Source organism: Caloenas nicobarica, chromosome 5 (assembly GCF_036013445.1).
Source record: "Caloenas nicobarica isolate bCalNic1 chromosome 5, bCalNic1.hap1, whole genome shotgun sequence".
NCBI classification, from domain to species: domain Eukaryota; kingdom Metazoa; phylum Chordata; class Aves; order Columbiformes; family Columbidae; genus Caloenas; species Caloenas nicobarica.
The window spans coordinates 5563342-5635430 of NC_088249.1; the positions used below are offsets into that span (position 1 = coordinate 5563342).

Consider the following 72089-nt stretch of genomic DNA (forward strand, 5'->3'; position numbering starts at 1 on the left):
TAACAAGTACCAAGAATTTTATCAAGTCTGAATATAGGTACATGACAAATAATCCTATGGAATTAACCTCCTAAAAGCAGACACATGCGTTGGCTGCTCCTAATTTCATTTTGTAATTTACAAAGACAATATATAAGCACTGACCATCAACTGTCAGTCCCGATATGATGATAATAACAGATCACTTAACTATTTCTGAAGCTCTGGAAGAAATCACTAACCCAGCAGCACTCCCTTGTCAAAAACATCACCATAACTGACAAAGTAAGCTACGAAAGACAGAAAACAGAAATTCAAATCATTATTTTATTTTATGCCAATACTTAGAAATTATAAAAGCGCTCTGCCCGGCCTTTGACAATCTACTTTATTCCAGTAGTGTCAGCTCAGATAAAACTCAACAAAGGGAGCTGAAATACAGACAGTATCCACTGGAGCATCTTTCTTTCCTTTTTTTTTTGTTTTCTTTTTGCAATATAAAACGTTCTGTGTTAAAATATTGACGCTGCAATATGTGAGCGAGCTGCGATAAACATGCGAAGCGGCATGTGCTGCTGCCAGCCTCATGCTGCTGTGAACGTGTAATTTCCATATTGGAAAAGACTTTTGCCTCAGCCCTTTGCTTTTGCTGCGTGTCACAGAGACGCCCAAGGTAACACTAAAGCAATTTTGGCAACATAGGAATTCTTCTGTTTTAGATCATCTGTGCTTTCCTTCTTCCACAAGATCAGCACACGGACGCAAGCAGATGGTATGTGTGGATCTCCTGTACCCCAGCAAACCCTGGTTATCACAATCACACACACACAGCACAGAGAATTTAGGCCAAACTCACAGATGCCTTATGTGCAAAGGGAGTTCATCTCATCATTCTGATGCAATGTTTCTGATTCTTCAGGAAAAAGAAAACCCTCTTATGGTCCCTTGATCCTAGGCAAATATCTCATGCCTACCATTAATATTTTAAATGCTTTAATGTATGTAGCTGTTGGGAATATTACTACTGACAGCCATGGACATAAACAGCTTTTACATACCCAAAGAAGTGCCAGCAGTTCAGGCAGTTGCAACAGATTCTGAAGACCTGAACTAATATTGCTGCTTGTGATCCTGCTTTTAGACCTGTGGGAAGTCAGTATCCTACTGATAAGCAACAAAAATATCTCAGGACTATTTAAAAGAACAGTCTGAACAATTATAATAATTGCTTATGTCCACCAAATTATTGGATTTTTTTAACAACTCTTTTAAAAATTGTCACTACAGTCGGTCATTTTGATGCAACTGTCTACAAGTGATAATAACACTACATTCTTACTGCATGTGGCAACAGGCAGATTATAATTTTTACTCACTACTATGCTATATTAATTTGTAATCGGTGAACGAGAATTACAAGCTTATGCAGCAACAGCATCACCCCCACCCCAAAGCCCAGTCTCATGGCTCTCGGGTCTCTGAAGTTACCCTAGAGCAGAGAAATCTACCCAACTGTTATCGCACTGTTTTTGTGACCAGAGTGATTCTCCTGTGCTAGCAAAAATACACTGCCTATTTTTTTGAAACCTGTTAAGAGCACAATTCAAGGTAAAGTGGAAGTTTACATGACTTACTTCACAGAACCAGCTTCGAGTGCTCTGGAGAGATGGCCAACGTGGATTTAAAAGCACCTCAGAAGTTCAGTGCTGGTTTTCCACATTGTCTGTGATTTACATCTTTTTTTTTTGGTCAGAACTCTACTGCTCTTTAGCCTTCAATGATGAGTCACAAGTACTATAATATTAGGTCAAGATGGAAAGAAAGAAAGAAAAAAACCCAACTAAGCAGCCATGTTCTGCGTCGCTCTTCTTACAACACCACACCAGCGGTGGCGAGCAATGGGTCTGCAATGAGCACAAGTGCTCAGGGCCTTAGTTTAACATCTGACCTCCAAGATCACGTGGGTAATAAGTGGCATATTTCTGAGGGCCTCTTCTGACTGCAAGGGAGAAAAAGAAATAGGCAGCCGCATTCGATAACTTCTTCAATATATGTAGCAGTGAGAAACACGACTGGTCAAGTGTTTGGGGCAAGATTCCCAAGGCAAAAAAAAATCACCTTGAAGTATGTATTGTATCTGGTGACATTTGTCAACCCGTGTGGCACGATTTGAAATTGTGGTGCACATCAGCCCTGCTTGGGTAACAGCCAGAGTGCTTCAAAGTCTTGGCACCTCCCTGAAATGTGATGGAAACGTTGCTTACAAAGGGGTTTGTGGATGATTTTTAAGCAACGTTTTTAATCACTTGTGATCCGCATAGCTTCTAGACATGAGCCCTTTGCAGCTGTGAGCAACATCACTGATCACAGCACCACGCGTTTTGTGGAAATAGTAAAACTAGCCAAACACAGGCCTCAAGAAAAAGAGAAAAGCAGCAAGAGATGATGCTTAGCTCCAGGCAGTCGTGCTCCAGAAGGGAGCAGACAGGAACTCCAAGCTCCAAACCCAGTTTCAGCATGGACTGTCAACTACCAGGCTTCCCACCAGTCATAACAGCAGGTTCCCCACTAGCAAGAACTTTTTTTACTTAACCCTGTACTTCTTTCCCTGATTTTACCCCCAACCCAAGTCTCAGAGGACTATGGAGTGAGTCCTGTGCTGTCTGAAATAATTTTAAGTGCTTTGTGGATTGCAGTACAATACAGAAAACTAAGTTCATGTTATTAAAACATTTGACATTATTTCTCCTAAAGAATCATGACAGTCAAAGCACTTGCCTTTTGTATATGTTTAAACATTCTATTACTGTGGAAATGTCCATCTTTTATACTCTTCGGGCAACATCTATCAATCTGAATGAAACCAAATACAAACTTCATATTATTGCTGAATTCAAATGAAAATCTGGGCTGTAGCAAGGTGGGGGGAAAAATTTACCTTTCCAAAGGTAACGTGTTGCAAGTGCTAAAAAGAGCATCATCTTCACATCAAATCAAGCAAGGTACAGGACTCAAGCAACAACATGCCAAGAGGCAATTTCTCAGCACGACATAGGCATCAGAACACAAAGTGATGTGTCTGGAAGCAGAACTGCTGAGCTGCAAACAACCTGGGTGTGAGTCAGAGAATATTAGGACAGTGCCTGTCCACCAGGAATATGGACTTGATTGCATGTGACTTGTGTCAACTCTGGAGACATCAAGAGCAGAACATAAAAGCAAAGGCAACAGAGAGATTTCTAAATGAGCCGTTCAGCCTCTAAGGCAACGAATCTGGCAACGACTCAAGTTCCGAGAGAAAAAGTCAACATTCCAGGTTTGTGTTCCACAGTTACATCCCTCATTCATTTTCTTCAGGAAAAAAGGTCACGGAAACATCATGTTTTAAATCATTAAAAGACACAATCATCTCCTTTTAAACTAGCCCATAACTTTGAAACCAGAATCCAATTGCCTGTTAAGGCTCATTAGTGTCTTTGGATCCTAATGACCCACTCAGTTGCAGTAAATGAAAAACTAATCCTTGTTTTATGCCACTGGCCGAAAAGGATTAGCCAACTCTTGCTCCCATGCAATCAGCCTTGCACTGCGGAGATTACTCCCATCTGATACTGGGAGTCTACACATTCCAATCTGTTACAATAAGTAGCACTTAAAGCTTATTTCCTTGAAATGCTTAAGCGTATTAATGCTATAGTGTAAGACTGTTTTCTTACGATGCAATGATTCTTCTATCCCTGCCCCCAAACTTTGTGTTTACCCACATATATGCAGTGATGCCCCTTCCAACATGAAGTTTTAATTACATTCGTAGGCTTGAAATGAAAAATGAAATAGATTTCTTTTTTTTTTTGTACAGGGCCCAAACTGGGCAGACAACCATGTACAGAATTTCAGTGGGGTTCAGTGCAGTAATTTTCTTGAATTGTGTTGAAAATCTGCAACTCAGACTGGAAACAGTTGCAGCTGAAACCAGGGGGTTAGTTAATTTTCTGATATTTAAAGATCCAAGTGATATTTTTTACACTCTACTATTAATCTTAATGGGTAGATAGAAATAGAATCACTACTTACATTTAATGTTCTCTAATCAACGCTGTGGGTTGTAACTCAGTTTTGTACCACTTGTATCAGTGCAATTTTTCCAGCCCAGAATTCTGGTTACTCTTGATATATTACACATAAAATGAGTGAGCAGTTAGATGGGTCTACAGTGTGATGCTATATACATATTTTATTTTCCTCGAAGTATTCACACGATGTTATTCTTGAAAATTTAATATGGTAAAGAACCAATTTTAACACTATCACATGCCCCATTCATACTTGAACAGTGAAGAGTTTTTCTGAGATAAAATTAAGGAACTCTTGTGTTTTTATCACCTTAAGCATTATATATAATAGTACAATTAAATTTGTCCTAAAGAATGGTATGCTGTGCATATATGCTTTATCTTGATACACTTAGACTGAAGTTACAGAAAGTGAATAAGTTGCTGAAATTGGAAACCTTCTTTTTGAGTGGGAACAGTTTGATGAGTGTCTAATTTTCTATCAACGGTGGTGCATGAAGCCATAAAACAGCATTACATTAAAATGAATGCTATATCCCACAACTGCTGGAAGTCATCCCATTAGTCTTTACCTCATAGTTTCTAAATTATTTTTTAACATCAAACCTGTCCAGCTGTTGCTTCTTTGTTAGCCAAGTGTCCTGGACAGTTTATAAGGATGCTTTACATTTATGCATCCGTAAAATTAACAGTGAAATAGTAGATTAGGCTACAGTCGAAGTGTTATATCACCTTACAAATTATAATTATTTTTTTTAATGGAAGACCACTTCACACACGAGGCAAATATGGAGAAATGCTTTTTGTGTTATTCCTGGTCAGAAAAATGACATCTCCATATAGGTATTACTTCTCTGGAAGAAAAAAACTGAGACATCGGTGCCTTCCTCCTGGCAGCAGCAGGTAGGAGTGTAAATTTTATTCTTCACTGTTCAAAAATTATACTCAACAAATGCAAAAACTGATTTATTCAAATGTCATTATATTTCCTACTTTTTTGGTGACATAATATATTTAACCAACAATGACCTAATGCTGGGTGGTACACTAGCTTCTACAAGGAATTTTCAAGTTAAGTAGTTTTCTGTCAAAAACATCATTAAAAGTTTAAATGGAAGAGTAAAGATATCAGGGCCCTAAATAAAAATTTGCCTTCTGGTTAGGATACTCACATAAGATTAAAAGTCAAATCCTTGCTCTGCTTATTTAAGAAAGGTTTTTTACTGTTATTACCTTAGGGCTCAGCTGTGAACCAAATTCTTTAACTAGGTGCAACACAAGGACAGAACAAAAAGGCAGACCCCACCTGCAAGGATTGACAGCAGAAGTATTAATACACGTTATAACCACATAACCATGCTGCAGACAGCTGCACTGCTTCTAAGAGATTACAGCTCCCAGCTGCCATCACTGTCCCGCTGCTGGAGGTTACTGGTCTCCAGTTCAGTTGTAGTCATGTATGTAATACCTGCTCCTCATCAGCTAAGACTCAGTTAAGTTAGCTTTCCACACTTTTGACAGTGATAGAAATTAAACTTACTGACTCTGTGTTGAGGAATGGGGAACTAGCGCACAGTCCATTTGCTGTATCTGCACCACAGGGGCAATAATTGCGATTAAAGAGTGGTAACGAGCAAAAAGCGCTTTGCTCTCAAACAGCCCCTGCTACGCTGACAAGAGGATCTCTGCCTGCGCTTCAGGACAGAGGTGAACATCGCCGGGTAGGTATGTAAAGGACAAAACAAAATTACATTGGTGAATGAGATACATGCTGGTCTCAGCAATCCAGGAACGTGACTGCTCTTGACCTTATAGGCATAAAAACGAGGGGTCGTTTTTAGGCAGAATTCAGCAGATACTAATGAAAAATCTCGGTGCATGTCTGTAAGCCATTCATGCTCTTAAATCTCAGAAAAGTATCCCAAATACTGAGTGGCTGCCTTTTCTGAAGCAGCTTTCTCTTTTATGTTATTAATCAGCCTATCCGATTTGTGTAAGTAAACATCCAGCAGGACCTAGAACTATGGTTTCTCACTTCAGTCAGCAGCCTTGACTGCCAGACTGTGATATCAGAAACAGAATTCATCAGCAGGCAGGAAAACAAGCTTCAGTTATGGAATAACTGAGCAAACAAAATCGTACCTTCCAGCTTTCTAAATTATCTCAGAGTATCTGCCAGCAGCACACACTAAAACTACCTCAAACAACGTAGACGAGCTCCCAAAGTTGCCTCTAGTTTATGTTTTTCAGATTGCGAGGTATGCAGTAGATTAGAAAAACTGTTTAAAATACATTAACATTTGGAAAGCATCAAGTCCACCAAATCTGTGTGTCTCACTTCCTATTAGCTGGATCTCAGCAGCACTTCAGTAAACTTCCTGAATCCCTCTCCAGTAAAAAATTCCCAACTTTCACCAGTGTCTAGGCACAAGTACTTAAGGAGAAGCTGAGCTGCACAAAAATAGTCCTAAGACATTTAGGAGTTTGGCAGAAAAGAAGTAGTGGCATTTTAAAAAAGAGCTTTTGGTCATTTAGGGCTTTGTAGGTCAGCACAGGGAAGGGGACTCTACTCCCCTTTGGACTTTTTTGACATTTTACTAGCAGACTGTGCAGACTATACTGATAGGATGCTTTTTTTCAGCTTGTTCCACACAGTTCATGTGCCCTTCTGACTAGTTTGTGCATTTGCTATGTCTTCTGTGAATTCGGCTGAATGATGCGGTCTCCCCTTATTTGCTTTGCTTCCATTTCAGCATTTTGCTCACCTGCTGTCAGGCAGGCTGTTTACTTAATAGTAAGTGACTGAGAAATCCGATTTCCCTTATAAATTCATAAGGAGTTATAAAAATTAGTAACCTATGCTTCACAGGTAACAGAAAAAAAACACCTCAAAAGTGATCTGGTATTTCCTTCTAAGGCCATAAATGTGAAGCTGCTGGTTCTAGAGAAAAATGGTTGTGAGGGGTTCACTGTGCTGCGGTGGCTCAGAACAGTCAGCGTTCCTTGCCGATTAACCCCGATATCATCTTCACAGCCAGCAATTCCATAAAAAAAGCCACCTGTGGAGAACTGGTGGATGTACTGGTGCTGACCACAGACTTTGGGAACTGTTTGCTTTTGTAACTTTTTTTGAAAGATGCTAGATAAAGAGGAAGGAGCTTGCTTTCAGTGCTTCAAGTTAGAGGGACAGAGGTTGAAATGTTAAGTATTATAACTGAAACATTATTTTACTTCAGATATTAAGAAATACCCACAAAACTTCAAAGAAAATTAACAACAATTTTTTATTTCAAAAATTTTATAAATATTCTGTGCATAACAGCTAAGTTAAGAACATTGCCTTTAACTCAAATTCAGCTTTTACTGCTACAAGAAACAGTAACTCTTACCAACACTTTCTCTACAAGTTACTTAGTTTCTATCAGAGGCTGATAGTATTCATCTAGAAATTTAGATGGTCTCTTACAGATATTGAATTAACTCAACACACTACGGTAAAATGACATTTCTACTGCTTGTAAGTGCCAGTCTAGTGAGAACGACATTTTATGAAAACAACATATTCAGAAAATACATGAGAAAAACAAAAGCTGCATCTTAAAGCATGTATGCTGGATGAACATACACATGCTCTCGCAGCAACTGCAGTAATGTATTCTTATATGAAATGAAAGGAGAAGATGAAATGCTTTGTACTTTAACTTAAGAAACTGAAAACCTTTGTCAAGGCTAAGTAGCACAGGAATTTAAAAGGAAGTCAAAGGTATTCAAAAGAATGTAAATGGCTTTGTATTTTGTAAGGAAGAATGAAAACCTTTCATAGAAGGAGATTGTGATGATCTCTGATCCTGTCCAAATGCAAATGGAAAACTAAAGTCATCTTTTCCATCTCCAAATGCAGGAGAAGTCGATTCCGAGGGGAAGGGAAAGGCAAATGCATCCTCACTTTCTGATTTCCCAAACAAGCTTCCTATATGGAATACATATTATGTTCATTATTAGATTAAATCTTACTGAAAGAGTACCGCATTCAGCATAATATGTTTCTTTTGTAATATTGTACTACCAACATCCCATTGAGTATCAGCCGACAGTTATGTGTTTATTTCTGCACCAGAAATGGTACTTCAAGGAGGGCACTATTAGAATCTACGCAGAATGAAGTATGAAGTACTTGAACAATTTAGAACAACAAAACACTTCTGCATGATATACTGGATAAAAGATTATGAATACTAAGGAACAGAGGTCTTTGTAAACCGATATATTTTACTGAAATACTTGGAGAAACACAGCTACAGACAGAAAAACACTTAAGGTTTCTATTTAGTAACATGAAATTCACACACTTTTATCTACAATGGTTAGATATGCATACAACATTATACTCACTCACTTCAAAAAAGTAGCTTTGCACTTGCAACACCTCAGAAAAAAAGATACTACAATTCCCTTCAGAAAGCTGTTTGATCAAGAGCAAGTTTTGACACACAGATGTCACGAAAAAATGGCTTTTCGTTTTAGTAAAGCCAGGATTTCACACAGAACATGTAAATGTGGGTGGCTCACAGTGTGAGTGGAAGATGCTGCTTAATCCAATGGTTTAAACTGATGGAAGTTTACTAACGAGAATTCTGTAACCAAATGGAAACTTTATTTGAGGGATGAAAGAGCCCAACAGATGTAGCCTTTACAACACTAAGCTGGTAGTCTTAAAAGTAGTATTTGCCAAATAGTACAGCTTTTTACCTTAAAAGAACCGAGCTTTTTATCAGTGAAAAAGCTTTGACACTTAAATTTTTCTTCTCCCTTGCAGCTCCCCTCAGTTTTCTTCAAACCCACCTAACACTATCCCTATTTCTTTCTTTCTCACACCTCTTCTTTCATGACATCTCATAGATTCGAAGTGAAACATGCAGGGAAATGTTCAAGCGAGTTGAAACACAAATCAACACAATAAACTTCTGAACTACAGTATCACAAGTGGGCATCCTTTTAGAGAACCACAGGTGCCTTGTTAAGCAGGATCACGAGCTCATCAGTCACACAAGCACAAGCTGGTCTACACAAGTACATCTGAGCATCAGACTTACCAATATCTTTCTGGGGGGACAGAGGGTTCAGGTTTCCCACAGAATAACCTTCCTCTATCTGAAATGTAAACAGCCATTTTATTTAATGAATGAGAAAGACAAAATATAAGCTCTAATGCTGATATGTAATAAGTTCATTCACTCTTGGTGAGAAAGACACTGTCCCAGTGAATATTAGCAGCCTTCACAAAATTTGCATTTAAATGTATATATCAGTTCCTAAAGTTGCAAAGTAAACTCTTTGATAAGTTTCATATTTGCTTACATCTGCAAACACACTTCATTCTTCTGGAAAAAACATCAGATTGAGAATAGACTCTGATCTGATCTGGCTTCCTGGTGTTTTTTAAACTGGAAGTATTCAAAATTATTTCATTCTGTGACATTTTAGAAAACCTCTAAGCAACAACGTAGGTACTACCTGCTGAGTAGGACCTCATATTGCCAGAAAGAGTAGCAGAATAACCACTTATCACTCTTGAGAAGAGTTCTTCAGCTACATTTATAATAGATCCTTGAGTCTTTCAAAGCTCCCATGTAACTTCAGAGAATCCCACATGACAGGTACACAGGCTGCTAACTTCTTGGTTTATGCCACTGAGCAGGCACAAGATAATGCAGGTTCTTACCTACTTCATTCCTAAACAATTCGCAAACTACTCACCAGTGTATCCTCTCCTACACGCAGCTGATATTAAAAGATATCAACAACATGTATCTTGCCAAACACAAAATAAAGCATTGTTTTCCCTCTTCTGTCGTTCAGCTTTTCTCTAGTAACCTCAAGGCTGAGCAGACCCACTGAAATAGGAGATACCTGGGTTCAAATCCCTTATTTGCATAATGGGGTTGGATCTATAATACATTGCCTGTGGTACCAAACCATTGCCCTGTGCTCTGACACACATCTATCCTGAATACCCAATTATCCACCTATTAGCCCAGAAGAGTAAAAATTACTGCAGAGCACTGTAATTAGGGAACCTGCAAAGGAAAAAAAAGGCTCGGATTCCGCTCTCTATTCAAATTAGTTGCCGAGGTATATCCTCTATTTAAGTATAGCTAATCCATATCTGCTTTTCAATATTCCTAATAGATATTCCTTTCTTCCTTTTCTTGGTGTTCTGCATTTCGTGAAAAATGAAGGAGGAAAAAAATAAATATTTAAGTGCCTGCTTCCCAACTTCAGCAAGATGAAACCACACAGGATAGGCACATGAGTTGTGAATTCTGCTAGAGTACCTAAAGTTTTGCATTACAACCCTGAACCAGAAGCCTTTTGGGGATTCTTGTCACCTGTATATTTGCACAAGATCAGATCTCGCTCACATGGGAAAGATTCATACCTGATCAGAAATCATCACAGGAGGATTGCCAGGAAAGGAGATAAGCATTTTCAAATGATATCAAGTGAAAAATTAAGCAAGCTAGTAAAAAAAAATATTGCTACAGAGATAACCAGTCCGAAAAACCTCATTCACGGTCAATGCTATTTTCTTACCATATTTTGCTTTGCGTAAATTTAGTATTCTCAGGTACTCATTTTTACCTCGTCAGATGAATTTTCTGCCCCAAACACAGAAGAATCAAACAAATTAAAGCCAGGTGACTTCTGGGAGAAGTTCATGACAGAAAAGAAAGCAGGAGATTTTGATGTTCCTTCTTCACAACCTAAATTTCCAATGCTGTCAAGATAGAAAGGAAGAAACCACATTAATAGTTTTTAAAAGTAGTGTAGATGGCTTTTTTGTTCTATCTTTTCTTTGCTGTTTTGTCATACTTTTAGATTCCCATAGCTTCCATCAGTAATTCCTTCTTGCAACACAGAATAGGTAGCACAACTCTTTAAAGCAAAGTGAGGTGGTGGTCTTACCAATTCCCCAACTTTTACCAAAACCCCCCTTGCTTTACCAAGATAGAAATTGGTGTAACAAATATTACTTCAGGAAAATACAAAAATTTTAGCAAGGGAGCTGCAAAGAACCTGTGTCTCATGTATTTCTAAGCAGAGTCCCCTTCTTTCAAAACAGCATAAAGTGGAAATGATATTGTAAGAAGAAAATCTAATAAATTACCTAGCATAACTCAGCAAAAAAAATATTCTCATGAGACCTTTCTGTAGGATCTTTCAAAAACAGCAGAAATGCTTATGCAATAAACACCAACACAACTTTGCTCACAAAATCAAAATAAGAGATGGAATCATACAAGTCAAAAGGAGCTGTTTTCGAGAACTGGGTTTTCTTCGCCTTTGAATCCAGCATTCCTACAAACTCAGGTGTTTTAGGTGCTCTTAAAAAGTGTTCTGTGCTTTCTTCTGCTGTGTCAGCATTATCTTCATTTGAGTCAAAACATATGTGCATGTCCTGTTAAAAAGAAATATACAATAATGTTTCTGGCATATAAAATTTCCCAAAATATCATTAGTCCATTTACCCATAAATATATTGATTATATGTTTTAGGGTTAGTTAGCTAGTTATTTTTATGAAAAATAAAAGGATTTTAATAAAATGCTCACAGTGACATTCACCATACTTAAAACTGTAGCCTTAATTTATCTAATTTAAAATGGACTTCTTCTGAATTAAACTATATATGAAAATTTTGAATGAAATAATAAACTCATGAACTGACTGAAAACACTGATTTTGAATAAAAGAACTATGTCACTCTTAGCATAATGCTTAAAGTCACACTGGAATCCTCTTGGTAGTCCCTAGTGAAATAAGGGAACATCACCATCAGAATATATTTCAGTTGACTGAGATATTTCCTCTTCCTCAGAAAATGTTAAATGAGAACGTGCACTTGGATTCCATGGAGCAATTTCCATCAGACTCAATATTGTTTTAAAGACATTCTTCTCCACTAGCTGCCTGCAGGCATCAGCCTGTAGTGAGCACACCAGAAGATGAGGAGTATCTCAGACTTGATCTTTTGTACTAGTTTTGGCTGAGAGTTCATAGCTTGTATGGTGCTATGTTTTGGATTTGTGATGAAAACAGCGTTGATAACACAGAGATGTTTTAGTTATTGCTGAACAATGCTCACACAGCATCAAGGTCTTTTCTGCTTCTTGTGCTGCCCCACCAGTGAGTAGGTTGGGGGTGTACAAGAAGTTGGGAGGGGACACAGCTGGGACAGCTGACCCCAATTGACTCAAAGGGTGTTCCTCGCCATATGATGTCATGCTAAGCAATAAAAGCTACAGAGAAGAAGGAGAAAGAGGAGGATGTTTTGGAGTTATGGCATCTGTCTTCCTAAGTAACTGCTGCGTGTCACAAAGCCCTACGTTCCTAGAAATGGCCAAACAACTGCCTGTAGATGGGACCTAGTGAATGAATTCCTTGTTTTGTTTTGCTAGCAAGCACACTTTTTGCTATGCCTATTAAACTGTCTTTATCTCAACCCACAAGTTTTTGCACTTTTACACTTGCGATTCTCTTCCCCAGCCTGCTGTGAGGGGAGTGAGCAAGCGGCTGTGTGGTACTTCGCTGCTGGCTGGTGATAAACCACAACTTGATATAATCTATATATACAAGCTACACACACAACTGGATTGAATATTACAGCACAGTGAGCTTGATCCCATATTCGGGCACAGCTACTAAAAGCAGTGCCAGTGGAGCCACACAGACTCCATAGCCAGCACAGCACCTATTTTACTATAGTTTTGTGGGAGAAATTAGTTTCAAACGCAAATATTTTTTTAAATGTTTCATCAGCTCACACTGATGAAAATGACATGCACCAATTTATACAAAAACCATGATGTGCATAGGATAGTAATCCTAAATAGCCTGTTGTTATGGTAGCATAAAAACCCACAGAACACTGACATGATCAAGCTGATGATCAATACATTAGTAATCAGAAGGCATTGATTGGTTTCTCACCCATCAGTGCCTATAATGAGTCACTTTGCCAATTTCTGAGACTTACTTCTTGCCAATAGATATGTCAAGATACTCTGACTATTCTACGTAAATAAAATCGTCACTTATGAGAGAAGAAAAGCCTTGCTTACTTCAGGTATATACGAAGAATCCTTTGGCTCATCTTCTGCTTCTTTATCACCACTTTTTGCCTCTTGGTTTGCTATATAAAAAAGACATCACTGCCTGTATTATAGCAGCATTTTAAACGAATAAATAAAAATCACACTGCGGGAAAGTATCCTTGAAAAAGCTTTACTAACTTGGAATTGCTATTGGTAAGGAAGTGTTCTTTCTGTACTTTTCATAATAACCCACTTCGTGACTATGCCCATAATAGTTACCTCTTGTTCTGCCACTTACTCGCTATCGTTAAAGCAATGCTTTGGCTGCTTCGTATACTTTGGTATGTTCTTCAAACCTCACTATTATTCTCTGAAAGCACTGTGTTTGTCTAATCCAGCTATTGCTCTCTGAGAGTGCTAATACCAGGCAATAGAAACCAGGTGAAAACAATATAAAAAGCACATCCATCTGACACCGGCAAAGTGTTATCTTAAAGAACTGAGCAAAAGCCAGAATGAGAAGAATGTTATCCGACTTTCTGCTCTAAGCTTCAGATCATGCAATGTTTCGGGCACATTTCCTGTCTTTCGGGACATATAATTAGGATCCTACTTATATTAAAAAAAAAAATACTAGAATTTTTGACATGCATCTAAATTGGCAGTATAATTAGAAAATATATATTTAAACAGAAGCTCAGTGCCTTGTGATTTCAGCAACTATAGGTGTATTTGTAGCTACCCTGTTTTGTTTCTGTAAGCATTCTGTATGTATTTCTCAAATTAATTTTCCGTATTTAGAATCTTAATCTCAAGCCTTCTGGGCATATTTTCAGACTGGATTTCCTTTTACCCAAGTAATTTGAGACTAGAGTACGGATTTACGAGAGATGCTGGAAGGTTCCTTTCACTAGCAATGATCAATGCAGAATGAATCCCACATTACCAAGCAGTTCAGTCTCTACTTAAATTAGGACACTTCCTGTCACCTACATTCAAAGTTTTAATTAAATAATCAAGGTGGCGAAGGAATACGAATGTTGGCCCACTTAATACCAGAATGGAAAATCTGTCCCCTAGAATTTTCTCTTTTATAATTACACGATCCAGCACACAATAATTGCACATCCTATCCAAAAAACGACAGTGGTACTTTACCTATTACTGCATTTTCACTCTCAAACTGTTGATTAGAAGTTGTCTGCTTTGGAGGTATTACCAGCCTAAAAGGCAAAAATTACTGTTTGAATATGGGTTATTTCCATCAACCTAAATCTCAAGAATGAAAACTACTTTATTAAAGTTACCTGAATTGCATTTGATTTTGTAAGCTTGCTATTGATGGAACTTGGGCAATTTGTGGGTTTTTCGTCCCTGCAGTGTCAATAACCATCTAAAAAATAGTAAAAAATTCAACTGAGGTAGCATACGAAATTATCACCTCAACAATATCACTCTGTTTTCTCCTTAGACTGTGAAAATCCTTCTTTTAACTTCTCTTTAAGGGTCAGGCAACATAAAAACTTTGTTCCCTACATTTGCTTTACCTACATTTTAACAGCATGATACACAGAACAACTTCTATAATATTTTTTAAAGTTTCATTCACATCATCTATTACTAGAGGTGAATAATTAACTTTTCTATCATACATATAACATTACATAATTTACAAACTTTATCCAGATTTTCTACTACTGCAGCCAGGCTGCTCTTGGCAACACAGCCAGGGCTGCAGCCAGGCCTGTCTGCACCTCCGAAGGCCAAAGCAAATATGCACATCAGTGAATATGTCTCCCGTGTGGATTGAAAAACTGCAGAAAACATGGAAACAGTCCCGCCTCACATATTTTTCATCAGATCAGAAGCCCTAACTCTTATATGTAGCATGTATTGGTGCCTTAAGGGCAGAGTGGCACTAGGAATCTCTGCCTCAGCATCAGGTAACACATTCTTTCACAGGGAGCTGCTAGTTCTGGTTTGGTTTTAATTTTTCAAAATGTGTCAAACTGAATTCAGTTCAGGGTGGGAGACAATAGGGCCGGTTATGCAGAATCCGTCTGCCACTCAACTCCTGTAGTTTACAGCACTTCTTTTCTGAAACATAGCAACCTCCTTTCTTCAGATCATTTTATTTCTCCTCAGACTCCATCTTCTTTTCCTTGCTGCCATCACCCTTTCTTAAAGTTCCATTAACCCTGACTTACTGCTTCCCACTATTCTCTAAATGCAATTCTAGGCCCCAGATTGCCACCCTCACCTCTGGATTACCCTGGCAACAGCCCTTCCATCATTCTCATCATGTTCAACTCCCTTTGCCAGTCACAAATCAGAATTGCTTGAAATTTCTTCTGGTTCCACTCAGCCTAACTATTGACCTTCATGTTGTCTTATCGTATGAAAGCTGCTTCTTCTACCAAAGGCTCCATCCTAAAACATTTCATCTTTCAGTTCCCTTGAAATTCTTAAGAAAATCACACTGGTTCTGCTTATTCTTTACTTCACAATTTTTGCTCTTCATCAAAATTTCGTTTTAAATAGAACCAGCGAGATGTCTCGTATAAAGAAAGGTTTTGGTATAGAAACTTCCACAAGATTCTGCACAGCAAACACAGTTGAAAACAATTTATCTCCTTTGGCCTTACCTTATCTGAGTACACCTTTTATACTTCGACAGTCTATTGGTCCTGTGAATGTTCTTGCACTTAATGAGATTTTATTAGTGGTTCTCCTAACTGTGCAAGTTGTTCCTCCAGCTTTTTTCTGGATTGTTTTATTGTGTTTGCATATTTAAGGTATTAAGCTAAAATACACTTCACTTTTTTCCAAAAAAAGTGCCACAGGAACTATGTTTATGGGATGAGAGATGGAAAATGCACTTGTGGACTCCCTAGGTGTACAAAGCGATGCTGCTTGAGGTTTTTTTGCTCTCAGCCCATATTTTTGTTTCTGGTTAAACTTCAGAACTGAGCTGTTAGCTGTAGGCAGTCCTGTTTAGCATCCTGAACATTTAGTCCTTTATGAAATCTTTCATTATGGAGTAGATGATTGACAATTAATCACTAATAGGAGATTATGTCCCTTCTTTAGAATTCAAAAAAATTGCTACATAGAACTAAGGGAATCTATAAAGGTTATTCTAAATTTTAAAAACTATGATACAAAATTATTTGGAGAGATGGTCCACCTCAAGTTTGGCATTCAAATGCTTACAATGACTACCAGTTGCACTTCATGAGAAGGTACATATTTTCAGTTGAATTAGAAATAGCACCAAAGAAATATTTTTATTACATTTACCAAGGAATAGAAGATTACCAAGATTTGTGTCCCAGTTCCAGTGTGAATAAGTTTTATGTAAGATATAATAGCACTCAATGTATTTTAAGTGTTGTAAATTTGAACAACCACATAAACCAGATTATATAATGTCATGTTTTTCCCAGTGGGAGACCTGAATACCTGAGAAGAAGTTTCTGCAAGGCTGGAGGAACTGCCAGTAGCCACTGAAAGTTCCATAGGTTTTTCTTTTTCTTCTCTCCCTAAATTAACAAATATTGCTTAATATTGTCAATAGGATTAAGTCTCTAAAGCACAGCATTGTTAAACTGAGCTTGGGAACAAAGCTTAGAAATGCTCCTGTTAAAAAAGACCTAAAAGAAAATTCTCATAAAATATGAAAGTATCAATGCATTTACTGCAAATAACACCTGGTTAATATTTACCGTCTTTATGCAAACAGTACTAAAGGTACATTTCAGATTTTTCTGGCACTATGCATCAAGTATACCTGTCATGTTACTTCACTCACTGCACAGATAAGAGAGGAATCAGACATAGAAGATTTTCAGAACATAAAGACAGGTAAGTACCCAACTTCCATTGAAAGCCTGACTTCAGCTGTCACAGTAGGAGCACTTCACTAGATTTGTTATCGTGGTTTCCATTCATTTACAAAAAAATAAACCAAAATCCTCACAGAAATATCAAACACACTGCACCTGTTTCTGTTCGTTGCATTGAGAACCTAATACTCTGTACGGACTGGACTAATTTCCGAGGAATGCTTGGGACATGTAATGGTTTATACAGTTGATGTTTCTCATTTAGCAAAGATGGATGTTTGCTCTCTTCAAATGTCCTGGGGAAAAAAAAAAAAAAAGTTAAAGAAAGGAAATCATAAAATACAACTGCCTCAAATAAGTGGAGTTTTCAAGGGAGATGCATGCTGCCAGGGAGGTTCTACCTCTTTCAGCTCCAGCAGTTGATAAAAATTGAAGGGTTTTTAAAATAACATCGGGCAGAAAATATCGCTGAAAGCAGAAGACATAAAGTAGCAACAAGCCAATCATAAGAACATTGCTGACTTAAATTTTGTCAGTATCAAAGAAAAGTATTAGTAGTTTGAGGTTTTACACTTTTGTCAAAGTACTTCATTGTTGTAGTTCTGAAATCACATTTTCACATTTAAAACCACTTTTTCCCTCTCTGAGATTGTCTGGAATACTCACAGTATACACACACAAAAGAGAAAACTGCAGTAAGTGTTTTCACTTGTGGAGTAATTATCTGTGTAGGGTAAACAGCCTTTTACAGTGTACAAAGTCTAAGGTTAGCAGAACAATGCAGGGTAAAGTGGCCATTTGGCACAGGAACATTTACCGTTTCTTTAAATAATGAGTTCTATTTTATTTTCTCTCTGGCATTCCTGCTTAGTGCCTCTGTGCTTCTAGCTACAACATCTGGTTTATAGCTGACTAAACAATGCTATTCAGAATAAGTGAGGAATTGAGTCAGTGTTTTTGTTCTTCTTGAAATTTTCCATGAATAAAAATAAGATAAAATGTAGGATGGAGTTTATAAGGTAGTGTGGAGTAAAATTAGTAACATTAATAAAAAAATACCAAACTAGAAATACTGGTTAAGACGTATGGACCTAACAACCTGTTAAACTAATATACGTGCATAACTGTGATCACATAAAACCATGAATGCACCTCATTCAAATAACTCTGACGAAAAGCACTATCTTCACCTGTAAAATTACATATACACCTCGTGCTGTGCTCGACTGAGACCCAACAAACTATATAAACCATATATCACCTAATACATCAATCAAAAAAACAGAAATTATTTTTTTTTTTTAAATCTGTATTTCTTTCAGTTACAGTGATTATAGATCTTACCTGTGTCAAGAATGAGTATTACAGAAAGATGTGTATCTGGTGTATCTTTATACAAAAACCAAGCTCAGCACAGCACCCTGGCTAAAACTGCTTCACTTTGTTCAAAATGGCTTATTTGGCCACTTTACCGCAATCATCATTCAAAAATTAATTGAACAAGGCTGCTGCTGCTGGGGTCATCATGAGTTAGATCACCATAAACCATTTTTTTTACACAACTTGGGGTGCCAAATAGTGTTTTTAAAAGTTTCTGGACTCAGTTTCTGTGTCTTCTATAGAGCCTAGCAGACAACTCTGTATTTCTAAAAATTTGCTCTCCGTGAAATAAAGCATTTTTTTACAGTATCTATTCAGAAAAATGTATCGATGGCAGGGTTATAAACAGGACTCAGCAGCTCTCAAGATACACATTTTTTTAAGTAACAAAACCTTTGAAAGAGACTGCAGTTAAACTTTACGCACATGCAATACACCTGCTCCCTTCCCTCCCCAAAAATGCTACTGAAAAAAAGCTCACACACATCTTCTCTGAAACAATAACCATTGAAAGAAAAATCAAACTGCAAACTGAAGCTCAGAATAATCAAAATTGCAGTAACAACAAGAAAGATCATTAGTCTTTTTTCTCTGCTTCACTGTTAGCAGACATCTGAGTAGATAAAAAATCTTTATCTTGATCCATACTGGAAACAGATGACATGTTTTTAACTAAAGTGCAAAGAAAAAAATAGATATTCTTAAGTAAAAAAAAAATCCCATTTTCTTAGCAGTAGTTTCTTCTTTGTAGCATAATGAAGCCCAAAGATTGATATGATTTTATCTTCACTGTAGGAATCGTGTATTTGATTATATTCATGAAGAATCACACTTGCTACTGTGTTGTTTACCAGGACTCTCTGTTGATGTTCGGTATTCTAATCAGACACATGCCAGCAAATCCATTTGGAAGCAGGACTTCTAATAACTACCTGCCATAAGAACTAGTAACTGATAATTGTCTAGGAGGTTGTGGTCAGCATAGGGTTGAATCTTCATATATGTTTACATTTAAAAGTCCAGAAACAGCTTTATAACTATTTTTCCAATAAGTCTATTACAAAGCTTTTCTTTGGTCAGTAAAAGCTAATCACTTATAATGCAAAGATACTGAAAGAACTGCAATAATCTGCCACGGAATATCCTTTACAAGAAGTTTTAGCAAAAATCTCTCACTTTGAACAGAAAATATTTTAGATATTCAGAGGTGGAGTTAACACATAGTCAAATTGAAGAGAAAAACCCACAGAATTACAGAACAATGGAATTAAAGCACTCTCAAACATTTCACAAAAGCAGAGACAATGAACATGATATATACCAAAGCACAGTTCAAGATGTCAGTCTTCCTATGCAATAAATATAATCTCTACTTGAGAAATCAAGACCAAGGCCTCTAAAGAGTTGAGTCCTATTTGGTGATAGATGAGAACTCTTGATTTGGAAATGTTAACTATGATACTTGTCTGTGTAACTAGTGAACTGTGGAAGCCCACTAATCAGAGAAAACAGCTGGGATGAGAAGAGGAATCTGGGTTTTGCAGTCAGCTTAATCAAGGACTTGCTGGTCAGCAATAAGTGATTCAAACTAAAATATTATGAGCATTTTAAAAGAACAGTTACCACCACCATCCTTCTGCCCAAAGGAGAACGTATAGATCAGCACCTAGTCATTAACTTGCAAGTTGGTTTCTTGGCTTGTATCCCTCTAAAGCATTTCGTGAGTATTAATTTTTTACATCATTCTGCTCAGTGCTTTCATTGCTCTGTTCAGTTCTTTCCCTTGATGTTGCTGGTGGTTTCTCTTCACACTGGTCTGCGTCAGTTCATGGAGATTCACAGTACAATGCTTTTTTTTTTTTCTTTTGTGGCAGAAGATGAAGAGATCTCATTTTTTGCTGAGTAGAAACCTTGTAGTGACTGCTGAACAGCTCACAAGAGACTGCTACCTTTGGTTTTCAGACTCTGCTGTTCTATTTTTGTACATTGCCTTCAGTTTGCAAAGGTTTCAATTCATATGACTTATTATCTTAGCTCATTTCTGTTTGTGGTTTTTTTCACAGTGGTTATAATCACAGATTCATAATACACCTGGTTTTAACATCAGTAGTTACTTCATCAGATATTTCTAAGCTTTCTAATGAAGACTTTTTTTAATACACTAGTGCCAAACAGGGATATATGAAAACAAGTTTTATGGCATTTTCAACATGCCTTTGTGTTATAGATAGCTGTGACATAAATAAGCTTTAAAATTTACTCTAGGAAACACATAATAATTAATAATCAGGCTATGGTCTGATACCATATGCTGTATCACATAAATGCATACATGGAGGTTAAAAGGCAATGTGAGTTAAGATAGTGTAAAAAGTTTACATCTTATAACCATGATGCAAGCCATGGAATTATTGCTTCAGTAAGAGCACTAAAAAGATCTACTTGTGCACAATGAAGACACAATTTCAGGTGAAGGTACAAGCACACGAAGACTCCATGACACGGAGGTGAACACGCAGCTGGCAGGTCTAGCAACGCACCCCATGGATTCCTCTCCACAAGGAGCCTGAGTGCTTCTCACGCCACCACACACATGGCACAGATCTCTGCCTTTTAAAATAGGTCTTTAATTGGCATTGTGCTTTCTGCAGACTGGACATACATGGGTTTCTTGGAAAATTCAAACGGGGTGCTTCCCTTCTTTTTTTTTTTTTTTACCTAGTCTTAAAACTAAGTGGATTTCTTGCCTCCCTGTGTTTCTGAGGTCTCACCAATTACAAAAAGCTTATATAAGAAGGTAGAATGGGTGTAAAGGCTTAAGGCACACAAAAAAAATAATCTGAATAATTCATAGGACTGTAAGAAGATATTAAAGACCTAAGATGCCCCTGTAGTAAGGATCTTAGGGATGATTAAAATGACACATTACTATAGATATAGTCCACTAAATCCCTATTTAAAGCCCTAAAAAGCTTCTTTTTCAAACACACCATAATGTAAAATCACTTGAACAAAGTCTTCTGGACATATTTTCAGTTTAAAATGGATTGCGTTCTAAAAGCATCAGCTCTAAGGGTGATGTATCAACATTCACAAGGACTCCAGACAAGTGCAAGATGGTCCTGATGGTGATTTTCAGTCATTGTAATTTAGTTCAAATTAAAGTGAGCCCCAGTTGTAAATGACCACTGACTAGTTTACTAAGCCATTAATCCTGTGCATGAAACTTTCACTCATGCTTATTTTTAAGAACTAAATTAAGAGTTAAATTAAGTAGTTCAGAGCTGAAGAGGAATGGCATGTGGAACCCTGACTCTTTTTCCCAAAATATGCATTTAGTAGAGTCCATGTGTTTTGTCTCTGACTGCACAGTCACTGCAGTTGTATTCAAAATTCGTAAAACTATTCACATAGATCTGTCAGCAGCAGCTGTGAGGAGCAAAGGTTTCTGCAAAATACTTTTGAATAGTATGTTTCCAGATACATTTATAATAGCTTCCAAGAATCAAAATTTGCCACCATCTTAACCCCAAGAAATACAAAACTTTTAAAACCACATAATCAAATCACATGACCAGAGTTCAAGAAGCTTGCCAGTCATTATTTAGCAACAATTTGTGTTCTGTGGCAGCCCTTGTGTAAATGCTGAGATAATACTCTGGATGAAAGCAAGGGAAAGAAATCATTTTTAAGTGTACCTTTCTTTAAACTCCTTTGGCTTCTCTAGACTTTTCTGATTCTTTCCTTCAGTAATATCAGAATTATTTTGATCTTCTGTAGTCTCTTCAAATTTCTTAAAAGATAAAGAACAAACAACATAAAAATAAAAATTAAAAAAAACTTGAAAAATTATAGGTATGTGTTGCAAAAGTTTTCAAAACCTGATGAATCAGTGCACTATAGTGGAGTTTTTGTAGCCAAGACAGTCTGAAGAATTAAGCAGAAAAAGGTTAAAGAGAGGCAATATTTTTTGTTGGACCAACTGGAATAAACACAGAAGTTTTTGAGCACAGACTCTGCACATCTGTTGAGAACAAGGAGCTTCTTACATGTTCTCCATCATAGTTATAAATAAATTCACCACATCCTTTCTTACTCTATGTTTATACAGCCCATACCACATTAGGAACTTTAGTCTGTAACTACGAGTGTCAAACAGTACAACAAAACACAAACAGAAAACACCACCAGTGCACAACACACTTCATCAGAGCAAGGCTGGCTGAAGCGGCCATGGCTGACATGGCAGGAGATGGAGGAGGAAATGGTCCAGAGAGGGGAAAGTGTTCAGATGCAACACTATAAAAATTTATCAAACTTTACAAGATTGGGCTACTCAGGCATAGAGGAGAGAGTTTTTACCTCCTAGCAGAGGAGTCAGTCAAAATGCTGTCCTGACAAAGTCTTTTTTTTTTGGAAGACTATCCCTTTGGAGTCAGTGCTGCTTCTAGTCAGCAGAACTGTACTGATCTCCTGCCTAAAACCAGCCAGTTTTATCCCTGAATATTATTTACCCCCACATTTCTTTGACAAAATAAAAATGAAAAAGAAATGTAATCGAAGGAATTGACATGATTCTTTTTGTAAAGCATATTTAGTTAAATACATTCATAATAACAAAGCCTTAAAAACCAGGAGGATCTGTGAAGGCTGGATACTCCAGCCCTAGGGCTCACTAAGGAACAGCCCTGCTCTATTTTGAAGTGTATTCTGTGACCCTCTGGAGCTGGCATGACAGTCACCGTGACACGGTGCCTTGGTGGAAGTTAATGGTGTAAATTGAGGTCAATAGAAAGCAAACAGTAAGAGCCTTTACATTCACAGACACCTCTTCTCTCAGAAAATGTATGAGATGTCACAGAAATGTAATTACTGATACTGGAATCATCCTGTTGGCACGTGTGCTTGAAAATACACTGCTGTTTTGTGTTTTAGAAAATGTAATGGTGGTATATATAACCACATCTATTAAATGTATTTACATAAAATCAAATTAAAATAGTTACCTTTTTTAAATAATTAATTTTCATCTCTAATTCGTCTGCTTCTTTTTGTAGTTCAATGGATTCTTGCGCAGCAGCTGCCGCGAGCTTTAACATTTCCTGTGTTTTTTGCCTCGAAGAAGCACTTTTATGTTACGGAATATAGATTGCAATATCACTTTTTTCAAGCAAGCAAAACTATCAGATCCCTGACCCCTCTATGCCATGAGAGCAAATGCTGGAGGTGCAGAACGTTCTGACAAATCTACATTTCCTAGACAAGCCTTCAAATCTAACTTTAGTTAGGACTCTCCTCCTTAATGAAGCATTTTGATGGATATTTCATTAAGTGGAATTGGATTTTCTTTCCTCAAAATGCTCCTATAGATTTAAACTGAAGAGTATTATCTGACCTTCAGTTTTTCCACAGAGAAATGCTAATGCTGCCCCTCTAAACATAAACATTTAAATAGTTACTATACTTTTCAATAGAAAGTTGTAAAAGGTAAATATAAACTTTCTTCCCTGTAAACTTCATAAACACTACAAATCAAGGATACATATGTAAAGCCCAATCATTTAACGATTTAAAAGGAACAGCCTCTGTAGAAATAAAATTTCATTTTAGATCATTAATTCATAAATATAATTTTCTTTACAAATACAAGATAAATTAATAGATCAGGAGCACTTTACTTAGTATACATAACAAGAAGAGCTGTATAGCAGAGAGTAATGCCATTAAAAACAGCATTAGAAATATATAAAAATAAATTTAAAATTTTGAGAGGCTAGTTCTAAAGAAGTTTTAGGACTTTTTTACCCCAAGAAACCAAATGGCAAACCTCTCCCTCATGGCTCGGAGGAATTAATATTAGTGTGTATATTCTAAATTATTGTTCAAAGTTTGAGATTTTCTCCTAAAAACTGTATAACAAAACCAAGACTTTTTATGAGGTGAAGAGAAAATGTGGAAAATTAATTAGAGAATTTCTGTACAGCACTTTTAATGCACAGTGCACTACCAATAGACTCTGCTGTAAAAGCATTGATAGTAGTAGTACCCTGAATATCCAAGCAAGCATCTTCTTTCAATTTATATTTTTCAGACAGTTTCAAAACTCTGGTTTGGATTTCTTCAAGCTCTTTCTTTTTTTCGTAATACTCCTGTGCAAGAGGAGTTTCTGCATATTTTTCACGGTGTTGCTTCAAAACCTCTTTATACTGGGTTATGTAATCCTGATACATTTTCCTATAAAAATACGTATAATTTATTTTTTTTTCACATGGAGTCATTGTATATAAGGAAAAAAAAATACATTAACTTACAGCATCAGCTCAATTAGACTTGCTGCTGTCCTGGAAAAAAGTCCTATACATGTCACCAGACTAAGAGCTGCCTCCACTAATTGCTGAGTAATCTGTATCTGACTCAGGGAAGCCTTAAACACACACATTAGTCACACTAAAATAATAAGACTATTCACACTTAAGGTTAAGCAAACACCTAAACGTTTTAACTGGCAAAGAGCCAGAATGCTCAGCTTCTTGTAGGGCTGCCCTCTAAATTAATGTTACACTAATATAATTTCACCAACATAATGTGGGCACGTAGCTACACGTAGGTAGCAGCAATTAACGTCCATGACATTTTTAAAACTTTAAATTGGCTTTGTAAAAAGTGTACTATAAAAATAAACAAATACCATAACAAGTAATAGGATGTAACTCATCACACAAAGCTGGAAATTGATCAATATTATATTTGGAAAGAAGAGAAAGAAAAGTGCTGTTGCACAGAGCAGCAATCCTCTAAATCAATGACAGTGACTACATTGGAAAATACTTTTTTCTTTTTCTTTTTTTTTTCAGGTTTGCTCACTCAGGCAAAGAATTTACAGGATAGATTGCTAATGACAGATCAAATATTCAACTATCTCATTGGGGTGAGATAGTTGTTATTACACCAACAATGCTGCTAGGCATAACTTTCATGACAGGTAATTTCCAGTACAAACGTAGTATCTTTTGGGAAAGCTGAATAATTAACAATGCAATCAAGGAACTGCTTCCGGTTCTTAATGTCACACATGGGTAATCTAAGTATAGACTTGCAGGCAGTCTGTATTTCCCACATAGACAAGAGTTAACTATTATTACTAAATGTTTTTTAAATCATGAATAATAACAACTAGTGCCCAGTAGCTACATTTCTCTCTATTTTGGAAAGCAGAAGCTTAATAACTGCTTAAAATGAAATTAAAATACGTAATCTTTTCAAATGTTAATATTCTGTGCCACTTACTACTGAAAAAAAATATATTTATGCATATGCAAAATACATAATAAGAGTTTGATGGTGGTGCAGATGGCACATTTATAAAGACATATCGCAGCTACAGACATCCAGCGTGTATCATTATGCAGACCAGTCATTTAACTGAGAAAGAAATACTACACAGAGTTGCTTGACATTAGGATATGCCAATATCACAGAAGGTGAAGGAAATGTCATCCTCTAGGAAAAGGTTCTATGAACAATAGATACAAATTATAAAATATTAGGTTACCAGTACACTTGTAAATTAGACAGAAATTCCTTTATGAAAGAAATTTTGGTGGATAATAGCAACTAACCTGTTTACCTGCACCATGAATAAAGCCTGCATTAAGGAACAGCTCTCGCTGCTTGCAAAGCACACACTATTTCTCTTTAAGGAAGACATTTTATCTCAAACTGCTCTTAATCTTTTAAATACAGCATGACTGAAAGGCAAACATTCCTGGCTGCCCACTGGTTGGACCAGGCAGTGGAAGAGAGAAAAATTTGTGTCCAAATTCAACAGCAGAAGCTTCTGCTCTTTACGAAAGGAATACAAAAGTCACAGGGAAAAAAAAAAAAAAAGGTAAGATCTTAATTTTCAAATAAAACTACACTAATTCATGTAAATTGACTGAAGTTCAATACACCTGTTTAGGGGAAAGAAGATACAGACCAACACTGTGAAACCAAAAAATTGACACTTCCCAAACTATATGTAGAAAATTACATTAATCTATTTGTTTCTCTGCATGGATGGTCTCGGGAATTTAAGTTTCTTGATTTACTGAATGTCTGTGTATACTGTACAAAATTTCCCAGATATGAAAGATGGAAAATATTCTATTCTATTTAATTTAACAGATGCTACAAACAGTCACAAAATCTAGGGAAAAGGAACTTCCCTAACAATAACTGGGCAACAAAGAAATTTGCTCATATACAAATAAAAATGCATTACAAACAAATTTTAAAAATATAAATAAGTAAAATAATTTGGTTTAGGAGGTACATTTCAAGCTGCCAAAAATAATCCTCAAACTTTGTATTATTTTCCCACAATGTATTTTCCACAGATTTTTGGCCATATATAGTAGTCTTGAGAAATTGTCACTATTTTAAATATTTTTCCTAAGTAATTCACATCCTTCAGTTCACGCAGTTAAACATAGGCTATATAGAATTCAGCAATGTTCACATTCAGAAAAAGTTTTTATCTAATGGCAATGGGAAAAGGACAGCACCCACAAGACCCCTGCACATTATGTGGATAGTTATTTATTCCTCTTTCCTTCTTCATATCACTTCTTTTCAGGATGAACTTCCAGTTCACATAAGCATTCTCATACATTCTTGAAACCAATAATAATGAAAAAATGTGGAGTGTTTTTCAAAGCCTCCATAATAAGTGCCTAATTAAATGCAAATTTATCTGCCCATCTTTTTAAAATATCTTCCCATCTAAAGCAGTATGTCCTCAGTGCCCTCAAATGCCAGTCCAGAAAGCACATTCAACACATAAAGTTCTAAATGTACTTTTTCGTAATTTAAATATTTATAATTTGCTGGATGCACATCTTGCTGATTTGAATATATCATCGAATGCTTTGGTACAGAAGGACGATATTCGAGAGACCACATTTGTAAAATACATGAATTAAATATGGTTTATGAGCCATGATGTCTTATAATTAAGCTCAGGAAAACAGATCAAACACTTTCATGTTGGAATTGAAACTAGTTATCTAAAGAAGCAATTTAAAAGTAATGCTTCTTTGGCTTGTCAGCTCAAATTAGTGAAAGCCAAAATGGCTTAATCATATACTCATAGAAAGCCAATTTAGCCTTATTTTTCACCAAATATAGAGCTCTGAACAGGAAGAAGACAGATGAGCTACTAAGTGAGTTAATTAATGGCTATCAGGCATGCTACTTCTGCTGTCTCGGACCACTGGCAGAAAGAACACTTACAAAAGAATCCAAGCCAACATTTTCAACTACCTAAAGTTACACCTCTACATTGGTATTTAGGTACCCAGATGGCTCAGCCATGTTTTTTTCCATGCCAGGGCTAACCAGCCTCTTCCCCTTCCCAAGCAGATCAGTAAAGGGGAGCAACCCCTCAAAAACAACCATCAATTTTACCCGAGTGTTCAACAGAATTTCGGAGGGTTAACATGGCACACCACATTTTGAACACTTACTGACAGTCTTCGGGGACTGTCCTTTATTCCACTGAATAGAGGCAGCTACACCGCACAATTAATCAGTTCTTTAAAATGCGAAATCTAATTAATGAAGATGAAACAACTGAAATGCCACTTACTGAACAGAATTGAATTTGCAATTAGTACTGACCAGAATGTTACCCACGACTGGTCTTAAAATGGTCTTAGACTGGGGTTTCCTGAGCCACTCTCTATTTTTCAGGATCTAATATTGAATTTGCATTCTTTGTGGTTATTTTGAAGAATATACAGCAGTATACAAAAAAATTATTCGTATATTCTAATAATCATATACAATTCATATTCACAAATAAACATAAGCATAAAATTATCTGAATACTTCTAATTGTTATCTTACTTAGTCCATATATGAATGTAAAGGCTTATGTTCCATTAAATGATACTACTGAAAATAAGGAAAAAAACCATAAAACCTGGGCATTTTTGAAAAAGTCATCCCAAACCTGAATATCTGAAACTACTGAAATCAAAGTATACATCACAACATGTCATAATAATGGCAAAAAAATAATTCATAGTTAAAACTTAGGTATGCTCTTGTAAATAAGATATTTCATATTTCTGCCAAAGCTGAAACATTCATTGCTTTTATTTCTTTGGCTTTTCTTGAAATTTTAGGCAATTGAATAATGCTCTGAAAAATTATAACAGGCATTTGGGAAGCAACTGAATTTGAAGAAGCCATATTTTCTCCTGTTCCACTGATAACTACAAAAAAAACATATGCCCTTATAATACTGTAAACAAAAATTTCTTTTAATTACTCAGTCACTTATTGTGAAAAGTTTACATGTTTTTGACACAGACTGCACTATATTTGCTGATTAGTTTAGACAGGTTAATAAGTACTACTGCTAGAAACATCATCTCACGTGATCATCGATACCTCTCATTTTCTGTATCTTCTTGTAAAGCTTGAAGTTCATTTTTCAAATATTCTTCATGCTTGCTAAGAATGGCATAGGTGGGCTTCCAGCTGTGGAGAGAGCAAAAAAACCACCAACCAAACAAAAAACCCCAATAGTATATAAGTGGTCTTTTCTAATTAAAAGCCATTCAGAAATAAAGATGTCAAGTTACTCTAGCCAGCTTACTACAACAAATAATTTACTTAATGTTTTGGAAGTCAAACATAAATGGTTTTAGTATAGAAAGCTTTCACATGCATACATTTATTTTCTTAAGATTTTAAAGCTGCAAATTCAATAATATATATATAGGACTAGCAAAGATTATAAAGCACTTCTTAAGGAATAAATAGAGATCACGAATTTTTGGAGCCTAATGCTAAAGCAGTTAGGCATCTAAATCCACATATTGGGACTCAGAACAGCGTCCTTTAGATATGTACTGTCTTCTTATTGGAGATACATGCAGCTTTGGTTCCCCTGCAGCCTTGAAACACAATCTATTTGTTGCTCTTCTCATTTCAGGAGCCTCCTATAATGTAAGAACTATGATGGAGCCCATCAAAGTAGTCTTCTTACAGCAGGATGCTGTAGATCGTACTGAAATCACAGCAACTTCAAGGAATACACAAAAGACCTACGACTCTTGGAAGTAACCAAGAGTACTTTCTCAACATCCAGGTATTAGAGATGCCTCTTCCTTGGATGTGGGACCTCTAGAGAACAGGCAGATAAACTTTCCGATTCAAGTGAAATTCAGATGTGATCTTTAAGAGAGGCAGAAGATGGGTCTTTAAAAAGAAACCTTCCTGACTGAAAAAAGGTGGTGTGAGGAGTACAAGCCATCCAGGCCTGAATGTCTCCTGTCCTCTCAGCTGAGATAACAGCTATCAGAAAAGACATTTGTACAGAAAATTGCAACTGAATGAACGGCCAGGATGTTGCGCAGTTAAAGATGGTAAGAAATAAATTCAGAAGTCTCTGGTGCATGGAGCCTCCGAACAGCGAGTAACACCTTAATAAGACTTAACACATACCAAAGTGTTGTGAGATGGGGAAAAGAACAGAAAAATTACTTAAGTCTACTGAGCTGAATAGGTATATGTGCACTGACAAACACTCCACTCACTCAGAGTGAATATTCTCTGTAACGACAGGTTGTCAACAGGCAACTTCTGAGATGCTCAGAGCTGAGATTTAGACGATGTCTGAATCATTAGAACAGTCTGGGCAAGAGTAAGACAGAGATCCTATTTCCTATGAAAAAAAATCACATGCTCCCTCCAAGGGAACTTTCTATAGGAAAAATTAACACACCCTCTCTCTAGTCAGGGTTTAAAGTATAAATTCAACTTTTGTCCAGAATACAAGCTATCCTAAGGCAACACAAACACATACAATGAAGTTTGACTGAGTGGAACTATCTGTCCAAGGAGATGTACACACAAGCTCCAATTTTAGGAACACATACATAGATACTATCAAAGCTAAACATTGACGAAATAAAAGAAGGAAAAATCCACAAGGACTGAAGAGAGCAAGTGAATCCAGAACAGCAAAGATACATTACATTTAAAGAGTTACAACAACAAGGAGGAGCAGAGAAATGATGATACAGAACAAGGCTGCAATTGAATGAAGCAAATAATTCATTACTGGACAAGTGAGAGCAACTGAGGACATATGGTTCACTTTGCACTGCATATTCATGAGTAGGGCAAGTAAAGGGCATTTTTGGATATGAGTATGCCCTATGGTTCAAAACTCACACAAACTCTGAATGTGCATTTGGACAGTCACTACAAAGGTGGAATAAAATAGAGGCTTCAGTAACAGCTAACTTAACGCAATTTCCATCAAAGAAATAAAGAACAAAGATCTGGCAATTAATTTGCTGAACTGAAGTCCAATAACCTTGAACAAAAATTAAAGAACTCCAGGTGGTGAGACAACACAACATATAATCAACATTTATAATAGCAGTAAAGTTTGTCAACAAAAAAGCTGAATGAGAAATTGCAGCATCCATTCAGGAAATACAGCACTATGGACACAAATTGTTTGACACCACTGGTGCTTAAAAATGTAATTACAAAATGCTACATCACCACATCTACCGCAAGTTCAGCAGAAAGCTGAATTTTTAAATGGTCAGATTTTTTAAAAAGGAGAAACCGACATGCTTATATAGTTATACAAAAATGTGCTGGCACAAGAACACTCTGATCTTCTACTCAGAAAACTCCGTGCTTTACTTTAGAGAAAAAAAAAAGAAAGAAAGAAAAAGTCATAGAATTTTTATTAAAAACACATAGTACAAGAACGATGTTTTGTAAACACACAAGCTATACAGGATTCAAGCACATCATCTATTCGTTTGTTAAATGCATCGCTGTTTCACAGAGGTTCTTGGTAGCCATCACATTTATCTGTCCTTCCTTTCATCAGCTAGAGTATAAAAAAATTCTTTATCCACACTAATCTGAAAGCAATAAAAATATCTTGTAGTTTAGCTAGTGGGACAGGACAACAATTTATTTTCCAAATTAGCAATATCCTGAGTTCGTATGGCTTTTTTTTTTAATGCCCATGAAATCTCACCATCCTCGAAACCAAATTTAAAAAATAGAAGACAAACAATAAAATTGGAATAGGTTGCATCAGCAGTATTTCACCACTTCTTATTGTTCTAGGATCAACATTTCCAGTTTGAATCATTCAAGAAACTAAATACTAGCAAAACGCCATCACTTGTCTAAAAACATGTATTTCATTTTGGTAATTTTGCGACTTCAGTTCTTTGTTCCATAAACCAGTGTGGATTTCCTTAGAAAACACAGTAGTGTCCCGATACACCTGTCTCATATATCATATTTTCTGTAGACTTGAATATAAGAATCCTGTATTTTGTTCAGTCTTCAAACATGCTTTAATATAATTATGATGCCTAGTAATCCAGACAAAAAGTTGTTCCTTTGAGTGCTCTATTGAGTATTACTGGCATTCAGTCAACTATGAGGCTGCTTGTGACTCCAAAACAATATTTCAATTTACAAAATCAACATTAGAGTCATGTCCAGTATATGTGGAGTATGAACTAGAACGTATTTTAGAAGTTTAAGATGCTTATACTACACAAGCGCTCTAATTGTCAGATCTTATGGCCAGGGCTTGTTCGTTGCAGTTTTCAGTATGTCGTTAAATGACATTTTCAATAATTTAAGACACAGTCTCTACTCTTCTGCAAGCATTGTCTTTCTATGAATACTTGTATTCATTAATGAGTCACTTCTCATTTTCAGTCTCTTTACACTAATGCCATTAATTATTCTTTGCAGGACCTGAGCCAGAACCCATTGAATTCAGTGATTAAAATTTAGATCAGATCCTTAGTTCTACCCTTAATTTTTTATGTATTTATTTGCATCGCTTAACAGTTTGTGATTTGCAAACACATTTGCAACTTCAAAAGACAGATAAGGAAGTAGCGTGAATGGTTTTAGAAGCTTACAGAAGCATTCATTTTACATTGCATTGGAGGCAAGAATTTAAAGTAAAGGAAAACTGGAATTTTCTTGTCAAGGTCAATTCTCTTCCCAATCCTTTTTATGATAAAGCTACAAATCAGTATGATACGGCAACAGAATCAAACCGCTAGCCACTACACCCACTTCATTCACTAATGTTTCCATTCTTTCTTCTATTTTTAGATGGTTCAAAATAAACTTAAAAAGGACGCTGATGCTATCTTCTCTTTTTAGTCTTAGAAACACCCACACTCTCCATTCACATTAAAAAAATCAAATAGACATTGCGGACAGTTTTATTCAAGTACTTATCTTTAGATAAAGAATTGCAATAAAATGAAAAGGATAGAATTTGCTAACAAATCATCACTTCAGCCGCCAAGGAACTAGAGAGATTGTGGAGAGATGAGCACTGCAATGCAAAGACAGGATTAAATCATCTGGGCCAAGCTCTCTGTATTGTCAAATACTGATTTGTCTTTTCAGCTACCCTTGCAAACACCTGATATTTTCATTTTGAAAACTTATACATTCTGTGTCAGTAAGAAAAAACTCTTTGAAGCTAAATTCTTGCTTGAGAAACTTCTAATTACTAAGATTCAAGAGTGATCTGCATTTAAATCTTGCACTAATAACGTGATAGGCAAATTTCTGTGAAGAAAACCATGAACGGCAGCCTATTGCATTAATCAAAACAGCATGCCTAGAAAAAAAATTCTGCAGTCTGCAGTAAAAATGATACCAAAATCTGATAGCAGAAGTACACACATATCTGTACGTAGAGGCAGTTATGAGACATCTTACAAGAGAATACGCATAGCACAAAAAGTAATGCAAAACCTGTTGTTATCAAAGAGTAGAAAGATGCTTCAATTTCGGGAAGCCAAATACAGAATTAAACAAAGAACAACATAATGAAGCCTTATCACTGACAGTTATTAACATTTTTTAGCTAAAAAGGAAGTTAACTTTTTTTGAACAGTATTGTCAATACTTTTCAACTTTGACAGTATTCATATGCATCCAAACATAGAAAAATTATGTTCCTATTATCTTACTACTGAATATTTCAGCACGCTCCAGACAGTACCTGTGATCTCTGGAAACTATTGATTTTAACCAAAAACTAAAACTTAAATGTAGTCTGGTTTTCCATAATTTACTTTTTCAGGGGGTCGACAATACCACAATTTTCATACCAAACGATCTGCAACTTGAAAAAAATAGAAGAATACTAAAGATTTCTTTAACATCCCTCCTGTCTGAACACATACGCACATATTTTACACTATTCCTCACCGACTTTCTGAATGCCATCTACAAATCAAAGTTCAGAATATATTATACTTACGCATTACAACTCTCCTTACTACTCTCGTTTTGCTTGTGCAAATCAGCAATTGCATCATTGGCATTATTTATATTTTCCTGCAACCTAGCGATTTCATTATTTTTTTCCTTGATTTTTTCAGTATACACTGAAATTAAGAAGAAAAATTTTAAAGTAAGCTTTCATATTGTCAACATATCCATGAAATAAAATTCGACATTCAGAATTATTCAAAATTATTTCCAAAATACTGAATCTCCATAGTGCCAGATGAGTGGACAGCTTACAACTAAGCAAATAAACTACAAAGTGGGTGAAAAGCTTAGGGAGTTTCAGCTGTGTGGCAAGTACCTAATATTGTGACATTGACTTTGGAAGAAAAAAAATATTGGTGCTGTTCGTGCATCCCAGTCTATGTAGAACTGAAATAACTATTAGCGGTAGAAAACAAAGCACTCTTAGCAGTTAGCGTTGACTCTTTTGTTTTTGCCTCCCATGGTGTCTGCAGATACTAGAAACCAGAATATAAGCCACTCTGCGCTCGGTAATGCGTGCAAGTGGGGAGACTGATAGGAACACAGAAGTTGTTTGAGATGAAGGTGCATTTCAAACATTTGGTTTGTTTTACAGAAGTCCAGAAACACAAATGTTTTGAATGGGAAAGCTGACTACGAGAAGGGAAAAATTAAAACATTGCTAAAGGTGTACGAGCAAATTATTACTAGAAATGGAAACAGAGGAATTTAAACGAAACGGGAATTTACTCAAGGTGGGAATGTATACTGTATGATACATTAATACAGGACACAGAAGTTAATTAATGAAAAATATGCACTATAATGACAAATCCTCAAGTTCTATGCTACTTGTGGAGAATGTTAAGGCAGATTCTTAATTCTGCCTTTTCTAACAGCAGAAAGCTGATCACATTTTCTGAATGAATGGTTAGTAGAGAATCCGTACTGTTGCACGTGGTCAGTGTTCTCCTTCACAAAAGCTGAGAGCTCTCGTGCATGCTCACATTGCAATGCAATGAGCACAACTAGGTGCACATTTTTTCCTCTGTGCTGTTTATTTCTTTTTTTTTTTCATACAAGGTTTCAGAGTGATTAGTGCCAAATCATCCCTTGCCATCACGGCTGCCCTGATGTGCTATACGCCAAAGCTGGTGGCCCTAGACAGAAGTCAATCACAGTCATCCTGCCCTTCTTATCTACTTAACTGGGAAGGGCATCTTAGTCACATGAGATATGTCTTGAGTTGTTTGAATTACTGCTCTGGAACTTCAGGTCATCTTGAAGTTTGGGTCTGGTTTTACAGTACTTGCTGTATATTCACTTTCAACACCAGCTGCATTTATACCGCAAAAAAAAACCCAAACAACAGATTTCTCAGGGAGAAATATTGCTCAGTGAAAAGCAAAAGATTCTCAATGTATTTTAATATCTTGAGTTACCCTGAATATCTTCAATATCTTCATATTTTCAATATCTGAACTCACTAACTTGCCTTTACCTAGCATGAAGCATAACTTTTGGATCACTGACATATGCTTCATTTCTGTAAAAAAGAAGGTGTACTTGGAAATATCCTGAAGACGACATTTTGAGATTTACTGAGATATAACTGTATTAACAAAATATCTATTACAGAAGCAAAGCCATACATTCAACATTTTATTTAGTATTTTCTACAGATGAGCACTTCGGAGATAAGTGTGAGTTGTTCTACTCACCCTTTGCTTTCGCAAGGACCTTGAGGATGAGATCCATCTCACCCAACATTACAATGCAGGCACCTAATTCAGAACTGGACACACAAGGCTCCAGCCACACTCAGCGGAGACAAGTGAACATTTTTTAAAGCTTACTTTATCTAACCTACTTTAAACCCTTTCTTCAGGATAAGACAAATCACACTCTAAAAGTGCCTGTTTCCCTCCACTGGTTATAAAGGGACTCAAGCCAAAAAGCCCAATGAATCTCACGCTAGAAGTCTAAGGCTGAATGCTACAACTGTTGCTCTGCCAAGTAATACACAGAGACAAAATTTAATCAGTGGACCTATTTCTGGGTAAGTTTTTGGATGATTTAACCCAAACTCTTAGACGTCTGCGTGTTGGTTTTGAGTTCACGTATATTTAGAAATCTCTGAACTGAACACACAAATAGCTATGCTATGTTACTTACACAGCCTTTGGATTTTCCCTAAAAGCATGCTCGTTTACCACAACCTTGCACAAATGTTAAGGAAAACCTTAGCTCTAAGGCTCAGTTATGTGACTGAAGAGTTAAAGCAGAATTCTAGGTGTACCAGATTTAGTGTTACAGATGTTTTAATGTTTAAGATGCTTCAATTTAATACTGATAATCTTCTTAATGAATAAGTACTTGCTTGGACATACCAGCCAAGATTATTAGAAATGTTGCCATTAAGAGGAACATTTCTAATTAGACCAGAACTCTCTCTTGTGCTTTTTTCCTGAAGGTTATGAACTTCAATATCTATCTATGAAGTATCAGTGATGAGCACAGATGTCCTCAGATTGTCTAAAGAATAGTTTCTGTACCAGAACCACTCTCATGAGTGAGTGATACCACTTAGTAGCATGGTAAAGAAAAAATCGGTCTAGACCTAAATCCATAACATTACACTGTCTGTTAGTCCTGGGGACAATGAATGTGATGTGGAGCAATACTTTCTCATTGGGTTTTCTGTTTTAAATTTCAAATAAAATTATCAGCTGTTTGATTGCAGAAAAGAAATATCAGGCTTGAGTGGGTAGCAGCAACTGAGAGAACTTTCATTATTTTTAGGAAACAGAAACAGAGAAGCAGCAGTGAGGCAGAGGTCCAAATCTGGAGTGAACGAAAAACACGAAGAAAGAAAGGGAGGCAAGTGGCAGATGTATTGAGCAAGCACAGCTGAATCAAAGAACTGCCGGTGACTGTGAGGAGCTACAGAGTCAGAGCAGGAAATGGTGCAGCGCGAAACTGGCTGCCCATGAGACAGCTGAACAGCACTAGCTAAAAGCCACAAGCAAAAGCAAAGTCTGCTGGGGAGAATGAGCGAGTATTGATGGCAAAAGATGAGGTAGGGTGAGCGCAGGACACGGGACAGCTTTCATTCTTAAGCTTGCTTCCGCCGCTGAAACACAGGCCTTGTACCAGGACTAATGAGACAAAAGCAGTGTGTTCGATGTCTAATAAAATGATAATTTATCACTACTCACATTTTATCTGTTGTTTCTCATATTCCTTAGCATAAGAAATTTGTTCTAGCTGGAAAACTAAGAAGAAAATAAACACTTTTTCATATATATATACATGCATAGATACACAAATTGAGCTGTGAAACAAACGTATGTTGTGCAGCATTACTTGCACAAACACTGATTAACAAAGATTTTAACAAAATAACTAAATAGCAATTTTACTATTAAATAGTTGTTAGTACCCCTCTCCATAACCTCACAGCTAACAAAACATTATGCAGGCAAACATCAAAACCTTGACATTATAAATGTATTTGAAATTAATATAACTGTTTAAAGCAGAAAACATCACTATATGTACTGCATTAGTAACTATTAATTTAAAAATGTAGAATGACCTACCAAACTCGAGCAGAAGTTTGTGCAAGTTGCTCAAAACCCTGTCACTCATTGTGTAAACTACAAAAGAAAAATGCAATTCAAGGATTTACGCAGTCAAAGACTCTACTGGCACAATAAACAAGTCAAAGTGCAAGCAATACCATACATGTTAAGATATAAAGGAGGGGGGAAAAGGTTTTAACTGCAGTTGAATTAGTATCTAAACCACTTTAGTGGAACCAAATTTCTCATGGATAGTAGTAATGGACTCACTGAAAGTCTAACCCAGTTAGGAAAAAAGCTGTATCATTTAAGTAAAGTGTTGTTCCTGGAGCAGCTCTATCTTTGAGAGGTTAATGTTCTTAGAAGGCATGAAGAATGCAAGAAAAGATGCTTGTGTATAAAATGCGTAGCCTCTACTCCAGCTGGTTTACTAAGCCTATTGACTGCAATGCTGGTAATGGAAAAGCTACTTAATCATTCTGTACACTCCTCCTGCAGTAATTGCTAAGTACATTTAAATCAGAAAGTATATGCATAAGTGTGATTAAAGACAGAACTCACATACAATGGAAAGAAGCTTATTACAAATCCATTCTTCTGTTTTCATAGTGGTGCTACGTGCAGAAATTCAGTTATGGGTTTTTAAACAGTTTGGGAGTCATGTAGTCTTCTAAAAAGGATGCAACCACCGTTTTATCAGAACGTACTGAATACAGCTGGTTAACTCCGATATACTTAACACGAAGCAAACTTATCTGATATTTAACTGTCCCACAATGGCTTCCCCATACCCTCAGTACTGTGTAAAAAGTAAAGCCTCAACAAATTGGTGATGAGATCCTAATCCAGGATAAAGTGGAATAGAAAACAGCCACAGAATTTAACTCAAGTGGCATTAAGGCTCCATACTGTAGAACTGAGACTGTGCAAGCGGGAGGAGCATTGAAAATGCTGGATGTTTGAAAGAAATGAATTTGCCTAATAGTTAAGTGAAGCTCAGAACCCCTAATCCAAGTGAATGGATTAGTATAGGCAGTGATAAAAAACTCTGAGAAAGAGATAACGGTTTTACCAAACGTATTTAAAAGCTTGAAATCCTAGTCCCTGGTGCCTGGAAACACTTAAGACAGCAAATAAAATATCTTCTGAGAACACTAAGAAAAATACTACGAGACAGTACCTCAGGCCACTGGTCACTGCAGAATATTTTTGCTCTTACACAATGTGAAAGAAAATCCTAAGCAATTCCTTTGGATGCAAACATTAGTTTGGAGCATATATTAAAAACCTGTTCTCTAGCAACAGTTTAACAATGTTTATTAGTTGTTTTTCTGACGCTTCCCATAAAAACTGCAAGACACTGGGGTGTACACAGAAGATATGCAGATGAATGAAGAGGAAAAAGCAGAAACATTACTTTAAACAGCAAATAATTTCTACTCATTGGTTTATAAATCGCAACACAAAATTCACCAATAGAGTAGACTGTAGAGCTGCGTATTATTAAGATACTTACAATTCTGTCATTTAGTCACTAGGACAGCTATTATTAATTTTATCATTTGAATGCTTTTGTAAAAGAGATAAACAGAACCGAAGTGTTTAATTTTTTTTGTAATTTTACAATACAATTTATTTAAAGTGTAAAGTTGCAGAAAATGACAGTGCTTCTGAAAGCATGCATATGTAAAATACCTGCTATTCTGGACACTGTTAAACTGAAGTAACACAACTGCAAATAACAAATGCTATTCTGTGTTGTCAGTTAAGAGGATACACGAGTCACTGGTAGAAAGGGCTGAGAGATTCAACTACATCGGTAATCTAGAGGATGTTCATGGATTTTAAAAGCAGTGGTTAACACCAGCCTGAAACAAAAGACATGTAAATTTTGGACAACTGATGACTTCCAGGATATGGTTGTAGTAAAGGCTGATTCTTGGCCCCACTAGAGAAAAGTAGCATCGGATCATTAGCCAACTCTGGAGGTTGTAATTAAATTTATAGCTTGGGTAGGAATGCCTTTGTCATTTTTCTGTATTTTAATGTTAAAGAGACATATGCGATACGCAGCAATGGGTAAAACAGCTTCCAATAGCATTATTATTTCTAATGGTACTATTCAGAATGCTGCTAGAAGAAAAATATTATTATACATCTTGCATTTTTGTACCACATTAATAAATATAAGTATATGGAATTCAGTTGCAGCAGTAAAGTTTCATGTACTACATGAAACCACAAACAAACTGCCTGATGGAGTCTCTAGCCACTATTTTAACACTAACATTAATGCCGCTTCCCACAGCAGAGTTACAGCAGTGGGTTCGTATCCCATCTGGCAATGGCCATTTCTAGGTTCTTCAACAAAAGGTGCAAAATACTCATAATCTATGAAGTAAAGGTCTTCCTTTAAATCAAATGCTCAATTCTACCCACTGTCAGCTGTGCAACAGTATTAGTTTCTATTGGCTTTATATGAATATTTTTCGTTACAGCAGGGCTCTTTTGAGAGCAAGCTCTATTTGCCTCTGTTACTCATTACTGTTTAAAACTGTCTTAAGTGACTGGTTATTTAATTCTTCTTGGAATTTAGTAGAGTTCACATTTCTAGACTAACTTTTTTATCTCTGAAAAAAAAAAAAAAGAGAAGAAAAAAAAAAGGTTCCTGTCATCATGCTGTTTATCTTCCCCTGCCCCTCTCCTGCAGCACCATTTAGGAGCCATGTGAGGAGACTTGAACCCTGCGGTCAAGGCAAGGACGTGCCACCTTTTTCAAACCCCGCTGCCACGTTCACCGTTTCTTAAAACACCGAAGCCCTTTCCCTGACTGCCGACAATTCTAGTTATTACATCTGAGTTACCATAATTGCAAGGCTCTTCATTTGTGAAGTCCTCGTTCCTAACACTTATGTTTTAAAGCGCCATTGCCACCGTGCATTATGTGCCGTGCCTTCGTTCCTGGCTACCTACGTGTCTTGTCAGGTCCTCAGAAAGCCAAACATCTCCCGAATTGCCACATTTTACTTAGGTAAGGCACATACCAAACAAAAATATATTGCTGCAGATTATTCCCTAAATTCCTGGAATTTAGAAATTAAGGCCTTTTTTTGTCAAAATGGTAGGGGGAAAAACATCCCGTGTGATACCACACGGGTTGCAGGTGACCGCCACAAAATGGCGGCACAAGAGGAGGGGAGCGGGTTCGCCCCCGATGGACAGGGTGACGGGGCCAGGGCGGCCAGGTGGCCCCTCTGCGTTTTGGGGGGCCATCAACACTTGGAAAGTGACCAGGGCACGCTGGTTCTGCACCGCCTGAGGCGCTGCCAGAAGGGGAAGGGCAAGGAGAGCCATGACAGCCGCCCAGTGCCTCACCCAGGGCCATCCTGGCGGGGGCCGCAGCGTGGCCACCGCCCCGCTCCCTCCGCGCCGTCCCGCAGGGGAACGGGGGCGACCCAGAGCCGCCGCCAACCTACCCCGGGAGGAGCCCCAAACCCCGGCGAAGGACCCGCTGCAGCCCCGGCGGGGGCCGAGCGCCGTCTCTCTTTCTCCCCCACAGACCCAGTGAGGCGGGAAAACGGCCGGGCAGCCCCGGAGCCCCGCGGGCGGCAGAGGCGGCGGGAGCAGCGGCCCCGGCCTGGCGGAACGGGCGCTGGTTTTATTGCTGGTTGCTGATGTTTAGGTATCAGCTCAGCCCCGCCAAACTGAAACGGAGAAATAAACTCAACAGCAGAGCCAGTTATACTGTGAAGCGGCATTCTTTATTTTATCAGCACTGGGGATCTTAAGTGCTCCAAAGACTGCGTGCTCTTGCATTGCTTATATTCATATAATTACTACATATGCATTACAATTTTCAAAAAAAAATGACATACGATAAATCTATACTAAGAAATAATTGATGCTGTTGTAATTGTTTAGTTTCTTACTTACATCTATTAATTATTAGTTAACTATAAGCTAAGCACTCCGCTTCTAAACAATGTATTACTCAATCTGCTGTCCCCCTCCTGCCGTGCAGAAGGGTCTGAAACTTGAAAAATACCCCCTCATTTTGCAGGTGGTCGGAAAGCATTTATCACATAAATTGGTTAATGATGGGTGCGTCTTTTGTAACTTAATCACAGTGTACATTAATTTAGCAGCTTCTCTTCAAAGCGGTGCGGAGAGGGCGGCAGGTGCCGGGACTTTCCGCTGGGAAACCGGGAGCAGCTTCACCTGCTGGGAGAAGGGGCTGAGGATATTTTTGCGGGCAGGTCGAACAAACTCGCATTTTTCCCACCCCAGGAAAAAAAAAAAAAAAAACAAAAACAAAAAACCAAAAAAAACCCCACACCCGTTTGCCTTAACAGTGGGAGTTATGAAGGAAAGATCAGCATTTCCGAGGGCTTCGGGGCGAGGAGGGAAAAGCGATGAGGATGCTCCATCTGCCGGGGAGAGGCGGCAGCATCTGCAGCCGTGCCGGGGGTTTAGCGCACACACACCGCGATGGACCACGGAAAGACCAGCCTGCAGCGTGGAACTTGCTTTATCCACCCCCCGGGTCCCACGCGTGTTGCTGACCCAGCTATGGGGTGGGGGGAAGGCGTGAGGGCGTAGCGATTGCATAAAGCCTTCTTCTCTCCCCATACCTCACGTCTAAAGGTGTGGCCCGGCTGTCTGACGGTTTAAAAACGCATTAAATTATCACACTTCACATCCTTTTACATTGAAGATGCTGGGGAATGTCACCAGCCCCGACAGCTCTGAAGCGCTCGGAGGCCTCGCCTCAGCGCAAGTTGCGCTCACAAAATTGTGTGAGTTTATTTATTTATTGATGTGCAGCATTACGAGGCAAAAATGCACAGCCCGGGCAGGGAAGAAACTAGAACATGATACTTCTCTCCAAACTGCGGTAGCAACGGTGTTGGTTTTTTCCTCCCTGTTGAGATTACTGAGGCAGAGGATGAGTTTAAGACCATCATAAGGGAAAGAAAATAAATGATGGGGGCACAGGGTGGTGAAGGGGAAAAAAGACATCAACATGAATGTTGAAAGAAGAAAGGACAGTGAAAATAGAAACAGGACAGAGGAGATGAACAGAAAACTATTTCTGCCACACGCAGCACAGGTGTCGGTCAGATGCGATGCTGCTTTCAGAAGAGTCAATTCAACCAACAAGAAATGCAGCTTCAAAGAGAAACAGCTGACCTACCTGGCTTCAGGTCAGAGATGAAGAAGCGGAAAGAAAAGGGAGAGAGACAAGTGGAAAACGGCATGTTCTTTTGGAAGCCACATGTCTGCGGCCTCTGCTCTGTGGAACCCGATGGTGTCGAGGCTCCGTCCTCTCCAAGAGCATCTCCCTGCCTGTCCCGGGGGGGCGAAAGCCGCCTCCCCAGGGACACTTTAACTCCTGGATGCCCCTGGGGCCTCCATAATTGCTGCTTTGCAACTCGTCCTCCCAAATCGTTGCATAAAACCTAAGGAGAACTCGCCTCAAAGCTTTGTCCTGCCTTAAGTAATTCTCTTAAAGACACCACTCCCCATTCCCGCCTCCCCCCCCGCCCCAACTTCTAGAAGTAGGAATTTAATAGCAGAGTAGCAGATAACTTCAATGATGCTCATTAACACCTCCCGGTGTCCCGATGATTTAAGCAGCGATGTCAAGGGAGGCGGAGGTTCCCACAGATCCAGGGACCCCAGCTCACCCGGAAGGTTGTCAGTCATTTCAACAGGCTTTGGATAAAGCCAGCGGGGACTTCCCGGTTAATTCCCTGTAAGGGCTGTCAAGAGCTGGTCCCCACTGGGGCTTTTCAGGGCCCGGCAGCTCCTTCAGCCCATCTTATTTATTACAGGGACTCCCGACCCCAGGTTGTCGTCCTGCACCCACTGAAAAACTGTTTCTGCAGCTGTAGAAAGGAGGGCTTTGTGTCCCGCTGGTTCCGCCTTGTTTGTTTTGCCTTGCTTCCCGATAGCATCCTTAAAAAAAAAAAAAAAAAAAAAAAAAGTCATAAACAACTACTTTCATTACCACTCGGCAAGCAGGAAGGACTCTTTCACAGTATAATCTCGAATCAGTGACGAATGGGTTGCATTCCTCTGAAAGATATATGGTCAATTCAGGGCTTAGAAAGGGAGCTGGAGTCCCCAGTCCCCCCGGCGCTGCCTCTCGCTGGGCTCCGCTTTCTCCTTTTCCCTCTCCTCCGGTTTTGGAGGGCTCCCCTCAGCCCTCTCACCGCCTCCTCCAGCTGATGGAGAGGGCAAAGAAACCCCAGACCTTCCCCGCAGAGAGGACATGACACCCTGTGCCCCAAGCCGCACCTATGGACCATTTGGGGAAGATCTCTAGGGACAGCCGCGCCAAAATCCCCCCGGGAGAAAGCAGGGAAGCGTCGTTGTCTTGTGCTCCTTGAGCCTGCCCTGGCTGTCCTACCTTAGGGGGAGAGCGGCCGGTGCCGAAACTCGCCCAGAGGTGTAACGACCGGTGGGGAACGGGGTCCCTGCGGTGTTTGGGAGACACAAGGCGGGGGAGCGCTGATGGCGGGAGAGAGACAGGGACAGAATAAACGTGTCCCAAACAAGTGCCTTTCTTCTCAAGCTGAATAACTAGCTCACAAAGGCGGTGATAACGCGGAGAGGCTGAAGTACTGGACCTTAAAACTCGGCAAGGTTCAGAGACCTTCTGGTCGTTATCTTGGGGGAAAAAAAAAAAAAATAAAAGGCATAGCAATTTCTCGGGATAAGGAATGGACCATTCCCGTCCTCATGCGGCTGCTCTGGGATAAACTTGCTCCTTGAAGCAGCACCGTGGATGCCGGAGCCCAGGCAGATGCCCACCTTCCCACCTTCAGCGGTGGCCCCAATGCTGTTTCCAAGCCCGGGTTGGTGCCAGGGAGCTGGACCAGGAACTGGACTGTCCCGGGTGTGATGCTGCTGACACCCACAGGGCACCCAAAGCTGCGAAGGAGCTCCTTTGACAGAAATCAGGGCCCCCAGTTCCCGAGCAGCCCTCACGGCAGCGAGCCGACCAGCCGTGACACACAACTCCCGAATTCAGCCCCCGACATTCAGCCCCAGAAGCATTTAGAGACTACACTATCTCAGGGTATCTAATCCTGGTTCTTCCCCAAATATGGGAATTGTCCCCATTCCTGCTTTCTGCTAAACACGTGTTTTTCTGACAGCCTTCATCCCTGTCCTGGGCGGGTATGTGATAGCTGTAAGATGTTTTTTTTCCATTTCCATAGACACGAAATCGTTTTCCATACGACTACTGCTATCAATTCCCTGTCTCCCATGGGAAGGGAGTCGCAAGAACGCCTTCTTTTCCCAAAGGACCACTTCCATGAGGGAAAAAAAAAATATATATATGTGTATATATATATATACAATAACATATATAAATAAAAGAAAAGAAGGAGTTACTGGGGAAAAAAAAAAAAACAAACCAACAAAAACCAAACAAACAACCCCCTAAAAGGTCAAAAACTTCCAGACGTATTTGAATACTTTGATTTTTTATTTGATCGCTATTGTTGGAATTTTCAGAGAAAATCCTGATGGAAACCAGAGGTTTTAAGCAGAGTGAAGATTGTATGTGAACACACCTCAGTTAAAAAGGAGATTTGGTGCTGTGTGTATTTACCTGCAGATAAAGGCAGCAGACAAACGAATCTCGATGGATCAAGGACTTTAAAACCAGGCCCATAGCTACACCCTAAAGAAAACTGAAGGTAAATCTTGGGTGGTAGATCTTTTCTGCCTGCAGCACTGGCCTTGTCCAGGGCCCTGTACAAGAAAGATCTTTCCTTACTAGTCTCAAAATAATTCTTTCTTTTTTCTTTCTTTTTTTTTTTTTTTTTTTAGTTTTCAGTGCTTCTTAAGTCTAACGTCAAACATACCGGCCATGATTTGATACTTTTTTTTTACAGGTAACCGAAATAATACGCCGAAGGGCAAAGATTTAATGAATACCTGGTCTGAGAAGGGAAAGTGAGTGAAAGCGGGTGTCGGTCCGACAGCATTTCAGGGAGTCTGGTGCTTTCAACGGTTATCACTAATTTAAGTGAAAATCCAACCTGCACAGTCTCCCTAATATTAAGTAGGTTACAGCTTTAAACATAACTCTTTTTAGGAAGAAATGGAGCGATCGATCGCTGCCATTTCAACAGTTATGGCACTCTTAAAAATAAAAAAAGGCAAGCACACGAACCACATCGAAACACGGGTCTTCCCTACCAAGCATCCCCCACCACATCATCCTGAGCTTGAGGTCCTCCCTCCACCAAAGCTCCCGGGTGGCTCGATGGGAAACGCTCCCGAAAACCCGGTCCCCGGAGGGGTTGACATTTTCAGTAACCTTTTCTCTAAGCGAGAGCGGCCACTCCACTCCGCCTAAGCATCCATCACTCCTCCTCCGGAGGCATCGGGATGAGCCGGGGGAGCGGGCTGAGGGCAGGGACCCGCTCCCCGGTGCCCGCTCCAGCGCTGCCCGACCCGCGGCGCTCCCCGGCACACGGCCGGGTCCTGCCGGTACCTACCCAGGGTCGAGAAATCCCGTTTGATTGCCCAGGTACCCACCCGAGGGACTGCGTGCGCTTGGGCGCTCTCAGCCAACGCTGCAGACTCGGTTAGCATCACTTAATGAACTCTCACATCTCCGGCCATCCTCCCGAGACCTTTAAAGTAGGGCTTCTCCTTCCCGGGGGTATTTTTTTAATGCAATGCTTCACGCCAAACAAAGGTTTAAAAAAATGAATTCGCACTTCTGCTGCGTTTGGAAACTCCGTCTAAATAGGTAATGGCAAGGGACTGCGACTCTGGGACCCAGGATAGCTGCTAACTGCTGATGTGAAGGTGTGTAGATATGTTGCTCAGCATATTTTCGAGGCCCTTCGGGAGGATGCCGGAGAGCACACCGTGCCGATGCAGGCTGTCGGGATGATACGGATTGCTGGGAATATTTCTGATGAACATTTTTTAAATGTACAGTTTTATTCCTTGTTCTCCAGTGGGTTCATCTCTGCAGGGATAACTTCTCACGCTATCTGTAGCAAGGGTCAGAGCCGTGACCTAAATTAAGGTAGTTATCATTGCCGAACATTAATGTCACGAGTTTTGTCCCTATTAAACGGGGAAGGGAGGAAGGGGAGAAGAAAAAATAGGGACGGGGAGGTGGGGGAAAGGGGGCAGAATCGGAGCGGACACGCCCGAGTGCACACCCAGGCTTGCAGGCGGCTCTAATGAGACACGGGGCCTGAGCCAGGAGCCCCGGCACCGCAGGACCCGGTGCTTTCCCGGGGAGCCGCTCCTGGACGCGGCACCGGCTCCCACGGGGGTGGGGGTCGCTCCCGGGACTCGCTCCCGGTCGCAGTGCGGAGGCAAAGCTCGGCCCGGCCCGGCGGTAAAGCTGCTCCGGAGCGATGAGGATGAAACCTGCCGGGGCTCTCTATAACTAAAACGCTTGAAGGGTTGGGAGAGGAATGGAGGGGCTCCCTCGGGGCTGGTATCTCTCTCTCTTGGCGTGGTGACACAAAGCGAGGAGCCCCCAGGTCCTTCTCCAGCCAGGCACAAGCCGGTTCCCCCGGGGACTGTGCCACTTCCCAAATAGAAGAGTCCAGCGTTCACAGCTGGAGAGGAGGCAGAGCTACTGGGGCTGGGCTGATTTTCCCCCTCGGGTCACCCTTTAAATGGTTAACACAGGGTTTCTGGGTTCATTTCTGTGTCGCCTTTTCTTTCTCTTCCTCTCAGCTCCAAGCAGAGCTACCAGCATCTCCCCGACCGGGCCGGTTTTTGGGGAACAAAGGTTGGGGACCTGGAGGACAGCCCCTCGCCCCTGCGAGCTGCTCTCGCTGCTCTTAATGAGGATTCATTTCTTTAGCCTCCAGTCCTGGCTTTCATTACGGAGCCTGTCTCGCTCAGTTCATGGTCATTAGGCTGCAACCCAGTAACTCCCGCGCCAGATCATGTGCATTTAAAAAAAAATAAAAAGGAAAAAGAAAGACCTACGGTAATATTAGTAATCATTATCATCATCGTCTGGCCGGTCTAAATTAGCTACCCATTCACACAGGATTTCCACCCTGCCACCTCTCTCAAAGCAGAGGTTTTCCTCCATCAGCCCCTGTCCCGGGATGTTTTCGGGACTCCGGCGGGGCGGGCTGGGGGGGCAGGGCAGCAATGGGGACGCGCCCGTCGCCGTGGAGGTCGCCGCCTTCTCACCCGCTCGTTGGGAAGCCCGATGCTCATATAGAGGAGGTCTGGGTTTTGGTTTTTTGTTTCTTTATGGGTTTTTTTAATCCCTGTCCGAAGTGGTTATGTGGGATCTTCCACTGAGCTGCTCAAATTAGTGTTTTTCCCTGGCGAAGAGGACAAGGATGCGGTGGAATACCATTTATAGTTGATATTTTCCTCTGATTATTTTCTTCCCCATTTTTCCCCTAAGGGGATCAACAAATCAAACCTGGGTCTGTGAAGTGAAGCCGAAGAGTCTCCCCTTTCCTAAGTTTCTTTGGAGTGTCACTGAACTCATGAGTTTTGTCTGTGCTTTTATGTCTCCCCAGCTCTGTCGGGTTTTATGAAAATGAGCAGTATTGAAAGCTTTTCCATCCCGCTAGCTGTGAGCCTCACATAAATGATGTAAATGGCTCGAAGGGTTTTTTTCAAGTGAACTGTGTAGATCTGTGAAAATAATATCAGGGTTTTCCGTCAGAATGAGCTTAGCACTGTACTGAGGCGTACCATAATCTGACCCGACACCTCCGACCATCTGCGCTATCTATCTGCCTTCTGATTTACCAAATCTTCGCAAGCAAAAGACAAATTGTACTTGATACTAAAGAAAAGACGGCGAGCCCCAGTCCAGCTCCATCTCTGCGAGAAATGATTGGAGAAAATGTAAATCTGTTTAATTTCGGTCTACAGGCAACTAGCAAAGAGCTTTCTTAAAGAAAGGAAGACAGGAGAACAAAAAACAATAAGGGGAAAAAAAGAAAAAAGAGAAGAAAACAGAAGGGAGAAAGAGACAACAACAAGACGCCAAATTAAGAAGGCATTCCTTTGACAAGCGTTCTAAGGAAAAAAAAAAGGCATTGCAAGGAGCAGAGGAGAGAACATATTGAGCTTAATTCAAAATATATGCTGCCTTTCCGAGCATGGTCCCTAATGTTCCAGGGAAGAAATTGCCACTGAGCAGCTATATATAGAATAAAGCATGGCTTCTTGATTTTTTCTCCGTTCTCTCCAGAAAACAAACCGTATCCTCACAGCTCCGAAAGTGATTTCATCCTTGCCCCGAGGCGGCCGGAGATTGCCCCGCTCCTCCGAATGGGCAACTGGGCGCTCACCTCGCCCCCAGCCCCACGGTCATTCTGTTGGGGCGGGGGAAACCCGCCGGGAATGATTACTACTATGTGATCAATATTTCCAAAGATTCCTGAAATCTGCTTTAAGTCGCTGTCCTGACCTACAAATGACTTCTCACTCCCTGCGACTCTTCTCGGCGTCTATTCAGGGCCACTCAGCCGAAAACAATGTTTTAAATGTAAAAAAAAAAAAATAAATTATAAAGCATTAGTCGAACGGAGAAGGACGTTGGGGTCTTTGCAGATAATTCCTCGTCTTAACAGGGTTAGAAAATCACCTATAGATAGAAGGGGGAGAGTTTTTCCCTAAATCTCGGCTCTTTTTGCGGTGCACCCGCTGCATCCATTGTCACTGATACTCCCAGCATCACTGTCACGCAGCCGATTTTTTATCTGATTTCTCAGCCCCGCCGCGTCCCCCTCTCCAACCCGGGTCCGCCGAGCTCTGTGCGTGCAGCACCGGGCCGGACCCCAAATCTCTCCTGGGGAGGGTGTAGGGGGTCCCGGCCATCCCACCGCGGGGGCCGTTCCCTTCAACTTTCCGGCAGAGAACGGCAGCGGGTGCCCCACCTCCCTCCCCTGTATCTTGCCGCTCCAGGGACGGGTGAGCTGGTCTGCCCCTGCCCGGAGCAGAGAGGCAGCCGGCGGGGTCGCGGTCCCCAGGGAGCGAGCCAGGCCGGGCCGGGCCGCCCCGGGGAGCGAGGCGGGGAGCCGGGGCGGGGAGCGGGGCGGGGAGCGGGGCGGGGAGGTGCCGCCAGCCGGCGGCGCGGGGCCTTCCGCCGTGATTGGCAGCAGCTGACAGTGAGTGGCAGCCCCGCCATGGAAACCCGGGAGCCAATCTGCCGAGCCCGGCAGCAAATCAGCCGCTCCCGCAGCAGCGCGGCGGCGGCGCGGAGCTAGGCTTGTGCCTTTTATTTTTTTCCTTTTCTTTTTTTTCTTTTTTTTCTTTTTTTCCCCCTTCCCTCCCCCTCCCGCTCCCCACGCCCGCCCTCCCCCCTGCTCCATCCTCCTCCTCCTCTCCCCTGCCCACAGCCCCCAGTCGCCGGAGCCGCCGAGCGCTCCCCATCGCCTCTCCGCCCTCCACTGTCCCTCCCGCGGCAGCTCCGCCGGCACCGGAGCCGGCAGAAGCGGAGCGAGGGGCGGCCGCCCGGGCCGCTGCCCGCTTCCCCGCCGCGGGGGTGTGCGCGGCGGCGGCGGGCATCGCCGGGGGTGCGCGGAGCGAGAAGCGGAGCCCGGCGCCGCCTCCATGTTCCAACTGCCCATCCTCAATTTCAGCCCGCAGCAGGTCGCCGGGGTATGCGAGACCCTGGAGGAGAGCGGGGACATCGAGCGCCTGGGGCGCTTCCTCTGGTCCCTGCCCGTGGCCCCTGCGGCCTGCGAGGCCCTCAACAAGAACGAGTCGGTGCTGAGAGCCCGAGCCATCGTGGCCTTCCACACCGGGAACTACCGGGAGCTCTATCACATCCTGGAGAACCACAAGTTCACCAAGGAGTCCCACGCCAAACTGCAAGCCCTCTGGCTGGAAGCGCATTACCAGGAGGCGGAGAAGCTGCGGGGCCGACCCCTGGGGCCGGTGGACAAGTACCGGGTGAGGAAGAAGTTCCCGCTGCCCCGCACCATCTGGGACGGCGAGCAGAAGACACATTGCTTCAAGGAGCGGACGAGGCATTTGCTGCGGGAGTGGTACCTGCAGGACCCTTACCCCAACCCCAGCAAAAAGCGGGAACTGGCTCAGGCCACGGGACTTACCCCCACGCAAGTGGGCAACTGGTTCAAAAACCGCAGGCAAAGGGATAGGGCAGCAGCCGCTAAGAACAGGTAAGGTGCTGCCCGTCCCGTCGGGGCACAGGACCGCACGCCTTCGGGAGACTTCACCCCCGTCCGGCGAGGCCGGGGAACCGGGGCGGGGGCGGTGGGAGGCTGCGCCGCCCCGGCCTCGTTCCCTCGGGGGACGGGGAAACGAGCCCAAACTTCCTGGGAAATGCAGCGAGATAAAGTGGGAGCGGCGGGAAAGCCCTGCGTCTTGTATTATTGATTTATTTTCACCTGGGCTGGGGTCCTCGCCCAGGCTCCCCCTTGGCCGCCTTTAGGGGAGAGGGGAGGGGGGGAAGAGACTGCCCGGGCCCCGCGGCTGGCGGAGCTGCCGTGACCCCGGCAGGAGCTGGCGGCAGAAGGGCCGTATTCAGCGGCGAGGCGGAAAGAAACCCCCTCTTCAAAGTTTTGTCCGGACATATAGATACCCATTTCATACATGTCTATCTGGAGCAGAGCCGACAATGCCCCTCCGCGGGCCCTGCTCGTTTGCAGCGAGCTGCCTTGCCCTAAACCTCTGCCGCAACCAGCCGGGGACGTTTATTGGGATATTTTTCTTATTTCTCTTTTTAAAATTTTTTTTTCTTTAAATCTTAAAGAACAAAATTCGTGGCTCTAAATGCACGGTGTTTCCCCTACACTAGCGGCACAAGCAGATGCCCCAGGAAGTGGGAAAGGGAGCAGAGTCCCCCCCATTATCTCCTGTCCCGGAGCCCGAGGCAGGGGGATCCCAGTTGTCACCCCGCCTGCCCCTGCGCTCGGTCGGGCAGCCGCACGCCGAGTAAATGGGTGCTGTCACCCACAGCCCCTTTTCATCGGCTGAGAGGGGAGATGCAGGGCCTGCTGGAGCGGAGCCGCCGCCTGGGAGATGCTGCAGGGAACGACCGAGCCCTCGGATGAGGGGAGAGGCTGCGGAGCGGGGGACAGCCACCCCCCGGGCGTGCCGGCTGAGGAGCGGGGCTAGCCCGGGGGTAGGCGCCCAGTTTCTCAGGCAGAGCCGCCAGACTGGGATAACTGGTGTGAACTGGAGGTGGGGGCATCGGCATGGGGTTGCCTGTCGAGAGAGTCCTTGTGAGGAGAAGCAGGGGGCTGTCGGCGGGTTCCCGGGGCGCGGGGGCCAGGCGGTGATGCTGTGTGTGCCGGTTCCTTGCAGGCTACAGCAGCAGGTCCTAACGCAGGGCTCGGTGCGGTCGTTGCAAGCGGAGGAGGAGAGCGGCGGGGAGGCGGTGGGGGCCGCCTCCAGCCCCGCAGCCAGCCTCTCCAGCAAAGCGGCCACCTCCGCCATCTCCATCACATCCAGCGACAGTGAATGTGACATCTGACACCACCGCCATGACAAACCGGGGGGAGCGGGAGGTCCAGCTCACCGTTGCCTGCCTGCCTGCCGACGCGGCCGGAGCAGCGGGGCTTGCAATCGCCCGGTCCCGGTCGCCAAACCCGGGCTACCGAGCGCTCCCCAGCCACACGCCGCCCGGCCGCACCTCCCGCCCAGCCCCGCAGCAGACTGCATTAAAAAACGTGATAAAAATCGTTGTCGCCTTTATTTCGAAGGATTTGCAGAATTGATGCCTAAAAAAGAAAATAAGAAAAAATAAAGAAAACCCACAAAATGTTAAAAATACACAACAACAAAAGAACGAATGCCAAGTTGAAAAAAAAAAAAAAAAAAGCCTGAGCGCCTGCCCTTGTCAAGCGGGGGTGTTTCATGTTGAAAAGACGCTGTTCTTTTGGTTGGGTTTTGCTTTACTTTGAAAGGGGTTTTTATACATATATATATATTGTTTATTTACTTATTTAAGGGATTGCTATGGTAGATTTTTTCTATTATTATTATTATTAATTATTATTATTTTTTGCTTGTTCTCTATGTGCACAGGTGACTTGTAGAGCATGTGCAGGACGAAACTGTATGAAGCAGCCTAAAACCATAATAAAATATTCGGTGAACGACCCTCGCATTTGCTTTGAAATGACAGTGTCTGTCTCAAGCCCGCCAGTTTACGCAGAGCAGATCTCCGAGGCCACGGGTATTTCAGCATCAGTGCGGTAGCGACAGAAACAGCGGGGTCCCCGGGACCGGGGGCGATGTTTGTGGAAGTCAGAGAGCCGGGGGGAGCCCGAGAAGGTGAGAGAGCGGGGCCGGGGCTGGCGGAGGATGCAGGTTCCCGGGGAAGGGAAGGAGAAGGTATCGCCTCAGCTTCTCCTCTCTCAAGGACTGAGGCTTTTGGAATTATCAGCGGCGAATTTTCGGACGGGGCGAGGAAAAAGGAAGGAAAAAAAAAAAAGAGGGAGTGGGGGAAAGAAAAAAAAAAAAAGAGAGAGAAGAAAGAAGTGCTAGGGGACAGCCCAGCCGAGGAAGCCAAGCTTCCTGCCTCTACCTGGCAAACGCAAGGAGGAGGAATTCACAACCCTCCATGGCCGGGAAGGGCCGGATCGGGGGCGAAATAACCCCAAATCGCGGCCCCTGCGACGTGTCAGGGGCTGAACCCACCCGTCCGCCTCCCTCGCTTTGTTTTGCGGCGGTTTTGCTGGAGGAGACCAAACGCCAGGTCTAAGGGACGTGCTAAGCTTTTTTTTTTTTTCCCCCTAGCAGAAGGATTTTATATTATACAATTTGACATTGATCTTTAAATCGCCTGAGCTGTGCTTTTTTCGTCTGCTCGGTCTCATCGCGTTTACTTCCCTGTCCTCAGAGAGATGCCTCCCCGGTAAGCTGATTGCTCGGCTCGTTTTATTTAGCAGGAGAAGCCTCGCACCGGGGGAAGGCGGGTAGAACCGCCAGAAATGCCCCAGCCCCGCTCGGCTGCAGCTCCCCTGAACGGCCGGGGGGGCACAGGGGCCATTTCAGCTCCCTGAGAGAATAAATCACTCCTGCTGCCTTTTATCGAGAGGGGGATTCCTGTCTCAGCAGTGGTTTTCCCCCCCTCTACCTAAGTTTGAATTTAAAGCCCGAAAGGCGTTGGCACCGCCGATGTCTAGATTTGCGTTTCATCCCCAGCGCATGTGCGTTGGTTTTCCTTACAGACCATCACAGGGACGGGGCAGGTGGCAGGTATTCATTAGCTGGTTTTTAAGTCTGTTTACAAGCAACTATCTCCCTGGCGGGGTGTAATTTAGGGTGCCGGAAGAGGCAAATAAGCTGTGTTTTGCCAGTGCGGGAGCAGCGGGAGGCTGGGGAGAGGAGCGGGGGCAGCGCAGCGGGTTTCCAGCTCCTTTTGGGGGTTCGGAACCCATCTTGCACCCCAACCCTGAGCAAGATTTTTTGCCTCTTAAACCCCAGTCGGTTTGTTCCCGACAGAGCTGAGAAAGAGGATCCCGGCTTTGCTTCTCAAACCTCAAACGAGGTGGGGTTTTTGCCTTGATTTTGGGGTTGAGGGGTTCGCTGTCGGGCAGCGCTCCCCACTCAGGAGTTTTCTGGGGGGAGAGCAAAAGCAAATTTCACGCCCAAAACGGAATCAACTGAAACACACGGCGTTATTTATTTCCTTCCCCGGGAACCGGTGAAGCGAATTGCAATTTCTCCATTGGCTTCTACGGGCAGAGTAGCTGGCGTTTATTGTGGGAAAATAAAGCTTTCGAAAAGACACAGAGAGAGGCGGAAAATTATGTGAACGTATCCGCTCAGTCTCTGATAACGCGGAATTTCTTTCTAACTAAAAAAGATGGAATTTGGACAATAGGCAGCGTCGTGAATAATATGTATTTCGACAAAGGGTTTGAGTGGTGTAAAGGATGCCGGATCTCCCGAGTGGGCGAGGGAAGGACTCCCGCCGATGCTCTGTGCCCTCAGCAGCAGCCAGGGCACAAATCAACCTCTTCTGACACGGCTGCCGGGAGGGGAGCGGAGCACGGGGGTACCCGGAGAGGAGCAGCCCCGCTCCCCGCTTGGTGTGGGGGGGTCAGGGGAGCCGAACGTCTCCCAGCCCCGCTACTTCACCGCCGGAGCTCCGCGGGGGCCGCGTTTGACTGTACTGGTAAGAGCCACGGAGGAAAAAGCTTTTTTCTCTTGTTTTATTTATTTTTTGCTTCCTTCCGCCCTTTCCCTGACTGCATTGAAAGGGAATGCCTTTCGCCTGGCATTTTCATTTTTTTTTTTTTTCCTAAAGATCAGCCCAAGCCGTCGCTCTCCAGAGCCTCCGCTGTTTTAAAAATAATAATAATAATCGGGGGAGGGGGTGGGGGGGAGAGAGGGAGCTTGTATTTACATTAAACAAAACGCTCAGGAAAGGGTCGCTAAAAAGTCTGCCTTGACTCCTCTCTCTCCGCTTTAACAAAGAAGGAAAATATTGTATCAAAAGTGAAGTGAATGGGGAGGGCGGAGAAGAGAAACAGCTTTTCCTCTATTCAGCTGGGGCGGGGGGAGAGAAATCTTTGAATATTTCCGTTTCTTTTGAGAAGCGGGGCAGCCCCGGGCAGGGCTGAATGGGAAAGTCTTGTAAGCGGGATGGGAGGCTGTCAAACTGCTCAGAGTAATCACTGCTAATGAAGGGGTCTCCAGCCCTCCCTGGGACAAAGGATGCTTACGAGTGCTCGCCGGGGCTGAATAGCTAATAAGTTTGCAAGGGGGAAAAATGAGTGAGCTGTCCGTAAATTGATTTTGCAAGAGAAAAAAAAAAAAAAAAAAAAAAAAAAAGCAAGCAAAAGGCTTGCAGGTTGGAGAGAGCCTGGCCCCGGTGCAGCTGGGGACAGAAGGCCCACTTATCCGGGGCGCATTGTCCCAGCCCCGGCGCTGCAGAGGAGGGTTGCTGCTGTTTGCGGTGGCAACCGGCATGGAGGGAGGGCTGGGGGATGCAGGAGCCTTAGAAAAACCACACTGGCCTTTCCAGGCCGGGATCGCTGCCCCAGGGGCTGCCTGGCACACATGGGTGCTCCCCGCACACCCATCTTCACACTCCGGTTTGCACGGGCCTCGTGGAACGTGAGTCCTGGCCACATCCCACAGCCCGATCCCACAGGAGGGAGCGACTGTTCCCTCATTGTTCTGCCCCTGCCTTTTGCCCCTCACCTAACTATGGCATTTTCTCTGCAGAATAAAAACAGGCTGGGTGTCTGGAGAGCCATTGAATAATTTGTTGCCACCAGAACCCTGCTTGGCTGGGAGGGATCCCCTACAAAGGATCTGCTTCAGCTTGCTGGCCTGGGAGCTGGGTGGCACCCGGGGTAGGAAGGAGGCTGGGTTCATTGGGAAGCGCCCTTGTGTGACAAGAAGATGGTGCATCTTGTGGCTGGGGAATTATGAGAGTGAGCTGCATCTTGGACCTTTCACGCATCCAATTAAAGGCTTGGGGGGATCAGACTCTATCACAGATCCAGTTACCCCTGGCCGATGCAGGGGTAATACCATGAGAGAGAGCGTAATACTCCCCAGAGATGTCCGTACCTGCCTCTCAGCAACGCCAGGCGTTGGCTTTTTTATATTTGCATTATTTCTTTCTTTTCCAGGAGAAGACCCAAATGTATTTGCTGGAGGGGAGAATGGAGGTGTGGGAAGCCAAAGGGAAAGGGCATTGTGGGGTGCAGAAGCTGCCAAACTTTGACCTGTCCTCTCCTCTCCCCTACCCGCTCCCCAGGGCCACCCCACAGTCCCAGAACCCAGAAGAGAGTGTGAACCCCGGGCTGACCTTGGTGTGCCTCCCCCCGAGGGGGGTCCAGAGGGTGAGACCTAGCTGGGAATCAAGGGAAGGAACATGTCACCTTAGATCCCCCAAGGGATACAGCACTTTGCACTCTATCAGCACTTATTTGCAGCATGGGAGTGATGGATAAAGCCTTTGGATCTCTGTTCCCTTCTGTTTCAGGACAAGCTGCAAGACACCCAGCAGAAGGCTGGGAAATGGTTCCTTTCACTTCATCACTTGCTACATTCAGTCTAAGCTCCCCTTAAAATGAATAAATTCTCTGGAAAGCCCGTTTTCACCCTGCTGCCTTCACATCTGTGACAGAGACCTCTCTGGCACACACCTTCCCCTGCAAGAAACACAGTTTGGAGGGACATTTCTAGCTTCAAACCTTATAAAAAAAAAAAAAGGGTTCCCATGTTTGTCCTCTCTGCCTCTTCTCAGAGGTGGGAGAGGGGCACCATGGGCCCATAACCCTCCACACTTCGTAAGTGGTGTCTTCACACTTAGCAGAGCAGAACCTGCTGCCACGTCATCCTGCTGGAGTCAGCCCCAGAGCATCAGCCTTCACCACCGCTCCCACTGTTTCTCTTCCAGAAAGCCTAAAAATGGTGCCAATCACCAAGTTCTCTCCCTTCGCAGCCTCTTCTTGCACTGTATCAAGTAAAACTGCAGGGGATTTTCTTGCATCTTGGCCTTTCCCACCACGACCCATGCATATAGCATGGGTGGGATGGGATCTGTGCCCTCCCCACTTTGGGATGCAGGAAAAGTACCTCTTCTATAACGATGGCTGAGAAGAGGTTTGGTGGGACCTCCACAAATTCCTCCCCACTGCCTATCCCAAGCTGAATAAAGATGGAGATGATGTCAGACCAGACTGGGAACTTGCTCTCCCCAAAATCTGGATTTGCAGGGACTCCACCTCCACCTCATGCTCAGACAACTGGGACAGCCTTGTTGGGAGGGTGTCCACACAGAGACCAGGCTCACAGGGTGGTGTCTCTCCCTCAACATGCCTTCATCCAGCACAGACCCCTGCCTGGAAAACATCTGGCAGGGTTTTAGCTCTTTATTGTCACAGCAGAGACCTGTCATGGACTAGGCAGCCACTTTGCCATTCCTGCGCTATTAAATGACATGTCCTGGCACTGCTGCCTGCTGGCGGAGGGCTCTGCTACAGGATTTTCAGCCCTCTCATCCTCCAAATCAGGTGGCTGTGTCCATACCATTGATGGGAAAGGCTCTACAACCCATCGTAGCTATTGGCTGTTTCCCAGGGACCATGTGGACAGCTCTGCCTGGTTCAAGGCAACTCTGTGCCAGGCATTCTTCTAATGTTTTAATAGGATAAGTGATGAACCTCAGTGCCCTCATACCTTTTAATGTACAGATACAGCCGGACTAAATCACTTGAGACATCCCAAACAGCCTAAAGGATTTAGACACATCTCTTTATTTCCATTTAAAGCTGTTCCTCCTGACACTTTTTTTTTTTTTTTTGGTTATTTTCTAGTGGTCTGCTATAAAACAAAGATGTGAAAAGAGATTATCATAATATCATGGTAGGAGCAGAACAGGAGTACCCACTCGTCCTGAGCACTCACACTTTATTTGTACTGGTCTCAGAGTTCAAACCCTTAGAAAACTTCACATGAGCTGAATGCAGGTTTTGGAGGGGAGTCTCCAGGAGACACACAGCCACTGCTGAGATCTGCATCTGCATCCACACACAGAGGCATTGATCAGCAGAACCAGCTTCTCAGCCTTCATTCGATAACTCCATAGTAACCCACAACGACACACTACTTGGGGCTTCACTAGGACAAGTGGGGAGTTTTATTCTAGCGCTACCTTCTCGTTTTCAAGACCCATTGATTTCAGCGGAGAGTTGTACAACAGGAGAGCAAGACATGATTTTTTTCAGCTGGAAAACTTCCGTTCTGTTCAATCTTTTTTTCAATGACCATTAGTGGCCCTGTTCAGAACAGAGACACCCCATTCCTCCCAATTTCACCTACTGAAATACATGTGCTTCTTCAGAAGGAATTCTTGGAATGTTTTCATACCACATAGTTGTAATAAAAAGGCAGCTGAGGACAGCATGACAGCTCTCTTTCTGGAACATCATATTGTAGGATAATTCCCCATTAAATGTACAGTGAAGCCAGCCACACATAAGCATGCACAGGTCCAGTGTTTTTTTCGAGCACTTTAAAGAAACAGGAGGACATGCAACAGTTCTTCAAGGAGCAAATCCTGTGTCTATAAGCTGGAAGAAAAAGCCTTCTCATAAACATCTCTATCGGGACATTTATACTGGAAATTGCTCTTCAGCCCAGGTTGTTTTTCAAGTCAATTTTAAGGTTTTGAAGGTTGTTCTTCAAAATGACCTGGGTTTGCAATCACTTTCTCATGCACTTGCTCCTGTGCAGGTCGGCAGCCGGTCCCTGGAGCCCCTGTGGGGTTGGATGTCCCCAAAGCTGACACAAAGGAGGTTGATCTCCACAGGTTGCCAGCATGGTCAGTGGGAGAGAGAAGTTCTCACGTAGGTGACTCAGAGCACCTAATCCCCCTCTGGTTACGCTAGCGCAGTAATCCAGCACCATCAATCTGGCTCTGTTGCCTGGAGAGACGGTCCCACCCTCCTCCCCCTCCACCCTTAGCAGCAAGAAGATCTAGGCAGTTTTAACCAAGATCAGCTCTCTAATCAAGCTCACCGCCTGCGAAAGCTTGTCTCTGCCAATCGACCGCTAAGGTAGAGGAGATTCCCGAGGCCAAAGTTGAATTTCTGTGAATACCGTTCCCACACAATCGGTGATCCTTTTTATCCCTTGACATCCCCAAGCGCTGAAGAAGCAATGTAACCAATTTGGTTGTTAAGCTTATACTGCTAAAGTATTTCCCAGCAGACTTGTTTGGCAGGTCACTAGCGGGTTAGAAGTACTTCAGGGCCTCAGTGGTGGGATGTTTCCCGTAGGCAACAGCTCTTGAAGCAATACTAGAGTCACATTGGTAGTTGAGGGCACAGTTCATGGTTCTTTGGTGGATCTGCTCACTCGTTTCCAACTTTTTAAAACTGTTTTCCCAGTAATATTTCATTTCATTACTACGCAATGCTAAGAAACGTTCCTATTATAGTATTTTAGCTGGTCTCTGGTGTTTTCTTTTGGTTTTGCTTCTGCTGGAAACTCACTTTCTCCAGGAGCTGAGAGGTCAACAGACTCACTTCTCTGCTCCGAAAGCTCTTTGCTAAAGAGCTGAGCTGCAGGAACTCAGCTAAAAATCTTTGGAGTGGCATCCTTGGTGTACGCAGGACTTGAAGGATTTGGTTCTTCACCCCGGGCCCCCGCAACATCAGGTCTTGCCTTTCACCCATCCGTCATCAGCCATTGACTTTCAAGTATCTCACCTCAAAATTAAGTGTTTGTAGGACCAGGGCTTTAAACAGATGCAATATAAAAAACTAAGGTTTGTAATGCAGCCTCAGAGTAAAGTGAATGAGCTGCTCTGTCTCTGGCTTGGTTTTTTAGAGACAAGTGTTTGTTCTATTACTGATCGATGTTGCTAATTGCCATCGGAGGGTTTGGACGGGACGGGGAGTGGGCTGCATTGCTGGATGTGGAGCCCTTCTGAGATAAATGAGTTTTGAGAAGTAAAGAATTTGCTGTAGCAGTCCTGGAATACGTGCCACAATTTGCAAAGTCACCTAGTGCTCTGTATCTCCTTGCCGAGAGACAGCTGCCAGTGCTCGGCTCTTTTATTTAGGAAGCCACAAAAAAATAGCTGCTTCATTTTAAGGTCCTGAATTTGAAAATGCTGACCCAAGAGCTCAGGTTTGGGGCATACCTGAAGGGAGAAAAACAATCCATTTTTTTATTGTCTTCGATTTTGGAAAATCAAATTTAAACACCTTGTCTCAATGTGGGATCAGAACACCCCAGCCAGGAAATATTTGCTTTCCTGAATCAAAGACGGAAGACTTCTGCCTCTCTCATGCCCACACACATCACACACATGTACACACACAGAGGGAGGAGGATATGAGGGAGGGAGCTCCTAGGGTTCTGTCAAAACTAAATGTCCATTACAGAAACAAATGTGCTCAAAGGAAAAAAAAAAAAAAAAGAAAAAAAAAGAAAAGAAAAAAAAGAAAAAAACCCCAACATTGCAGCCACATTAGACATTTAATAGGTTATTTCTTTACATGTGCAGTATACATCTTTTTATATAGCTGATATCTCTTGTATTGGAGCATGAACATTAACCTCCTACAATTCACCTTCGTTTGCAAACCGTAAGAATCAATTCACCTAAGATGGATGTTCACATCTAGTTAGCTTTCTGCACTATCTCAGCTGGAGAGGTCACTAAAAATAGTTGTATAGCACTTTAAATTTTCAACAGGGAGACTTTATTGTCGTTTAGATCCATCATCGTTACTTTACCTACCATGGTTCTTCCAGCTGAAATAATGCACCGAGCTGGTAGTGGCTAAGTGTTTTCAGAGTTCACGCACTGATGAGCAGGACAGCTTGGACAATATCTGAACTGCTAGCAACAGCAAACTGAGCAAGCTGCATGGACGGCGTAACACTGGTTCAGTAAATCCCCACTGCTTCAACCGTTTCATCAAATATGGCTTTTTTTCTTTTTTTTCTGCTCTCTGGCACTGCAGAAGCGGGACTGAGCTGTCCCCATGCGCTACCCTGATCCTGCAGACCGTCACCTTCATGAGCAGCTGTTCTCAACGTCCCCCCTGGTCCCGCTGGAGTCAACGGGGCTGTTTGTGCCAAGAAGCATCGAGAGGCTGTGGGGTCACATCCGCATTGTGCCAGACAGGGTGACAGAAGAAAGGCTGCTCTTAACAGCGCTGCAGCATGATTTTCATTCATCTTTATTACTTTTAACAATTTCCTGTGCTTTGTGAGGGATAAGTCACCTTGCCGAGACTCTCACGCCTTCCAGGCATAGAACTCGTGGTTCACATGTCACCTCTATATGTCACTGTACATACATAGAGATGTAGGTATGCGTTTTGGCTGTTCAGTTGTGTTTGTGTTACTGGACTGACTCAGCCATTACGAGGTTTCTAAGTTTCACCTTCCAAGTACGCACACGTGAGAGCACAGTGCTGGCATTGCTCATCCTGTTTGCAGTTATTGCATATATTTATTTAAGCAACGGGGGCAAGGCTCAGAGAAGACATGAAATGCCTGAGAGCATCAGTACACAAAGAGCGATGGAGCAGACTGACTCCTTCATGACATTGCAAAGCAGGTGTAACTAATGAAATGCTTCTTTAATTTCTTTAATAGGATGGTATTAATTATTTGTTGCATAAACAAACACTCTTCAGCATTTGTTGCTGAGCTCTGCATTGCATCTCACTGTCAACTCATGTCAGGTTCAAACCCATCTTAAGATTAGGGGACAGGTTCCTGTTGACTTCAGTGGCCATTAACCTGCTACAGCAACATGAAATTGCAATTTTCAGGTGTTTAATTAATTGGACATCAACAACTTTGTAACAAGCTGCACAACAGAGCCTAAAAGAAATATCTTTCTACATCTGCAATTCTACATAACTCCAGAAGAGGCTGTGTGCTGTCAGGCATTAAGAAAATCCAGATTATGCCTCACGGACTTGGAATCAGGTGAAATGGGATGCAGCTTTCCTACTGGAGGAAGAAAGAAACAGTCTCGTGATGGGATAGGACTGTAGATATGTCAAAAGCAAAAGATGTTGACCTAGATTTCTCAGTCCAAGTGGTATGTAAGTCAAATGAAAGTTAGCCATCAAACAGAAGTTTGGGAACATTTTCAACTTCCCACATTTTATTGAATGATGGAAGAAATACACACCTGCGGGTGTTGCACGGTCATATTCCTGTATCTCATCTCTGCCTCATAGAAGTTTCAGGAACTGGTCGTAGGAAAACAAGCTGCATGATTTTTAATCCTGCAAATGTTTGTTCACAAGGAGAGTCCTTCAATGGGTGCTGCTCACACAAGTCAGGACCAATCATACCCAGCTGGCATCTCCTAATACCCCAGAATGAAAGCTCCAGGTTCCAAGGAAGTTGATGGACCTTTAAGTCAGGGCTACACCAGATTAACAAAGCTCTTAGCAAAAGTCAGCAAATGCAGAAGTCTGTAAACTGGGGCTATATTGACATGATGGGTTAAATACAGCTTTTATGTCCAACAAGGATGAAGTACATGGGGAGCCTCACGTGACACACACTCACAGAGTGGCTGTGGACCTGTCATGGCCCCACCTCCCAGCCTCCCACACTCAAACCGTGTCCCAGTGGTCTCTGTCACCCACCCCAGGGCACTGGGACACCTGCAGCACTGAGACATCAGAGGTGCCAGACCCCAAAGCCAGCAGGAATTGGGGCAAGTCTGGGGCACTTGAGGGAAGCACTTGGGTGTTTTAATGGTGGATCCTCTGCCCTGCAGTGACTGCCTGCTAGCTCGGGACAAACCCTGTCTTGTCCATGTGCTCAGTAGTATCATTTCAACCCCCATGGCCCCCTCATTTCTGCTCTTCCTCTTCCCCATCACCCACAGAGAACCCCTCTCCCTGCATCTCTCTGGAGCTTATCTAATCCCCACCTGGGCTCACAAAAAGACCTGGCATCAACATGCCGCTGTCATACAGACCCCTCCGCTAACGCTAACGCTAACACTAACCACCTCCTCCACACCCCCTGCCTGCCCTCACCGTACCCAGCTGAGGTCAGCAGGACCTGACAGCAGCAGGAGATGCCAGAAAAGAGCAGAAGAACAGCATGGTCCTGCTCAACTAGGGACTTTCTGAGACAGAAGAGGATTTCTCTCCCATGAACCTCCCTTTGAATGGTAGAAACTTTTACCATTCATAGCACTTTGCATCTCAGCATACCTGAATATGGTGTGTGGTTCTTGTCTAGCTCATAGACACTCCAGTCACACAAACAATTACATCCTGATGCATCAAGCTGTGGTAACTGTTACAGCATCACCTGTCTGGAAGCTCTGCTGTGATCATCTTTTTTTTGCATCACACATAAGAAGAAAAACAATGAACAAAGTGTTGTTTATCTCCTGCTGTAACAATCACCCTTCTCTTAGAATCGTATAAACCCCATGAATTCTTGAATATTAATTCAAGATTTTTCCTATTCAATTATTAACCATCAAAACACTGATTGTTTTCAATATGAATGTCTTCTTGATGCAAAATGTACAAGAAAATTCAAAGGCCACCACACATTGCAGAGATCCGGTGTTGATTAAAATGCATTATCCGCAGAGTTTGTAAGTCACACTGGGCATATTTCATGGATAATTCATTTTAATTTTATGGAGCTTAGGGCTGCAAGTGAAAGGCTTAGCTACCTGGAGAAGAGCCTAATAGTACTGAAAGAAATAGGGGTGCGGCAGTGGAAGAAACAGGGGTGATTTCAAAGGAAAGGAGAGGTTTTCCTGATGAATTTTCAGTCTCTACCCTCACTCTAGAGAAAGACTCTGATTTCTCTGCCGTATCTCAGAGGAGCATTTCCACAGTGAATTGCCAGCAAAGTGGCAGGTGAGCGAGCGTGGGACTGAGGACACCTGGGTCCATGTGGAGTGCAGAGCCTACCAAAGCCTTAAAGGTGGTCTTGGTGGGACAGAGGGTGAGCAAGAAGCAGAGGAGCCAGTGCCTGGTGTACAGACTCTGATGGGCACTATAATACATTCTAATTTATTTGCACCCCCATTTTCATCCATTGTCCTCTGGAAGCCTTTCTGAGTGTGCACAGGGGAAGAGGTTGGCATCAACCCCGTGTCTGTGCAGCTGATTTCAGAGCCCAAGGCCAAGGGTACCACTTCTCCAATAGCATGAACAGCACTCCTGACACTATCTCTGGGGCAAAAATGGGTAAATTCAGGCTGAAGAGAGGAGATGGTGCTGGAGCACACAAAAACCAGCCGACAGGGACTATCCCTTTGCCTTTTGGGAAGGGGCAACAGCCTGGATTAGGGTTAAACGGATTTGTGCTTGCAGGACCCTGGGCCTCTAATTGGTTTTTTTTTTTTTTGTTTAATTCCCGTAATCCTGGATGATTTGGAGCAGATGCTTCAAGATTACTGCCGGGGCCCGAAGATGACTGCAGGAAGAAAACAGTCTGTGCCTGGCTGGCAGCAGTATAGTGGGCTGGAGGTGTCCAGCCCACCGTGCTCAGGGGGCTTCTCCCCTTCCTCACTGCTCAGAGTGGCCACAGCACCAATGGGGATTGGCTTGAACTGGGTTTTTGCCCTGCACCAGGATTTGGGGTGACTCAAAGTTGCCTTTGCCCTCCCAGCAGCCTGCAGGCGCAAGGGGACGGAGCCTGTTCCCCAGGAGGCGGCTGATGGGAAAGACAAAACCATATGGAGTTGCCAGAGAGAATTTATTTTCCTTGCCTGCTCCCGAACAGGTGTGAAAATCCACGGGGGTGTTGGCAGAAACGCTTGCACCTGAAAGTCCAAAGCATCACACTGGCCAGCACAGACTCAGCAGGTCCTGCAGGCGAAATCTCCCTGTGTAACCCATCAAAGGACGAGGCTTCAACCGCTGTCAAATATAACACATCAAATATTGATGGGAACAGACTTTTTAGCAGGGCCTGTTGCGATAGGAGAAGGGGTGATGGTTTTAAACTAAAGGAGGGGAGATTCAAGCTGGACATGAGAAAGAAATTTTTTACAGTGAGGGTGGTGAAACCCTGGCCCAGGTTGGCCAGAGAGGTGGTGGATGAACCATCCCTGGAGACATCCCAGGCCAGGCTGGACGGGGCTCTGAGCAACCTGAGCTGGTGCAGATGTCCCTGCTCATGGCAGGGGTTGGACTGGATGAGCTTTGAAGGTCCCTTCCAACCCAAACCATTCTGTGATTCTGTGATTCTATGATAACCTGTTATACATGGGCTTAGTCTTGGCTTAGCACTATCCTGCAGCTTTTCTCCAGGTGCTGCTGGAATTGGGCAGCTCCTGCCCGGTTTTCACAGGAAAGACCAAGGGACTGCATTGGCCAGAGAGACAGCAAGAAGTGTGGGAGATGCAGGCAACAAGTTTGGTCCGTGGGATAAGTAAAAATGAAGTATACTCTATGCCAGCTCAGGAAATTCTGAGGATATGCCAAAAAACCAGCATATAACCACTTTATGCACAAGGAAAAAAAAATTATAGCCAAGAAGAACTGGTGTTCTTGGGTTTTCTTGGCCCAACAGGACTTCTTGCTGTCCATGCACCAGCTCTTCCTTCCTCTGCCTCTTTACAGCTCCAGGTAGGATGATTCATAATCTATATTTGATCTTTGGCAAACCATTGCCTAAGCTGATACAAAATATTAGGAGTCTGGATCCAAAAGCAAACCTGTCTTCGCCTGTGAGTTCCAGCAATAATTTTGCAAGTCTCTAATGCTGCAACTTGAAGCAGCCGTTTAAGCTAAAATAACTTCTCTGACCTTAAATATTTAACGAATACTATACAAAGATATGTAATATCTGCAATATTCATAGCCTGGCTAGCAGGCTGAGAACATTTGGATTTGGCATGGGGTTATTTGAGGTTTTCCTTTGAAGACCAGCAGATTTCTGTTGCTTCTTTGTCATTGAACATTGCCATACAAGATTAAAAACATGTAACTCATAATTCATTGGCCGTTTGTGATAAAGTGATGGCCCAAAGATGGTTGCAGTGAAAAAAATCATAACTTAAATAGTTTAAATAAGATGTGGTGTACAGGCTGACTTGTATGAGGCAGAGATTAACTACGATTGTTAATAATTACAAGCCCCAAGCAGGAAAGCACTTAAGCACAATCTTATGCCCCATTGGCTTCCCAGGGTGGCCTCTCCATCAACTCCTGGGAGATTTCAGTGTGTACCAGTGCTCAGCGCCGGGCCAGGGTGTGCAAGAGCCGGGACTCTGGTGCCAGGGTTGCAATGACTCTCTTGCACGAAAGCTGCTGTGCGGGTGGATGGCAGCGATGACTTCCTCCCAGGATGGGTATTGTCTTCCTCCTTCACTTGGAAAGGAGAGGAGTTTATCTGGTAACATTAACATTAAAGGTTTGGATAGAAAAGCTTACAGCCAGGCAGTTTTATTGCTGCTTGACAAAGCCAGCTGCTTAGACAGGCTTTGGGTCGGGCTATTTCAAGGCACGGTTGATCCTCAGCCTACTCTGCGCCTACGGGTCTCTTCAACTGAAAAGGAGTGAGACTTAAGACCTGCTGTGGGTAGCAGGGAGAAATGGGGTCCACGCCACCCCGACTCCAGAGAGGCACGAACCGAGTGAGGACTGAAGATGTACGTGGCTGCGTTGGCCACAAGAAGGAGACACGGATGAGCAGAGCTATGTCTGGTCCCTGTGCACAGTGTCATGCTCCGGAGCTGTCTGGGTGATGAGGCAGGGCTCGCCTAGCTGGCATCAAGCGTCACCTCTTACGACACAGTGGTGACGGCATGGATCAGCCACACAAATACCCTCCTTACCCCTCCTGAGCCGCTCAGGGCTGGGCCAGCCGAGGTGGCAGCAGGGACAGGCAGCAGTAGCTGTGGATCCCCGTGCTCAGGCAGGGACCTCTGCAGGACAGCCCGTGGCCCGGGTGAGGGCAGAAGGAGGAGCTGGAACTGTCAGGGCTTTTTAAATCATTGAATCATAGAATAATTTGGGTTGGAAGGGACCTTCAAAGGTCACCTAGTCCAACCCCCTGGCCATGAGCAGGGACATCTGCACCAGCTCAGGTTGCTCAGAGCCCCGTCCAGCCTGGCCTGGGATGTCTCCAGGGATGGTTCATCCACCGCCTCTCTGGGCAACATGGGCCTGCGTTTCACCACCCTCAGTGTAAAAAATTTCCTTGTGTCTAGTCTGAATCTCTCCCCTTCTAGTTTAAAGCCATTACCCCTTGTCCTCTCCCCTTTTATTTTCTCCAGAAGCAAAGTTCTGGGTAAGGATCTGGGCTCCATTTCCCAGTTCAGCCTGCCTCTACCTGGTTAAAGCTGCTCCCTTTGACTCAGCCCCTCACTCCTGGCCCCCACTCAGGAGCAAAAAAACAAAGCTTAAATTTGGGTGGGGGGTTTGGGGCACCAGTGCTTTGTGCCAGTGCCTTCACAGAGCTGCCGGGAGCCCTCCAGCCGCCACTTAGCCAAAATCCAAGTCTTTGAAAGAAAAATAAACTCCTGTCTGTGCGGGTCCGGGCGGTGCAGCCGGTGGAGCCCCCGCGGCCCCGGCCCTGGCGCGGAGCAACAGCTCCCCCGTGTGCAGAGCCGGGAGAGCCTGGAACAGCTCACCTCAGTCACACCGGTGCCTTTATTTCCTATTTATTTATTAATTTAAAAAAAAAAAAAAAAAAAAGTTTGAGAAGCGAAACGAGCAAACCCCGCCGTTTCAAAGGGCATCCTCCTCCCGGCTCTCAGGGAAAGATGCATTATTGCAGGACCAGACAGCCCAGAGCGCTGCCAGAATGACAGCCTGCTGCGCTGCACCTTGTTAGAGCCTGCAGTAATTCTGCATGGGCTTGGTTATTTTATTTTACCCCACATCTGAACGCTTGCCAAGGGACACAGGCTCTCACTGATTACCCTTTTCTGCTTCTTCCAAAAGGACAAGGTCATGGATTTGTAATTTTTTGTTTGTTTGTTTGACTTGCAATTTCTCCAGGGGTTCAAGAGTCGCGGTGGAGTTTGCCTTTTGCCAAACCAGTCCAAATACAACAAACCACAAAGCCATATTTTGTGCTCACTCAAATACACTTGTGTCCGATCCCATCCTTTTGAGAGGCTCCTCAGCCCGGTGTCAAGCACAGCCAGGTCAGCACTCACCCAGGGCAGCCCCAGAGCCGTGTGGGACCAGGTTTACATCCACAAAGCTCAGCAGGAGCTCGGACAAACGCTCCAGCCAGAGCACACACACCTGTACGGTGGGATGCAGGGATATCACACCCACTTATGGCTGCGATGGGACAGTATCCCTGGCCACTGGTCCTACTGGGGTGGGACCAGCTCCAGGGACACCACAGGGATGATGTTTGTGAGGTAAGTGCTGGCAAACCTCACCTCCCAGCCTGGCAAATAAAAACATGGGGCCATGCTAGAGCTATATAAGAAAAAGGACTTCTGGGGCCAAACAAATTGTGTTCATTGTCCCCCAGTCTCTGGGGTTTCCCTCTGGCTTCGCTGCCCTGTAAAAGACAAACCTGCCTCACCTGGATACATCAGCCCCGGGTCAAGCTATGGGGTTATTTCTGCCTAGTGTTTTTGGTAACTGCTGCCACTCTGTCCCACACAAATACATCCCCTTGCTGCAGTTGTTTGCAGGGAGGGGAATACATTTATTTCCTTCCTTAGCTCCACAGCTGTTTGCTGTCGTGGCTGCCCTTCCCTGATGAGGTCTGGTGGTCAAACACCCCTGCAGCCCCTGGGAAGCGGGTGGTGGGCTGCAGGGTTGAGAGCTGGCCTGTCCAGGCCAAATCCCTGATAAAAATCACTTCACAGAGCCTCCCCTCTTCCACCTCCCTGGAGAAGTCTGTGGCTACATCTGATGCTGAAACCATCCCAGGAAAGCCCTAAATCCTGTGAGATCTGAGCTCTGTGAGGGAAAGCCCAGGTCTTTGGATGCCACCTTGTGGAAACCTCGTTATTCTGCCGTCACCAGTGCCAGTGTCACCTTGGGGACAAGGCTGTGTGCAGCAGGCTGGAGTGCTGATGCTGGGAATATTTTGGGGGGGGAGCTGGGTGCAGCTGATCTCAGGCTCAGCCACACACAGAAAAGTTGCTCTGGAGGGACAAGGATCATCCCAACCAAGCAGCCATGTGAGGAGAGTGCGGGATGGTCTGATAGCAGTTGAACAGGATCAGGCTCCTCATTAAATGCAACCACAGGTGCTTTCTCTTTGTAAAAGCCAGCCCAAGCAGGCGGACCTGTGTGTACCCACATCCACTGCAGCCCTAAGAGCTTCAAACGCTTTCCTCCCAGGAGAGCATCCTTGCCACTAGGCTACAAGCTGGAGGATACTGGATTTCTTGGAGGATAGGACAGGAACACCTTCCCTCCTGATGAACCTGGGCAGCAACAAAGTCAAGAATTTTTCTCTCCTATTGGTTCGCCAGGCTCATGCTTTACTGTTTCCAGTATACAAAGATTTTGGCTAATCTGCCAGACAAATGAGTGCCTGGGTGGCATTTCTTTGAAAGACTGGCAGAACTTTTTCCAGCTGTCACACAGTGTCAGATGTGCCCCAGATGACAAAATTTGCACAATCTGTGCCTTAAATATTTCTGAATATCTTGCTTTAAGCCTATATACCCTAATGGCATGCAGCTCAGTATTTCAGCTCACATCAGTATCTTCTGATACCAAATACAAGCATCTTTATGTAATTTTAAATTTGGAAAGTGTGGGCAATGAACAAGTATCTTTAAAATCTGAAAATAAATAGGAAGGTGGAGTATTTTTTGTGTGTTTTCCCGTACTTAACTTCATCTTCCCCTTATGTTAACATAGTCTCGCTTACAGTTTAGAAAACACAATAACTTCAAGAACAGTAAAAGCTGCCAATTAAATTACCATAAATCCAGGTGCCCACATCAAATACGATAAGACAGACCTGGCTGATTTACATCGAAGTTGTATTTCAGGATATTCAAGATACTCTTGCAAACTTGTGTTACCTCCTGGGGTACTTTGGAGGAGCGCAACCCACATAGAAGGTCAGGACAAAAATAAGACTTGTATTCTAGATGCAGAACTAGAAACTCGGCAGCACGATTGCTGCTTTGGGAGGGGAGTCCCAGGGATGCCACACAACCATTTGCATGGCTGAAAAAGTGACTTATTGAGAGAATGAGGAAACATCTGCTAAATTCTGTCCTGTACCATGAACCTGCAACATGTTGGATACCAAAAAGTGTGAAATCCCACAGAAGAAGACATAACCAGCACCAAGCCAAAAGCTATGGAAATGTGACCCTCTCAAAAGTCAGGCTAGGATTTCTATTTTTTTAGCAGCAGTCAGTTTGCAGCTTGGTATAAATGTTATCACTTGACCATCCCTTGTTTTGTACCATTGGGATCGCATTTGAAAAGGCACAGCATTCTCTCATGTTTTCCTTTCCTCTAACAACCTTTAGGATTGAACCATAAATGGTATTTTCACATGAAATCCAGCTTGTCTGCCTGAGAGACCACATAGACAGGCAGTAATATAATGTTCCTTCCCAGGTCTGACAGAAAAGCGTCCGCATTCATAAATTTAAACATCTGGCTCCACTGCAAAGTAGGTCAGAGCTCATCTGTCAAAGACAGATTTGTCAGAGATATGGGGAATTGTATTTTCTCCCTCCTGCCTCATTTGTGCAGCAGCAAAATAAGAGCAACCAGTCCCTCTGTAGGTGCTAGGGGGTGGTGGCTGTTCCGCAAGGGTGTAAATATCCTCCTGCAGGCGAATTAAAATGTGACCGTTCCCTTGCCTATGTGTCCTTTACAGCTCCCTTTTAGGTGATGCTCTTCAGACTGGTCTGTGGTGCCACACCAGTCTGCACCAGCCCAGTCCAGCATGCAGACCTGCTGCCCTAAGCCTGGGCAAGCCAATGGGAAGGAGAGAACATGGGATAAAGTCTATATATTGGCAGATGCTGTGGCTGCTGCTGGGTGTTTGCGAATGTGCTACGGGCAAAATTATAGCCTCATGGTTTAGGTGCCATCAGGTATGACAGTGGCCAACTGTGCATTGATCAGCTCTAGGACTCCTTTCTCTTTAACCTGAACATCACTCCAGCTCAAGAAAAAAGGCTTTCCAAAAAGGTTTATAACTACAGAAAACGACAAGAGAACAGTCGCTTGAAGGCTGAGAGAGTTGGGGTTGCTCAACCTGAAGGAGGCTTCGGGGAGACCTTATTGCAGCCTTTCAGTACTTAAAAGGGACCTATAAGAAATATGGGGACAGACTTTTCAGCAGGGCCTGTTGTGATAGGACAAGGGGTGATGGTTTTAAACTAAAGGAGGGGAGATTCGGGCTGGACATGAGGAAGAAATTTTTTATGATACTGGCCCAGGTTGGCCAGAGAGGTGGTGGATGCCCCATCCCTGGAGACATCCCAGGCCAGGCTGGACGGGGCTCTGAGCAACCTGAGCTGGTGCAGATGTCCCTGCTCATGGCAGGGAGCTTGGACTAGATGAGGTTTGAGGGTCGCTTCCCACCAAAGTATTCCATGATCTATGAAACAACATCTCCCAGAAAGTCTCTCTGAGAGCCTGCTGTGCAGGGCAAACCCCCTGGTCTGGGTGTCACCTCCGCAGCTCAACAGGTTGGTCCCTGGCACTGGGTCAGTGCTGCGACATCAGCCTGGCCCCATCCAGGACATGCCCACCCTCCTGCTGTCGGCAGAACTCCCTCTCTTCAAGATGCAGCCCTTGGCACAGGTGTGGGGTCTCCTGCCCAGAAAGCTGCAGCAAGAGCATGTCAGGCTGTGTCATGGGATGTCTCAGCCCAACTGCATTGCCCGTCCCAGGCAGCTTCCAGCCACTGGTCCTGCCATGCACATTTGCACCTGTGCCCTGTGCTGAGAACAGGTCCCAGAGACCCTTCAGACGCCTTCCAGCCTAAGGAAATACCCAAAGCATCCAGAAGTAACACAGCAGGGCCACTGTTTTCTCCCAGGCCTGTCAAAACTGCCAGTAATTAAAATAATTTCCCTGCAGTCAGTGAGTGACGCTGCGGTTCCCAGCACAGATGACCAGGAGCTGACTCAGGGGTAGGGGGTGCATTGGGCTGAGCCCCCTAGGGAGAGGGACTGGTTACGAAATGTGGCAGTGAAACAGCACAGGCGCCCACAGAAGTGACCACGCAGGCTGGCAGCCACTTCCCGTCCGAAAACAGCCATCTGGGGAAGGGTGAACATCCATCCTCTTCTGGGAAAGCCAGAGTCATCCCTACAAGGGAACTCTCAACATAAGGGTCGCCCAGCTTTGCATCCCTGGGCTGGAGCTGGCACTGAGCTCAGGCAGGGTGGCAGGGGGA

General features: G+C 42.9%; 2 protein-coding genes across 2 annotated transcripts; one reads left to right on the top strand and one right to left on the bottom strand.

Annotated features, from left to right (window-relative positions):
* Nucleotides 1-7819: 7819 nt before the first annotated feature.
* C5H14orf39 (chromosome 5 C14orf39 homolog) lies at nt 7820-37353 on the bottom strand. The gene is made up of 17 exons (XM_065636971.1): nt 37305-37353; nt 36921-36977; nt 33710-33836; nt 28810-28899; nt 24419-24606; nt 23915-23957; nt 23379-23499; nt 22071-22165; nt 17149-17288; nt 16610-16689; nt 14455-14540; nt 14306-14370; nt 13175-13245; nt 11354-11511; nt 10695-10830; nt 9146-9203; nt 7820-8022 (listed from the first exon to the last, which is right to left on the bottom strand). The coding sequence occupies exons 1-17, from the start codon at nt 37351-37353 to the stop codon at nt 7820-7822; spliced, it is 1767 nt and encodes a 588-aa protein (XP_065493043.1).
* A 12521-nt stretch (nt 37354-49874) lies between these two features.
* On the top strand, nt 49875-51762 carry SIX6 (SIX homeobox 6). The gene is made up of 2 exons (XM_065636351.1): nt 49875-50446; nt 51594-51762. The coding sequence occupies exons 1-2, from the start codon at nt 49875-49877 to the stop codon at nt 51760-51762; spliced, it is 741 nt and encodes a 246-aa protein (XP_065492423.1).
* The last annotated feature ends 20327 nt before the right edge of the window (nt 51763-72089 follow it).

What these genes read in the sequence shown, in the direction of transcription:
- C5H14orf39 (XM_065636971.1), bottom strand. Translation starts at nt 37,353, where the DNA reads ATGAGTGACAGGGTTTTGAGCAACTTGCACAAACTTCTGCTCGAGTTT. An exon ending in TTGCAGAAACTTCTTCTCAG is followed by an intron (nt 14,541 to 16,609) that starts GTATTCAGGTCT and finishes ACTATTTTTTAG; the next exon opens with ATGGTTATTGACACTGCAGG. An exon ending in CAGAAAATTCATCTGACGAG is followed by an intron (nt 9,204 to 10,694) that starts GTAAAAATGAGT and finishes TTTACATTTCAG; the next exon opens with ATAGAGGAAGGTTATTCTGT.
- SIX6 (XM_065636351.1), top strand. Translation starts at nt 49,875, where the DNA reads ATGTTCCAACTGCCCATCCTCAATTTCAGCCCGCAGCAGGTCGCCGGG. An exon ending in GCAGCAGCCGCTAAGAACAG is followed by an intron (nt 50,447 to 51,593) that starts GTAAGGTGCTGC and finishes GGTTCCTTGCAG; the next exon opens with GCTACAGCAGCAGGTCCTAA.